This window comes from Phalangium opilio, unplaced genomic scaffold (assembly GCF_054372755.1).
Source record: "Phalangium opilio isolate 3A_F unplaced genomic scaffold, DU_Popi_V2 ptg000101l_1, whole genome shotgun sequence".
NCBI classification, from domain to species: Eukaryota; Metazoa; Arthropoda; class Arachnida; order Opiliones; family Phalangiidae; genus Phalangium; species Phalangium opilio.
Window position 1 is genome coordinate 7,945,687 of NW_028324204.1, and position 71,877 is coordinate 8,017,563.

Genomic DNA, 71,877 nt, shown 5'->3' on the forward strand with positions numbered 1-71,877 from the left:
AAATCGCATGTTTTTTCTTCAAGAAACGAAATCCGTGACAACGATTTCTTATTGAAAATTGAATTTGAACAGTTTTTTGAATGAATATCGTTACATTTGCTTGAATTACAGCAAAAAATACAAAAATAATGGTTTCAGTGGTTATATTTGAAAATAGTGAAAAAATTTTCAAAATGTGCTTTTCTGGTCGAGAAACGTCGATTTTCAAAATGGTATTGAAAATCGAGGTACATTTTTATTTATTGATCAATCGAGATGAAATCACATTTAATGAGTATTTTATAGGTAATTAAGCCGAATTCGGTCAAATATTTGCCCAGAAAAAAATGCATTCAAAATAGTACCGAAAAAATCGCATGTTTTTTTTCTTCAAGATACAAAATCCGTGACAACGATTTCTTATTGAAAATTGAATTTGAACAGTTTTTTGAATGAATATCGTTACATTTGCTTGAATTAAAGCAAAAAGTACAAAAATAATGGTTTCAGCGGTTATATTTGAAAATATTGAAAAAATACTCAAAATGTGCTTCTCTGGTCGAGAAACGTCGTTTTCGAAAATGTTATTAAAAATCGAGGTACATTTTTATTTATTGACCAATCGAGATGAAATCACTTTTAATGAGTATTTTATAGGTAATTAAGCTTAAGTCGGTCAAAAATTTTTCCAGAAAAAAATGCATTCAAAAGTGTACCGAAAAAAATCGCATGTTTTTTTCTTCAAGATACAAAATCCGTGACAACGATTTCTTATTGAAAATTGAATTTGAACAGTTTTTTGAATGAATATCGTTACATTTGCTTGAGTTACAGCAAAAAATACAAAAATAATGGTTTCAGTGGTTATATTTGAAAATAGTGAAAAAATTCTCAAAATGTGCTTTTCTGGTCGTGAAACGTCGATTTTGATAATGGTATTAAAAATCGAGGTACATTTTTATTTATTGATCAATCGAGATGAAATCACTTTTATTGAGTATTTTGTAGGTAATTAAGCTTAAGTCGGTCAAAAATTTGTCCAGAAAAAAATGCATTCAAAAGTGTACCGAAAAAATCGCATGTTTTTTCTTCAAGATTCGAAATCCGTGACAACGATTTCTTATTGAAAATTGAATTTGAACAGTTTTTTGAATGAATATCGTTACATTTGCTTGAATTTGAGCAAAAAATACAAAAATAATGGTTTCAGTGGTTATATTTGAAAATAGTGTAAAAATTCTCAAAATGTGCTTTTCTGGTCGAGAAACGTCGATTTTGAAAAAGGTATTAAAAATCGAGGTACATTTTTATTTATTGATCAATCGAGATGAAATCACTTTTAATGAGTATTTTATAGGTAATTAAGCTTAAGTCGGTCAAAAATTTTTCCAGAAAAAAATGCATTCAAAAGTGTACCGAAAAAAATCGCATGTTTTTTTCTTCAAGATTCAAAATCCGTGACAACGATTTCTTATTGAAAATTGAATTTGAACAGTTTTTTGAATGAATATCGTTACATTTGCTTGAGTTACAGCAAAAAATACAAAAATAATGGTTTCACTGGTTATATTTGAAAATAGTGAAAAAATTCTCAAAATGTGCTTTTCTGGTCGAGAAACGTCGATTTTGATAATGGTATTAAAAATCGAGGTACATTTTTATTTATTGATCAATCGAGATGAAATCACTTTTATTGAGTGTTTTGTAGGTAATTAAGCTTAAGTCGGTCAAAAATTTGTCCAGAAAAAAATGCATTCAAAAGTGTACCGAAAATATCGCATGTTTTTTCTTCAAGATACGAAATCCGTGACAACGATTTCTTATTGAAAATTGAATTTGAACAGTTTTTTGAATGAATATCGTTACATTTGCTTGAATTACAGCAAAAAATACAAAAATAATGGTTTCAGTGGTTATATTTGAAAATAGTGAAAAAATTTTCAAAATGTGCTTTTCTGGTCGAGAAACGTCGATTTTGAAAATGGTATTAAAAATCGAGGTACATTTTTATTTATTGATCAATCGAGATGAAATCACATTTAATGAGTATTTTATAGGTAATTAAGCCGAATTCGGTCAAATATTTGTCCAGAAAAAAATGCATTCAAAAGTGTACCGAAAAAATCGCATGTTTTTTTTCTTCAAGATACAAAATCCGTGACAACGATTTCTTATTGAAAATTGAATTTGAACAGTTTTTTGAATGAATATCGTTACATTTGCTTGAGTTACAGCAAAAAATACAAAAATAATGGTTTCAGTGGTTATATTTGAAAATAGTGAAAAAATTCTCAAAATGTGCTTTTCTGGTCGTGAAACGTCGATTTTGATAATGGTATTAAAAATCGAGGTACATTTTTATTTATTGATCAATCGAGATGAAATCACTTTTATTGAGTATTTTGTAGGTAATTAAGCTTAAGTCGGTCAAAAATTTGTCCAGAAAAAAATGCATTCAAAAGTGTACCGAAAAAATCGCATGTTTTTTCTTCAAGATTCGAAATCCGTGACAACGATTTCTTATTGAAAATTGAATTTGAACAGTTTTTTGAATGAATATCGTTACATTTGCTTGAATTTGAGCAAAAAATACAAAAATAATGGTTTCAGTGGTTATATTTGAAAATAGTGTAAAAATTCTCAAAATGTGCTTTTCTGGTCGAGAAACGTCGATTTTGAAAAAGGTATTAAAAATCGAGGTACATTTTTATTTATTGATCAATCGAGATGAAATCACTTTTAATGAGTATTTTATAGGTAATTAAGCTTAAGTCGGTCAAAAATTTTTCCAGAAAAAAATGCATTCAAAAGTGTACCGAAAAAAATCGCATGTTTTTTTCTTCAAGATTCAAAATCCGTGACAACGATTTCTTATTGAAAATTGAATTTGAACAGTTTTTTGAATGAATATCGTTACATTTGCTTGAGTTACAGCAAAAAATACAAAAATAATGGTTTCACTGGTTATATTTGAAAATAGTGAAAAAATTCTCAAAATGTGCTTTTCTGGTCGAGAAACGTCGATTTTGATAATGGTATTAAAAATCGAGGTACATTTTTATTTATTGATCAATCGAGATGAAATCACTTTTATTGAGTGTTTTGTAGGTAATTAAGCTTAAGTCGGTCAAAAATTTGTCCAGAAAAAAATGCATTCAAAAGTGTACCGAAAATATCGCATGTTTTTTCTTCAAGATACGAAATCCGTGACAACGATTTCTTATTGAAAATTGAATTTGAACAGTTTTTTGAATGAATATCGTTACATTTGCTTGAATTACAGCAAAAAATACAAAAATAATGGTTTCAGTGGTTATATTTGAAAATAGTGAAAAAATTTTCAAAATGTGCTTTTCTGGTCGAGAAACGTCGATTTTGAAAATGGTATTAAAAATCGAGGTACATTTTTATTTATTGATCAATCGAGATGAAATCACATTTAATGAGTATTTTATAGGTAATTAAGCCGAATTCGGTCAAATATTTGTCCAGAAAAAAATGCATTCAAAAGTGTACCGAAAAAATCGCATGTTTTTTTTCTTCAAGATACAAAATCCGTGACAACGATTTCTTATTGAAAATTGAATTTGAACAGTTTTTTGAATGAATATCGTTACATTTGCTTGAATTAAAGCAAAAAGTACAAAAATAATGGTTTCAGTGGTTATATTTGAAAATATTGAAAAAATAGTCAAAATGTGCTTCTCTGGTCGAGAAACTTCGTTTTCGAAAATGTTATTAAAAATCGAGGTACAATTTTATTTATTGATCAATCGAGATGAAATCACTTTTAATGAGTATTTTATGGGTAATTAAGCTTAAGTCGGTCAAAAATTTGTCCAGAAAAAAATGCATTCAAAAGTGTACCGAAAAAATCGCATGTTTTTTTCTTCAAGATACAAAATCCGTGACAACGATTTCTTATTGAAAACTGTTCAAATTCAATTTTCAATAAGAAATCGTTGTCACGGATTTCGTATCTTGAAGAAAAAACATGCGATTTTTTCGGTACACTTTTGAATGCATTTTTTTCTGGACAAATTTTTGACCGACTTAAGCTTAATTACCTACAAAATACTCAATAAAAGTGATTTCATCTCGATTGATCAATAAATAAAAATGTACCTCGATTTTTAATACCATTATCAAAATCGACGTTTCTCGACCAGAAAAGCACATTTTGAGAATTTTTTCACTATTTTCAAATATAACCACTGAAACCATTATTTTTGTATTTTTTGCTGTAACTCAAGCAAATGTAACGATATTCATTCAAAAAACTGTTCAAATTCAATTTTCAATAAGAAATCGTTGTCACGGATTTTGAATCTTGAAGAAAAAAACATGCGATTTTTTTCGGTACACTTTTGAATGCATTTTTTTCTGGAAAAATTTTTGACCGACTTAAGCTTAATTACCTATAAAATACTCATTAAAAGTGATTTCATCTCGATTGTTCAATAAATAAAAATGTACCTCGATTTTTAATACCTTTTTCAAAATCGACGTTTCTCGACCAGAAAAGCACATTTTGAGAATTTTTACACTATTTTCAAATATAACCACTGAAACCATTATTTTTGTATTTTTTGCTGTAACTCAAGCAAATGTAACGATATTCATTCAAAAAACTGTTCAAATTCAATTTTCAATAAGAAATCGTTGTCACGGATTTTGTATCTTGAAGAAAAAAACATGCGATTTTTTTCGGTACACTTTTGAATGCATTTTTTTCTGGAAAAATTTTTGACCGACTTAAGCTTAATTACCTATAAAATACTCATTAAAAGTGATTTCATCTCGATTGATCAATAAATAAAAATGTACCTCGATTTTTAATAACATTTTCGAAAACGACGTTTCTCGACCAGAGAAGCACATTTTGAGTATTTTTTCAATATTTTCAAATATAACCACTGAAACCATTATTTTTGTACTTTTTGCTTTAATTCAAGCAAATGTAACGATATTCATTCAAAAAACTGTTCAAATTCAATTTTCAATAAGAAATCGTTGTCACGGATTTTGTATCTTGAAGAAAAAAAACAAGCGATTTTTTCGGTACACTTTTGAATGCATTTTTTTCTGGACAAATATTTGACCGAATTCGGCTTAATTACCTATAAAATACTCATTAAATGTGATTTCATCTCGATTGATCAATAAATAAAAATGTACCTCGATTTTCAATACCATTTTCAAAATCGACGTTTCTCGACCAGAAAAGCACATTTTGAAAATTTTTTCACCATTTTCAAATATAACCACTGAAACCATTATTTTTGTATTTTTTGCTGTAATTCAAGCAAATGTAACGATATTCATTCAAAAAACTGTTCAAATTCAATTTTCAATAAGAAATCGTTGTCACGGATTTCGTATCTTGAAGAAAAAAACATGCGATTTTTTCGGTACACTTTTGAATGCATTTTTTTCTGGACAAATTTTTGACCGACTTAAGCTTAATTACCTATAAAATACTCATTAAAAGAGATTTCATCTCGATTGATCAATAAATAAAAATGAACCTCGATTTTTAATACCTTTTTCAAAATCGACGTTTCTCGACCAGAAAAGCACATTTTGAGAATTTTTACACTATTTTCAAATATAACCACTGAAACCATTATTTTTGTATTTTTTGCTCTAATTCAAGCAAATGTAACGATATTCATTCAAAAAACTGTTCAAATTCAATTTTCAATAAGAAATCGTTGTCACGGATTTCGTATCTTGAAGAAAAAACATGCGATTTTTTCGGTACACTTTTGAATGCATTTTTTTCTGGACAAATTTTTGACCGACTTAAGCTTAATTACCTACAAAATACTCAATAAAAGTGATTTCATCTCGATTGATCAATAAATAAAAATGTACCTCGATTTTTAATACCATTATCAAAATCGACGTTTCTCGACCAGAAAAGCACATTTTGAGAATTTTTTCACTATATTCAAATATACCCACTGAAACCATTATTTTTGTATTTTTTGCTGTAACTCAAGCAAATGTAACGATATTCATTCAAAAAACTGTTCAAATTCAATTTTCAATAAGAAATCGTTGTCACGGATTTTGTATCTTGAAGAAAAAAACATGCGATTTTTTTCGGTACACTTTTGAATGCATTTTTTTCTGGAAAAATTTTTGACCGACTTAAGCTTAATTACCTACAAAATACTCATTAAAAGTGATTTCATCTCCATTGATCAATAAATAAAAATGTACCTCGATTTTTAATAACATTTTCGAAAACGACGTTTCTCGACCAGAGATGCACATTTTGAGTACTTTTTCAATATTTTCAAATATAACCACTGAAACCATTATTTTTGTATTTTTTGCTCTAATTCAAGCAAATGTAACGATATTCATTCAAAAAACTGTTCAAATTCAATTTTCAATAAGAAATCGTTGTCACGGATTTCGTATCTTGAAGAAAAAACATGCGATTTTTTCGGTACACTTTTGAATGCATTTTTTTCTGGACAAATTTTTGACCGACTTAAGCTTAATTACCTACAAAATACTCAATAAAAGTGATTTCATCTCGATTGATCAATAAATAAAAATGTACCTCGATTTTTAATACCATTTTCAAAATCGACGTTTCTCGACCAGAAAAGCACATCTTGAGAATTTTTTCACTATTTTCAAATATAACCACTGAAACCATTATTTTTGTATTTTTTGCTGTAATTCAAGCAAATGTAACGATATTTATTCAAAAAACTGTTCAAATTCAATTTTTAGTAAGAAATAGTTGTCACGGATTTTGTATCTTGAAGAAAAAAAACATGCGATTTTTTCGGTACACTTTTGAATGCATTTTTTCTGGACAAATTTTTGACCGTATTCAGCTTAATTACCTACAAAATACTCAATAAAAGTGATTTCATCTCGATTGATCAATAAATAAAAATGTACCTCGATTTTTAATACCATTTTCAAAATCGACGTTTCTCGACCAGAAAAGCACATCTTGAGAATTTTTTCACTATTTTCAAATATAACCACTGAAACCATTATTTTTGTATTTTTTGCTGTAATTCAAGCAAATGTAACGATATTTATTCAAAAAACTGTTCAAATTCAATTTTTAGTAAGAAATAGTTGTCACGGATTTTGTATCTTGAAGAAAAAAAACATGCGATTTTTTCGGTACACTTTTGAATGCATTTTTTCTGGACAAATTTTTGACCGTATTCAGCTTAATTACCTACAAAATACTCAATAAAAGTGATTTCATCTCGATTGATCAATAAATAAAAATGTACCTCGATTTTTAATACCATTTTCAAAATCGACGTTTCTCGACCAGAAAAGCACATCTTGAGAATTTTTTCACTATTTTCAAATATAACCACTGAAACCATTATTTTTGTATTTTTTGCTGTAATTCAAGCAAATGTAACGATATTTATTCAAAAAACTGTTCAAATTCAATTTTTAGTAAGAAATAGTTGTCACGGATTTTGTATCTTGAAGAAAAAAACATGCGATTTTTTCGGTACACTTTTGAATGCATTTTTTCTGGACAAATTTTTGACCGTATTCAGCTTAATTACCTACAAAATACTCAATAAAAGTGATTTCATCTCGATTGATCAATAAATAAAAATGTACCTCGATTTTTAATACCATTTTCAAAATCGACGTTTCTCGACCAGAAAAGCACATCTTGAGAATTTTTTCACTATTTTCAAATATAACCACTGAAACCATTATTTTTGTATTTTTTGCTGTAATTCAAGCAAATGTAACGATATTTATTCAAAAAACTGTTCAAATTCAATTTTTAGTAAGAAATAGTTGTCACGAATTTTGTATCTTGAAGAAAAAAAACATGCGATTTTTTCGGTACACTTTTGAATGCATTTTTTCTGGACAAATTTTTGACCGTATTCAGCTTAATTACCTACAAAATACTCAATAAAAGTGATTTCATCTCGATTGATCAATAAATAAAAATGTACCTCGATTTTTAATACCTTTTTCATTATCGACGTTTCTCGACCAGAAAAGCACATTTTCAGAATTTTTACACTATTTTCAAATATAACCACTGAAACCATTATTTTTGTATTTTTTGCTCTAATTCAAGCAAATGTAACGATATTCATTCAAAAAACTGTTCAAATTCAATTTTCAATAAGAAATCGTTGTCACGGATTTCGTATCTTGAAGAAAAAACATGCGATTTTTTCGGTACACTTTTGAATGCATTTTTTTCTGGACAAATTTTTGACCGACTTAAGCTTAATTACCTACAAAATACTCAATAAAAGTGATTTCATCTCGATTGATCAATAAATAAAAATGTACCTCGATTTTTAATACCATTTTCAAAATCGACGTTTCTCGACCAGAAAAGCACATTTTGAGAATTTTTTCACTATTTTCAAATATAAGCACTGAAACCATTATTTTTGTATTTTTTGCTGTAATTCAAGCAAATGTAACGATATTTATTCAAAAAACTGTTCAAATTCAATTTTCAATAAGAAATAGTTGTCACGGATTTTGTATCATGAAGAAAAAAAACATGCGATTTTTTCGGTACACTTTTGAATGCATTTTTTCTGGACAAATTTTTGACCGTATTCAGCTTAATTACCTACAAAATACTCAATAAAAGTGATTTCATCTCGATTGATCAATAAATAAAAATGTACCTCGATTTTTAATACCATTTTCAAAATCGACGTTTCTCGACCAGAAAAGCACATCTTGAGAATTTTTTCACTATTTTCAAATATAACCACTGAAACCATTATTTTTGTATTTTTTGCTGTAATTCAAGCAAATGTAACGATATTTATTCAAAAAACTGTTCAAATTCAATTTTTAGTAAGAAATAGTTGTCACGGATTTTGTATCTTGAAGAAAAAAAACATGCGATTTTTTCGGTACACTTTTGAATGCATTTTTTCTGGACAAATTTTTGACCGTATTCAGCTTAATTACCTACAAAATACTCAATAAAAGTGATTTCATCTCGATTGATCAATAAATAAAAATGTACCTCGATTTTTAATACCATTTTCAAAATCGACGTTTCTCGACCAGAAAAGCACATCTTGAGAATTTTTTCACTATTTTCAAATATAACCACTGAAACCATTATTTTTGTATTTTTTGCTGTAATTCAAGCAAATGTAACGATATTTATTCAAAAAACTGTTCAAATTCAATTTTTAGTAAGAAATAGTTGTCACGGATTTTGTATCTTGAAGAAAAAAAACATGCGATTTTTTCGGTACACTTTTGAATGCATTTTTTCTGGACAAATTTTTGACCGTATTCAGCTTAATTACCTACAAAATACTCAATAAAAGTGATTTCATCTCGATTGATCAATAAATAAAAATGTACCTCGATTTTTAATACCATTTTCAAAATCGACGTTTCTCGACCAGAAAAGCACATCTTGAGAATTTTTTCACTATTTTCAAATATAACCACTGAAACCATTATTTTTGTATTTTTTGCTGTAATTCAAGCAAATGTAACGATATTTATTCAAAAAACTGTTCAAATTCAATTTTTAGTAAGAAATAGTTGTCACGGATTTTGTATCTTGAAGAAAAAAAACATGCGATTTTTTCGGTACACTTTTGAATGCATTTTTTCTGGACAAATTTTTGACCGTATTCAGCTTAATTACCTACAAAATACTCAATAAAAGTGATTTCATCTCGATTGATCAATAAATAAAAATGTACCTCGATTTTTAATACCTTTTTCATTATCGACGTTTCTCGACCAGAAAAGCACATTTTCAGAATTTTTACACTATTTTCAAATATAACCACTGAAACCATTATTTTTGTATTTTTTGCTCTAATTCAAGCAAATGTAACGATATTCATTCAAAAAACTGTTCAAATTCAATTTTCAATAAGAAATCGTTGTCACGGATTTCGTATCTTGAAGAAAAAACATGCGATTTTTTCGGTACACTTTTGAATGCATTTTTTTCTGGACAAATTTTTGACCGACTTAAGCTTAATTACCTACAAAATACTCAATAAAAGTGATTTCATCTCGATTGATCAATAAATAAAAATGTACCTCGATTTTTAATACCATTATCAAAATCGACGTTTCTCGACCAGAAAAGCACATTTTGAGAATTTTTTCACTATTTTCAAATATAAGCACTGAAACCATTATTTTTGTATTTTTTGCTGTAATTCAAGCAAATGTAACGATATTTATTCAAAAAACTGTTCAAATTCAATTTTCAATAAGAAATAGTTGTCACGGATTTTGTATCATGAAGAAAAAAAACATGCGATTTTTTCGGTACACTTTTGAATGCATTTTTTCTGGACAAATTTTTGACCGTATTCAGCTTAATTACCTACAAAATACTCAATAAAAGTGATTTCATCTCGATTGATCAATAAATAAAAATGTACCTCGATTTTTAATACCATTTTCAAAATCGACGTTTCTCGACCAGAAAAGCACATCTTGAGAATTTTTTCACTATTTTCAAATATAACCACTGAAACCATTATTTTTGTATTTTTTGCTGTAATTCAAGCAAATGTAACGATATTTATTCAAAAAACTGTTCAAATTCAATTTTTAGTAAGAAATAGTTGTCACGGATTTTGTATCTTGAAGAAAAAAAACATGCGATTTTTTCGGTACACTTTTGAATGCATTTTTTCTGGACAAATTTTTGACCGTATTCAGCTTAATTACCTACAAAATACTCAATAAAAGTGATTTCATCTCGATTGATCAATAAATAAAAATGTACCTCGATTTTTAATACCATTTTCAAAATCGACGTTTCTCGACCAGAAAAGCACATCTTGAGAATTTTTTCACTATTTTCAAATATAACCACTGAAACCATTATTTTTGTATTTTTTGCTGTAATTCAAGCAAATGTAACGATATTTATTCAAAAAACTGTTCAAATTCAATTTTTAGTAAGAAATAGTTGTCACGGATTTTGTATCTTGAAGAAAAAAAACATGCGATTTTTTCGGTACACTTTTGAATGCATTTTTTCTGGACAAATTTTTGACCGTATTCAGCTTAATTACCTACAAAATACTCAATAAAAGTGATTTCATCTCGATTGATCAATAAATAAAAATGTACCTCGATTTTTAATACCATTTTCAAAATCGACGTTTCTCGACCAGAAAAGCACATCTTGAGAATTTTTTCACTATTTTCAAATATAACCACTGAAACCATTATTTTTGTATTTTTTGCTGTAATTCAAGCAAATGTAACGATATTTATTCAAAAAACTGTTCAAATTCAATTTTTAGTAAGAAATAGTTGTCACGGATTTTGTATCTTGAAGAAAAAAAACATGCGATTTTTTCGGTACACTTTTGAATGCATTTTTTCTGGACAAATTTTTGACCGTATTCAGCTTAATTACCTACAAAATACTCAATAAAAGTGATTTCATCTCGATTGATCAATAAATAAAAATGTACCTCGATTTTTAATACCTTTTTCATTATCGACGTTTCTCGACCAGAAAAGCACATTTTCAGAATTTTTACACTATTTTCAAATATAACCACTGAAACCATTATTTTTGTATTTTTTGCTTTAATTCAAGCAAATGTAACGATATTCAATCAAAAATCTGTTAAAATTAAATTTTTCAATAAGAAATCGTTGTCACGGATTTTGTATCTTGAAGAAGAAAAACATGCGATTTTTTCGGTACTTTTTTGAATGCATTTTTTTCAGGAGAAATTTTTGACCGAATTCAGCTTAATTCCTTATAAAACACTCATTAAAAGTGATTTCATCTCGATTGAACAATAAATAAAAATGTACCTCGATTTTTAATAACATTTTCAAAATCGACGTTTCACGGCCAAAGAAGCATATTTTGAGTATTTCTTCACTATTTTCAAAAATAACCACTGAAACCATTATTTTTATACTTTTTGCTTTAATTCAAGCAAATGTAACGATATTCATTCAAAAAACTGTTAAAATTCAATTTTTCAATAAGAAATCGTTGTCACGGATTTTGTATCTTGAAGAAGAAAAACATGCGATTTTTTCGGTACTTTTTTGAATGCATTTTTTTCTGGAGAAATTTTTGACCGAATTCAGCTTAATTCCCTATAAAACACTCATTGAAAGTGATTTCATCTCGATTGAACAATAAATAAAAATGTACCTCGATTTTTAATAACATTTTCAAAATCGACGTAACTCGGCCTAAGAAAAACATTTTGAGTATTTGTTCACTGTTTTCAAATATAACCACTGAAACCATTATTTTTATACTTTTTGCTTTAATTCAAGCAAATGTAACGATATTCAATCAAAAAACTGTTAAAATTAAATTTTTCAATAAGAAATCGTTGTCACGGATTTTGTATCTTGAAGAAGAAAAACATGCGATTTTTTCGGTACTTTTTTGAATGCATTTTTTTCAGGAGAAATCTTTGACCGAATTCAGCTTAATTCCCTATAAAACACTCATTGAAAGTGATTTCATCTCGATTGAACAATGAATAAAAATGTACCTCGATTTTTAATAACATTTTCAAAATCGACGTAACTCGGCCTAAGAAAAACATTTTGAGTATTTGTTCACTGTTTTCAAATATAACCACTGAAACCATTATTTTTGTAATTTTTGCGTTAATTCAAGCAAATGTAACGATATTCATTCAACAAACTGTTAAAATTCAATTTTCAGTAAGAAATCGTATTCACGGATTTTGTGTCTTGAAGAAGAAAAACCTGCAATTTTTTCGGTACTTTTTTGAATGAATTTTTTTCTGGAGAAATTTTTGACCGAATTCAGCTTAATTCCCTATAAAACACTCATTGAAAGTGATTTCATCTCGATTGAACAATAAATAAAAATGTACCTCGATTTTTAATAACATTTTCAAAATCGACGTAACTCGGCCTAAGGAAAACATTTTGAGTATTTGTTCACTGTTTTCAAATATAACCACTGAAACCATTATTTTTGTAATTTTTGCGTTAATTCAAGCAAATGTAACGATATTCATTCAACAAACTGTTAAAATTCAATTTTAAATAAGAAATCGTTGTCACGGATTTTGCATCTTGAAGAAAAAAAACATGCGATTTTTTCGGTACACTTTTGAATGCATTTTTTTCTGGAGAAATGTTTGACCGAATTCAGCTTAATTCCCTATAAAACACTCATTGAAAGTGATTTCATCTCGATTGAACAATAATTAAAAATTTACCTCGATTTTTAATAACATTTTCAAAATCGACGTTTCACGGCCAAAGAAGCTTACTTTGAGTATTTCTTCACTATTTTCAAATATGTTCACTGAAACCATTATTTTTATACTTTTTGCTTTAATTCAAGCAAATGTAACGATATTCAATCAAAAAACTGTTAAAATTAAATTTTTCAATAAGAAATCGTTGTCACGGATTTTGTATCTTGAAGAAGAAAAACATGCGATTTTTTCGGTACTTTTTTGAATGCATTTTTTTCTGGAGAAATTTTTGACCGAATTCAGCTTAATTCCCAATAAAACACTCATTAAAAGTGATTTCATCTCGATTGAACAATAAATAAAAATGTACCTCGATTTTTAATAACATTTTCAAAATCGACGTTTCACGGCCAAAGAAGCATATTTTGAGTATTTCTTCACTATTTTCAAATATAACCACTGAAACCATTATTTTTATACATTTTGCTTTAATTCAAGCAAATGTAACGATATTCATTTAAAAAACTGTTAAAATAAAATTTTTCAATAAGAAATCGTTGTCACGGATTTTGTATCTTGAAGAAGAAAAACATGCGATTTTTTCGGTACACTTTTGAATGCATTTTTTTCTGGAGAAATGTTTGACCGAATTCAGCTTCATTCCCTATAAAACACTCATTGAAAGTGATTTCATCTCGATTGAACAATAATTAAAAATGTACCTCGATTTTTAATAACATTTTCAAAATCGTTGAGCCCTCCCGGGAGCGGTGTTGTGACGTCTCAGATGGAACGTAAAATATCAGAGTTTTTCCACAATACCTGACGAACATTTAATTTTTGGGCTTCCGTGGCGCAATGTTTAGCGCGTTCAGCTGTTAATCGAAAGATTGGTGGTTCGAGCACACCCGGGAGAGGTGTTGTGTGGTCTCAGATGTAGCGTAAAAAGTCAAAACTTTTCCACAATACGTGACAACCATTTAATTTCAGAGCTTCCGTGCCTCAATGGTTAGCGCGTTCGGCTGTTAACAAATAGGTTGGTGGTTCGAGCCCATCCGGGAGCGGTGTTGTGACGTGTCAGATGTGACGTAAAAAGTCAAGGTTTTTCCAAAATACCTGACGACCATTTAATTTTTGGGCTTCCGTGGCGCAATGGTTAGCGCGTTCAGCTGCTATTCAAAAGACTGGTGGTTTGAGCCCTCCCAGGAGCGTTGTTGTGACGTCTCAGATGTAACGTAAAATGTCAGAAATTTTCCACAATCCCTGACGAACATTTAATTTTTTGGCTTCCGTGGCGCAATGGTTAGCGCGTTCAGCTGTTAATCGAAAGGTTGGTGGTTCGAGCCCACCCGGGAGAGGTGTTGTACGGTCTCAGATGTAGCGGAAAAAGTCAAAACATTTCCACAATACGTGACAACCATTTAATTTCAGAGCTTCCGTGGCTCAATGGTTAGCGCGTTCGGCTGTTAACAAATAGGTTGGTGGTTCGAGCCCATCCGGGAGCGGTGTTGTGACGTCTCAAGATGACGTTAAAAGTCAAGGTTTTTCCACAATACCTGACGACCAATTAATTTTTGGGCTTCCGTGGCGCAATGGTTAGCGCGTTCAGCTGCTATTCAAAAGACTGGTGGTTTGAGCCCACCCGGGAGCGGTGTTGTGACGTCTCAGATGTAACGTAAAATGTTAGAGTTTTTCCAAAATACCTGACGAACATTTAATTTTTGGGCGTCCGTGGCGCAATTGGTTAGCGCGTTCAGCTGTTAATCGAAAGGTTGGTGGTTCGAGCCCATCCGGGAGAGGTGTTGTGTGGTCTCAGATGTAGCGTAAAAAGTCAAAACTTTTCCACAATACTTGACAACCATTTAATTTCAGAGCTTCCGTGGCTCAATGGTTAGCGCGTTCGGCTGTTAACAAATAGGTTGGTGGTTCGAGCCCATCCGGGAGCGGTGTTGTGACGTCTCAAGACGACGTCAAAAGTCAAGGTTTTTCCACAATACCTGACGACCATTTAATTTTTGGGCTTCCGTGGCGCAATGGTTAGCAAGTTCAGCTGCTATTCAAAAGACTGGTGGTTTGAGCCCACCCGGGAGCGGTGTTGTGACGTCTCAGATGTAACGTAAAATGTTAGAGTTTTTCCAAAATACCTGACGAACATTTAATTTTTGGGCGTCCGTGGCGCAATTGGTTAGCGCGTTCAGCTGTTAATCGAAAGGTTGGTGGTTCGAGCCCATCCGGGAGAGGTGTTGTGTGGTCTCAGATGTAGCGTAAAAAGTCAAAACTTTTCCACAATTCTTGACAACCATTTAATTTCAGAGCTTCCGTGGCTCAATGGTTAGCGCGTTCGGCTGTTAACAAATAGGTTGGTGGTTCGAGCCCATCCGGGAGCGGTGTTGTGACGTCTCAAGACGACGTCAAAAGTCAAGGTTTTTCCACAATACCTGACGACCATTTAATTTTTGGGCTTCCGTGGCGCAATGGTTAGCAAGTTCAGCTGCTATTCAAAAGACTGGTGGTTTGAGCCCACCCGGGAGCGGTGTTGTGACGTCTCAGATGTAACGTAAAATGTTAGAGTTTTTCCAAAATACCTGACGAACATTTAATTTTTGGGCGTCCGTGGCTCAATGGTTAGCGCGTTCGGCTGTTAACCGAAAGATTGGTGGTTCGAGCCCATCCGGGAGAGGTGTTGTGACGTCTCAAGATGACGTCAAAAGTCAAGGTTTTTCCACAATACCTGACGAACAATTAATTTTTGGGCTTCCGTGGCGCAATGGTTAGCGCGTTCAGCTGCTATTCAAAAGACTGGTGGTTTGAGCCCACCCGGGAGCGGTGTTGTGTTGTCTCAGATGTAACGTAAAATGTTAGTTTTTCCAAAATACCTGACGAACATTTAATTTTTGGGCGTCCGTGGCGCAATTGGTTAGCGCTTTCAGCTGTTAATCGAAAATTTGGTGGTTCGAGCCCACCCGGGAGAGGTGTTGTGGGGTCTCAGATGTAGCGTAAAAAGTCAAAACATTTCCACAATACGTGACAACCATTTAATTTCTGAGCTTCTGTGGATCAATGGTTAGCGCGTTCGGCCCACCCAGGAGCGGTGTTGTGGGGTCTCAAATGTAACGTAGAAAGCCAAAGTTTTTCCACAATACCTGACGACCATTTCATTTTTGGGCTTCCGTGGCGCAATGGTTAGCGCGTTCAGCTGTTAATCGAAAGATTGTTGGTTCGAGCCCAACCGGGAGAGGTGTTGTGTGGTCTCAGATGTAGCGCAAAAAGTCAAAACTTTTACACATTACGTGACAACCATTTAATTTCTGAGCTTCCTTGGCTCAATGGTTAGCGCGTTCGGCTGTTAACCGAAAGGTTGGTGGTTCGAGCCCACCCGGGAGAGGTGTTGTAGGGTCTCAGATGTAACGTAAAAAGTCATAACTTTTCCAAGATACCTGACAAACATTTAATTTCTGAGCTTCCGTGGCTCAATGGTTAGCGCGTTTGGCTGTTAACAAATAGGTTGGTGGTTCGAGCCAATCCAGGAGCGGTGTTGTGACGTCTCAGATGTGACGTAAAAAATCAAGGTTTTTCCACAATACCTGACAACGATTTAATTTCTGAGCTTCCGTGGCTCAATGGTTAGCGCGTTCGGCTGTTAACCAATAGGTTGGTGGTTCGAGCCCATCCGGGAGCGGTGTTGTGACGTCTCAGATGTGAAGTAAAATCAAGGTTTTTCCACAATACGTGACGAACATTTTATTTTTGGGCTTCCGTGGCGCAATGGTTAGCGCGCTCAACTGTTATACAAAAGGTTGAAGGTTCGAGCCCACCCGGGAACGGTGTTGTGAGGTCTCAGATGTGACGTAAGAAGTCAAGGTTTTTCCACAATACCTGACGACCATTTAATATTTGGGCTTCCGTGGCGCAATGGTTAGCGCGTTCGGCTGTTAACCGACTGAAAGGTTGGTGGTTCGAGCCCATCTGGGAGCGGTGTTGTGAGGTCTCAGATGTAACGTAAAAAGTCAAGGTTTTTCCACAATACCTGACGACCATTTAATTTATGGGCTTCCGTGGCGCAATGGTTAGCGCGTTCAGCTGCAATTCAGAAGACTGGTTGTTTGAGCCCTCCCTGGAGCGGTGTTGTGACGTCTCAGATGTAACGTAAAATGTCAGAGTTTTTCCACAATACCTGACGAACATTTAATTTTTGGGCTTCCGTGGCGCAATGGTTAGCGCGCTCAGCTGTTATTCAAAAGGTTGGTGGTTCGAGCCCACCCGAGAGAGGTGTTGTGGGGTCTCAGACGTAGCGTGAAAAGTCAAAACTTTTCCACAATACCTGACAACCTTTTAATTTCTTGGCTTCCGTGGCGCAATGGTTAGCGCGTTCGGCTGTTAACCAATAGGTTGGTGGTTCGAGCCCACCCGGGAGCGGTGTTGTGTGATCTCAAATGTAACGTAGAAAGCCAAAGTTTTTCCACAATACCTGACGACCATTTAATTTTTGGGCTTCCGTGGCGCAATGGTTAGCGCGTTCGGCTGTGAACCAATAGGTTGGTGGTTCGACCCCATCCGGGAGCGGTGTTGTGAGGTCTCAGATTTGACGTAAAAAGTCAAGGTTTTTACACAATACCTGACGAGCATTTAACTTTTGGGCTTCCGTGGCGCAATGGTTAGCGCGTTCGGCTGTTAACCAATAGGTTGGTGGTTCGAGCCCATCCGGGAGCGGTGTTGTGAGGTCTCAGATGTGACGTAAAAAGTCAAGGTTTTTACACAATACCTGACGAGCATTTAATTTTTGGGCTTCCGTGGCATAATGGTTAGCGCGTTCAGCTGTTAATCGAAAGGTTGGTGGTTCGAGCCCACCCGGGAAAGGTGTTGTGGGGTCTCAAATGTAACGTAGAAAGCCAAAGTTTTTCCACAATACCTGACAACCATTTAATTTCTGAGCTTCCGTGGATCAATGGTTAGCGCGTTCGGCTGTTAACCAATAGGTTGGTGGTTCGACCCCATCCGGGAGCGGTGTTGTGAGGTCTCAGATGTGACGTAAAAAGTCAAGGTTTTTACATAATACCTGACGAGCATTCAACTTTTGGGCTTCCGTGGCGCAATGGTTAGCGCGTTCGGCTGTTAACCAATAGGTTGGTGGTTCGAGCCCATCCGGGAGCGGTGTTGTGAGGTCTCAGATGTGACGTAAAAAGTCAAGGTTTTTACACAATACCTGACGAGCATTTAACTTTTGTGCTTCCGTGGCGCAATGGTTAGCGCGTTCGGCTGTTAACCAATAGGTTGGTGGTTCGAGCCCATCCGGGAGCGGTGTTGTGAGGTCTCAGATGTGACGTAAGAAGTCAAGGTTTTTACACAATACCTGACGAGTATTTAACTTTTGGGCTTCCGTGGCGCAATGGTTAGCGCGTTCGGCTGTTAACCGAAAGGTTGGTGGTTCGAGCCCATCCGGGAGCGGTGTTGTGAGGTCTCAGATGTGACGTAAAAAGTCAAGGTTTTTACACAATACCTAACGAGCATTTAACTTTTGGGCTTCCGTGGCGCAATGGTTAGCGCGTTCGGCTGTTAACCAATAGGTTGGTGGTTCGAGCCCATCCGGGAGCGGTGTTGTGAGGTCTCAGATGTGACGTAAAAAGTCAAGGTTTTTACACAATACCTGACGAGCATTTAACTTTTGTGCTTCCGTGGCGCAATGGTTAGCGCGTTCGGCTGTGAACCAATAGGTTGGTGGTTCGACCCCATCCGGGAGCGGTGTTGTGAGGTCTCAGATTTGACGTAAAAAGTCAAGGTTTTTACACAATACCTGACGAGCATTTAACTTTTGGGCTTCCGTGGCGCAATGGTTAGCGCGTTCGGCTGTTAACCAATAGGTTGGTGGTTCGAGCCCATCCAGGAGCGGTGTTGTGAGGTCTCAGATGTGACGTAAAAAGTCAAGGTTTTTACATAATACCTGACGAGCATTTAACTTTTGGGCTTCCGTGGCGCAATGGTTAGCGCGTTCGGCTGTTAACCAATAGGTTGGTGGTTCGAGCCCATCCGGGAGCGGTGTTGTGAGGTCTCAGATGTGACGTAAAAAGTCAAGGTTTTTACACAATACTTAACGAGCATTTAACTTTTGGGCTTCCGTGGCGCAATGGTTAGCGCGTTCGGCTGTTAACCAATAGGTTGGTGGTTCGACCCCATCCGGGAGCGGTGTTGTGAGGTCTCAGATGTGACGTAAAAAGTCAAGGTTTTTACACAATACCTGACGAGCATTTAACTTTTGTGCTTCCGTGGCGCAATGGTTAGCGCGTTCGGCTGTTAACCAATAGGTTGGTGGTTCGAGCCCATCCGGGAGCGGTGTTGTGACGTCTCAAGACGACGTCAAAAGTCAAGGTTTTTCCACAATACCTGACGACCATTTAATTTTTGGGCTTCCGTGGCGCAATGGTTAGCAAGTTCAGCTGCTATTCAAAAGACTGGTGGTTTGAGCCCACCCGGGAGCGGTGTTGTGACGTCTCAGATGTAACGTAAAATGTTAGAGTTTTTCCAAAATACCTGACGAACATTTAATTTTTGGGCGTCCGTGGCTCAATGGTTAGCGCGTTCGGCTGTTAACCGAAAGATTGGTGGTTCGAGCCCATCCGGGAGAGGTGTTGTGACGTCTCAAGATGACGTCAAAAGTCAAGGTTTTTCCACAATACCTGACGAACAATTAATTTTTGGGCTTCCGTGGCGCAATGGTTAGCGCGTTCAGCTGCTATTCAAAAGACTGGTGGTTTGAGCCCACCCGGGAGCGGTGTTGTGTTGTCTCAGATGTAACGTAAAATGTTAGTTTTTCCAAAATACCTGACGAACATTTAATTTTTGGGCGTCCGTGGCGCAATTGGTTAGCGCTTTCAGCTGTTAATCGAAAATTTGGTGGTTCGAGCCCACCCGGGAGAGGTGTTGTGGGGTCTCAGATGTAGCGTAAAAAGTCAAAACATTTCCACAATACGTGACAACCATTTAATTTCTGAGCTTCTGTGGCTCAATGGTTAGCGCGTTCGGCCCACCCAGGAGCGGTGTTGTGGGGTCTCAAATGTAACGTAGAAAGCCAAAGTTTTTCCACAATACCTGACGACCATTTCATTTTTGGGCTTCCGTGGCGCAATGGTTAGCGCGTTCAGCTGTTAATCGAAAGATTGTTGGTTCGAGCCCAACCGGGAGAGGTGTTGTGTGGTCTCAGATGTAGCGCAAAAAGTCAAAACTTTTACACATTACGTGACAACCATTTAATTTCTGAGCTTCCGTGGCTCAATGGTTAGCGCGTTCGGCTGTTAACCGAAAGGTTGGTGGTTCGAGCCCACCCGGGAGAGGTGTTGTAGGGTCTCAGATGTAACGTAAAAAGTCATAACTTTTCCAAGATACCTGACAAACATTTAATTTCTGAGCTTCCGTGGCTCAATGGTTAGCGCGTTTGGCTGTTAACAAATAGGTTGGTGGTTCGAGCCAATCCAGGAGCGGTGTTGTGACGTCTCAGATGTGACGTAAAAAATCAAGGTTTTTCCACAATACCTGACAACGATTTAATTTCTGAGCTTCCGTGGCTCAATGGTTAGCGCGTTCGGCTGTTAACCAATAGGTTGGTGGTTCGAGCCCATCCGGGAGCGGTGTTGTGACGTCTCAGATGTGAAGTAAAATCAAGGTTTTTCCACAATACGTGACGAACATTTTATTTTTGGGCTTCCGTGGCGCAATGGTTAGCGCGCTCAACTGTTATACAAAAGGTTGAAGGTTCGAGCCCACCCGGGAACGGTGTTGTGAGGTCTCAGATGTGACGTAAGAAGTCAAGGTTTTTCCACAATACCTGACGACCATTTAATATTTGGGCTTCCGTGGCGCAATGGTTAGCGCGTTCGGCTGTTAACCGACTGAAAGGTTGGTGGTTCGAGCCCATCTGGGAGCGGTGTTGTGAGGTCTCAGATGTAACGTAAAAAGTCAAGGTTTTTCCACAATACCTGACGACCATTTAATTTATGGGCTTCCGTGGCGCAATGGTTAGCGCGTTCAGCTGCAATTCAGAAGACTGGTTGTTTGAGCCCTCCCTGGAGCGGTGTTGTGACGTCTCAGATGTAACGTAAAATGTCAGAGTTTTTCCACAATACCTGACGAACATTTAATTTTTGGGCTTCCGTGGCGCAATGGTTAGCGCGCTCAGCTGTTATTCAAAAGGTTGGTGGTTCGAGCCCACCCGAGAGAGGTGTTGTGGGGTCTCAGACGTAGCGTGAAAAGTCAAAACTTTTCCACAATACCTGACAACCTTTTAATTTCTTGGCTTCCGTGGCGCAATGGTTAGCGCGTTCGGCTGTTAACCAATAGGTTGGTGGTTCGAGCCCACCCGGGAGCGGTGTTGTGTGATCTCAAATGTAACGTAGAAAGCCAAAGTTTTTCCACAATACCTGACGACCATTTAATTTTTGGGCTTCCGTGGCGCAATGGTTAGCGCGTTCGGCTGTGAACCAATAGGTTGGTGGTTCGACCCCATCCGGGAGCGGTGTTGTGAGGTCTCAGATTTGACGTAAAAAGTCAAGGTTTTTACACAATACCTGACGAGCATTTAACTTTTGGGCTTCCGTGGCGCAATGGTTAGCGCGTTCGGCTGTTAACCAATAGGTTGGTGGTTCGAGCCCATCCGGGAGCGGTGTTGTGAGGTCTCAGATGTGACGTAAAAAGTCAAGGTTTTTACACAATACCTGACGAGCATTTAATTTTTGGGCTTCCGTGGCATAATGGTTAGCGCGTTCAGCTGTTAATCGAAAGGTTGGTGGTTCGAGCCCACCCGGGAAAGGTGTTGTGGGGTCTCAAATGTAACGTAGAAAGCCAAAGTTTTTCCACAATACCTGACAACCATTTAATTTCTGAGCTTCCGTGGATCAATGGTTAGCGCGTTCGGCTGTTAACCAATAGGTTGGTGGTTCGACCCCATCCGGGAGCGGTGTTGTGAGGTCTCAGATGTGACGTAAAAAGTCAAGGTTTTTACATAATACCTGACGAGCATTCAACTTTTGGGCTTCCGTGGCGCAATGGTTAGCGCGTTCGGCTGTTAACCAATAGGTTGGTGGTTCGAGCCCATCCGGGAGCGGTGTTGTGAGGTCTCAGATGTGACGTAAAAAGTCAAGGTTTTTACACAATACCTGACGAGCATTTAACTTTTGGGCTTCCGTGGCGCAATGGTTAGCGCGTTCGGCTGTTAACCGAAAGGTTGGTGGTTCGAGCCCATCCGGGAGCGGTGTTGTGAGGTCTCAGATGTGACGTAAAAAGTCAAGGTTTTTACACAATACCTAACGAGCATTTAACTTTTGGGCTTCCGTGGCGCAATGGTTAGCGCGTTCGGCTGTTAACCAATAGGTTGGTGGTTCGAGCCCATCCGGGAGCGGTGTTGTGAGGTCTCAGATGTGACGTAAAAAGTCAAGGTTTTTACACAATACCTGACGAGCATTTAACTTTTGTGCTTCCGTGGCGCAATGGTTAGCGCGTTCGGCTGTGAACCAATAGGTTGGTGGTTCGACCCCATCCGGGAGCGGTGTTGTGAGGTCTCAGATTTGACGTAAAAAGTCAAGGTTTTTACACAATACCTGACGAGCATTTAACTTTTGGGCTTCCGTGGCGCAATGGTTAGCGCGTTCGGCTGTTAACCAATAGGTTGGTGGTTCGAGCCCATCCAGGAGCGGTGTTGTGAGGTCTCAGATGTGACGTAAAAAGTCAAGGTTTTTACATAATACCTGACGAGCATTTAACTTTTGGGCTTCCGTGGCGCAATGGTTAGCGCGTTCGGCTGTTAACCAATAGGTTGGTGGTTCGAGCCCATCCGGGAGCGGTGTTGTGAGGTCTCAGATGTGACGTAAAAAGTCAAGGTTTTTACACAATACTTAACGAGCATTTAACTTTTGGGCTTCCGTGGCGCAATGGTTAGCGCGTTCGGCTGTTAACCAATAGGTTGGTGGTTCGAGCCCATCCGGGAGCGGTGTTGTGAGGTCTCAGATGTGACGTAAAAAGTCAAGGTTTTTACACAATACCTGACGAGCATTTAACTTTTGTGCTTCCGTGGCGCAATGGTTAGCGCGTTCGGCTGTTAACCAATAGGTTGGTGGTTCGAGCCCATCCGGGAGCGGTGTTGTGAGGTCTCAGATGTGACGTAAAAAGTCAAGGTTTTTACATAATACCTGACGAGCATTTAACTTTTGGGCTTCCGTGGCGCAATGGTTAGCGCGTTCGGCTGTTAACCAAAAGGTTGGTGGTTCGAGCCCATCCGGGAGCGGTGTTGTGAGGTCTCAGATGTGACGTAAAAAGTCAAGGTTTTTACACAATACCTAACGAGCATTTAACTTTTGGGCTTCAGTGGCGCAATGGTTAGCGCGTTCGGCTGTTAACCAATAGGTTGGTGGTTCGAGCCAATCCGGGAGCAGTGTTGTGAGGTCTCAGATGTGACGTAAAAAGTCAAGGTTTTTACACAATACCTGACGAGCATTTAACTTTTGTGCTTCCGTGGCGCAATGGTTAGCGCGTTCGGCTGTTAACCAATAGGTTGGTGGTTCGAGCCCATCCGGGAGCGGTGTTGTGAGGTCTCAGATGTGACGTAAGAAGACAAGGTTTTTACACAATACCTGACGAGTATTTAACTTTTGGGCTTCCGTGGCGCAATGGTTAGCGCGTTCGGCTGTTAACCAATAGGTTGGTGGTTCGAGCCCATCCGGGAGCGGTGTTGTGAGGTCTCAGATGTGACGTAAAAAGTCAAGGTTTTTACACAATACCTGACGAGCATTTAATTTTTGGGATTCCGTGGCAAAATGGTTAGCGCGTTCAGCTGTTAATCGAAAGGTTGGTGGTTCGAGCCCACCCGGGAAAGGTGTTGTGGGGTCTCAAATGTAACGTAGAAAGCCAAAGTTTTTCCACAACACCTGACAACCATTTAATTTCTGAGCTTCCGTGGCTCAATGGTTAGCGCGTTCGGCTGTTAACCAATAGGTTGGTGGTTCGAGCCCATCCGGGAGCGGTGTTGTGAGGTCTCAGATGTGACGTAAAAAGTCAAGGTTTTTACACAATACCTGACGAGCATTTAACTTTTGGGCTTCCGTGGCGCAATGGTTAGCGCGTTCGGCTGTTAACCAATAGGTTGGTGGTTCGAGCCCATCCGGGAGCGGTGTTGTGAGGTCTCAGATGTGACGTAAGAAGTCAAGGTTTTTACACAATACCTGACGAGTATTTAACTTTTGGGCTTCCGTGGCGCAATGGTTAGCGCGTTCGGCTGTTAACCAATAGGTTGGTGGTTCGAGCCCATCCGGGAGCGGTGTTGTGAGGTCTCAGATGTGACGTAAAAAGTCAAGTTTTTTGCACAATACCTGACGAGCATTTAGGTTTTGGGCTTCCGTGGCGCAATGGTTAGCGCGTTCGGCTGTTAAGCAATAGGTTGGTGGTTCGAGCCCATCCGGGAGCGGTGTTGTGAGGTCTCAGATGTGACGTAGAAAGTCAAGGTTTTTACACAATACCTGACGAGCATTTAAATTTTGGGCTTCCTTGGCGCAATGGTTAGCGCGTTCGGCTGTTAACCAATAGGTTGGTGGTTCGAGCCCATCCAGGAGCGGTGTTGTGAGGTCTCAGATGTGACGTAAAAAGTCAAGGTTTTTACATAATACCTGACGAGCATTTAACTTTTGGGCTTCCGTGGCGCAATGGTTAGCGCGTTCGGCTGTTAACCAATAGGTTGGTGGTTCGAGCCCATCCGGGAGCGGTGTTGTGAGGTCTCAGATGTGACGTAAAAAGTCAAGGTTTTTACACAATACTTAACGAGCATTTAACTTTTGGGCTTCCGTGGCGCAATGGTTAGCGCGTTCGGCTGTTAACCAATAGGTTGGTGGTTCGAGCCCATCCGGGAGCGGTGTTGTGAGGTCTCAGATGTGACGTAAAAAGTCAAGGTTTTTACACAATACCTGACGAGCATTTAACTTTTGTGCTTCCGTGGCGCAATGGTTAGCGCGTTCGGCTGTTAACCAATAGGTTGGTGGTTCGAGCCCATCCGGGAGCGGTGTTGTGAGGTCTCAGATGTGACGTAAAAAGTCAAGGTTTTTACATAATACCTGACGAGCATTTAACTTTTGGGCTTCCGTGGCGCAATGGTTAGCGCGTTCGGCTGTTAACCAAAAGGTTGGTGGTTCGAGCCCATCCGGGAGCGGTGTTGTGAGGTCTCAGATGTGACGTAAAAAGTCAAGGTTTTTACACAATACCTAACGAGCATTTAACTTTTGGGCTTCAGTGGCGCAATGGTTAGCGCGTTCGGCTGTTAACCAATAGGTTGGTGGTTCGAGCCAATCCGGGAGCAGTGTTGTGAGGTCTCAGATGTGACGTAAAAAGTCAAGGTTTTTACACAATACCTGACGAGCATTTAACTTTTGTGCTTCCGTGGCGCAATGGTTAGCGCGTTCGGCTGTTAACCAATAGGTTGGTGGTTCGAGCCCATCCGGGAGCGGTGTTGTGAGGTCTCAGATGTGACGTAAGAAGACAAGGTTTTTACACAATACCTGACGAGTATTTAACTTTTGGGCTTCCGTGGCGCAATGGTTAGCGCGTTCGGCTGTGAACCAATAGGTTGGTGGTTCGACCCCATCCGGGAGCGGTGTTGTGAGGTCTCAGATGTGACGTAAAAAGTCAAGGTTTTTACACAATACCTGACGAGCATTTAATTTTTGGGCTTCCGTGGCGCAATGGTTAGCGCGTTCAGCTGTTAATCGAAAGGTTGGTGGTTCGAGCCCACCCGGGAAAGGTGTTGTGGGGTCTCAAATGTAACGTAGAAAGCCAAAGTTTTTCCACAATACCTGACAACCATTTAATTTCTGAGCTTCCGTGGATCAATGGTTAGCGCGTTCGGCTGTTAACCAATAGGTTGGTGGTTCGAGCCCATCCGGGAGCGGTGTTGTGTGATCTCAAATGTAACGTAGAAAGCCAAAGTTTTTCCACAATACCTGACGACCATTTAATTTTTGGGCTTCCGTGGCGCAATAGTTAGCGCGTTCGGCTGTTAACCAATAGGTTGGTGGTTCGACCCCATCCGGGAGCGGTGTTGTGAGGTCTCAGATGTGACGTAAAAAGTCAAGGTTTTTACATAATACCTGACGAGCATTTAACTTTTGGGCTTCCGTGGCGCAATGGTTAGCGCGTTCGGCTGTTAACCAATAGGTTGGTGGTTCGAGCCCATCCGGGAGCGGTGTTGTGAGGTCTCAGATGTGACGTAAAAAGTCAAGGTTTTTACACAATACCTGACGAGCATTTAACTTTTGTGCTTCCGTGGCGCAATGGTTAGCGCGTTCGGCTGTTAACCAATAGGTTGGTGGTTCGAGCCCATCCGGGAGCGGTGTTGTGAGGTCTCAGATGTGACGTAAGAAGTCAAGGTTTTTACACAATACCTGACGAGTATTTAACTTTTGGGCTTCCGTGGCGCAATGGTTAGCGCGTTCGGCTGTTAACCAATAGGTTGGTGGTTCGAGCCCATCCGGGAGCGGTGTTGTGAGGTCTCAGATGTGACGTAAAAAGTCAAGGTTTTTACACAATACCTGACGAGCATTTAATTTTTGGGATTCCGTGGCAAAATGGTTAGCGCGTTCAGCTGTTAATCGAAAGGTTGGTGGTTCGAGCCCACCCGGGAAAGGTGTTGTGGGGTCTCAAATGTAACGTAGAAAGCCAAAGTTTTTCCACAACACCTGACAACCATTTAATTTCTGAGCTTCCGTGGCTCAATGGTTAGCGCGTTCGGCTGTTAACCAATAGGTTGGTGGTTCGAGCCCATCCGGGAGCGGTGTTGTGAGGTCTCAGATGTGACGTAAAAAGTCAAGGTTTTTACACAATACCTGACGAGCATTTAACTTTTGGGCTTCCGTGGCGCAATGGTTAGCGCGTTCGGCTGTTAACCAATAGGTTGGTGGTTCGAGCCCATCCGGGAGCGGTGTTGTGAGGTCTCAGATGTGACGTAAGAAGTCAAGGTTTTTACACAATACCTGACGAGTATTTAACTTTTGGGCTTCCGTGGCGCAATGGTTAGCGCGTTCGGCTGTTAACCAATAGGTTGGTGGTTCGAGCCCATCCGGGAGCGGTGTTGTGAGGTCTCAGATGTGACGTAAAAAGTCAAGTTTTTTGCACAATACCTGACGAGCATTTAGGTTTTGGGCTTCCGTGGCGCAATGGTTAGCGCGTTCGGCTGTTAAGCAATAGGTTGGTGGTTCGAGCCCATCCGGGAGCGGTGTTGTGAGGTCTCAGATGTGACGTAGAAAGTCAAGGTTTTTACACAATACCTGACGAGCATTTAAATTTTGGGCTTCCTTGGCGCAATGGTTAGCGCGTTCGGCTGTTAACCAATAGGTTGGTGGTTCGAGCCCATCCGGGAGCGGTGTTGTTAGGTCTCAGATGTGACGTAAAAAGTCAAGGTTTTTACACAATACCTGACGAACATTTAATTTTTGGGATTCCGTGGCGCAATGGTTAGCGCGTTCAGCTGTTAATCGAAAGGTTGGTGGTTCGAGCCCATCCGGGAGAGGTGTTGTGGGGTCTCAAATGTAACGTAGAAAGCCAAAGTTTTTCCACAACACCTGACAACCATTTAATTTCTGAGCTTCCGTGGCTCAATGGTTAGCGCGTTCGGATGTTAACCAATAGGTTGGTGGTTCGAGCCCATCCGGGAGCGGTGTTGTGAGGTCTCAGATGTGACGTAAAAAGTCAAGGTTTTTACACAATACCTAACGAGCATTTAACTTTTGGGCTTCAGTGGCGCAATGGTTAGCGCGTTCGGCTGTTAACCAATAGGTTGGTGGTTCGAGCCAATCCGGGAGCAGTGTTGTGAGGTCTCAGATGTGACGTAAAAAGTCAAGGTTTTTACACAATACCTGACGAGCATTTAACTTTTGTGCTTCCGTGGCGCAATGGTTAGCGCGTTCGGCTGTTAACCAATAGGTTGGTGGTTCGAGCCCATCCGGGAGCGGTGTTGTGAGGTCTCAGATGTGACGTAAGAAGTCAAGGTTTTTACACAATACCTGACGAGTATTTAACTTTTGGGCTTCCGTGGCGCAATGGTTAGCGCGTTCGGCTGTGAACCAATAGGTTGGTGGTTCGACCCCATCCGGGAGCGGTGTTGTGAGGTCTCAGATGTGACGTAAAAAGTCAAGGTTTTTACACAATACCTGACGAGCATTTAATTTTTGGGCTTCCGTGGCGCAATGGTTAGCGCGTTCAGCTGTTAATCGAAAGGTTGGTGGTTCGAGCCCACCCGGGAAAGGTGTTGTGGGGTCTCAAATGTAACGTAGAAAGCCAAAGTTTTTCCACAATACCTGACAACCATTTAATTTCTGAGCTTCCGTGGATCAATGGTTAGCGCGTTCGGCTGTTAACCAATAGGTTGGTGGTTCGAGCCCATCCGGGAGCGGTGTTGTGTGATCTCAAATGTAACGTAGAAAGCCAAAGTTTTTCCACAATACCTGACGACCATTTAATTTTTGGGCTTCCGTGGCGCAATAGTTAGCGCGTTCGGCTGTTAACCAATAGGTTGGTGGTTCGACCCCATCCGGGAGCGGTGTTGTGAGGTCTCAGATGTGACGTAAAAAGTCAAGGTTTTTACATAATACCTGACGAGCATTTAACTTTTGGGCTTCCGTGGCGCAATGGTTAGCGCGTTCGGCTGTTAACCAATAGGTTGGTGGTTCGAGCCCATCCGGGAGCGGTGTTGTGAGGTCTCAGATGTGACGTAAAAAGTCAAGGTTTTTACACAATACCTGACGAGCATTTAACTTTTGTGCTTCCGTGGCGCAATGGTTAGCGCGTTCGGCTGTTAACCAATAGGTTGGTGGTTCGAGCCCATCCGGGAGCGGTGTTGTGAGGTCTCAGATGTGACGTAAGAAGTCAAGGTTTTTACACAATACCTGACGAGTATTTAACTTTTGGGCTTCCGTGGCGCAATGGTTAGCGCGTTCGGCTGTTAACCAATAGGTTGGTGGTTCGAGCCCATCCGGGAGCGGTGTTGTGAGGTCTCAGATGTGACGTAAAAAGTCAAGGTTTTTACACAATACCTGACGAGCATTTAATTTTTGGGATTCCGTGGCAAAATGGTTAGCGCGTTCAGCTGTTAATCGAAAGGTTGGTGGTTCGAGCCCACCCGGGAAAGGTGTTGTGGGGTCTCAAATGTAACGTAGAAAGCCAAAGTTTTTCCACAACACCTGACAACCATTTAATTTCTGAGCTTCCGTGGCTCAATGGTTAGCGCGTTCGGCTGTTAACCAATAGGTTGGTGGTTCGAGCCCATCCGGGAGCGGTGTTGTGAGGTCTCAGATGTGACGTAAAAAGTCAAGGTTTTTACACAATACCTGACGAGCATTTAACTTTTGGGCTTCCGTGGCGCAATGGTTAGCGCGTTCGGCTGTTAACCAATAGGTTGGTGGTTCGAGCCCATCCGGGAGCGGTGTTGTGAGGTCTCAGATGTGACGTAAGAAGTCAAGGTTTTTACACAATACCTGACGAGTATTTAACTTTTGGGCTTCCGTGGCGCAATGGTTAGCGCGTTCGGCTGTTAACCAATAGGTTGGTGGTTCGAGCCCATCCGGGAGCGGTGTTGTGAGGTCTCAGATGTGACGTAAAAAGTCAAGTTTTTTGCACAATACCTGACGAGCATTTAGGTTTTGGGCTTCCGTGGCGCAATGGTTAGCGCGTTCGGCTGTTAAGCAATAGGTTGGTGGTTCGAGCCCATCCGGGAGCGGTGTTGTGAGGTCTCAGATGTGACGTAGAAAGTCAAGGTTTTTACACAATACCTGACGAGCATTTAAATTTTGGGCTTCCTTGGCGCAATGGTTAGCGCGTTCGGCTGTTAACCAATAGGTTGGTGGTTCGAGCCCATCCGGGAGCGGTGTTGTTAGGTCTCAGATGTGACGTAAAAAGTCAAGGTTTTTACACAATACCTGACGAACATTTAATTTTTGGGATTCCGTGGCGCAATGGTTAGCGCGTTCAGCTGTTAATCGAAAGGTTGGTGGTTCGAGCCCATCCGGGAGAGGTGTTGTGGGGTCTCAAATGTAACGTAGAAAGCCAAAGTTTTTCCACAACACCTGACAACCATTTAATTTCTGAGCTTCCGTGGCTCAATGGTTAGCGCGTTCGGATGTTAACCAATAGGTTGGTGGTTCGAGCCCATCCGGGAGCGGTGTTGTGAGGTCTCAGATGTGACGTAAAAAGTCAAGGTTTTGACACAATACCTGACGAGCATTTAACATTTGGGCTTCCGTGGCGCAATGGTTAGCGCGTTCGGCTGTTAACCAATAGGTTGGTTGTTCGAGCCCATCCGGGAGCGGTGTTGTGAGGTCTCAGATGTGACGTAAGAAGTCAAGGTTTTTACACAATACCTGACGAGTTAAAACTTTTGGGCTTCCGTGGCGCAATGGTTAGCGCGTTCGGCTGTTAACCAATAGGTTGGTGGTTCGAGCCCATCCGGGAGCGGTGTTGTGAGGTCTCAGATGTGACGTAAAAAGTCAAGTTTTTTGCACAATACCTGACGAGCATTTAGGTTTTGGGCTTCCGTGGCGCAATGGTTAGCGCGTTCGGCTGTTAAGCAATAGGTTGGTGGTTCGAGCCCATCCGGGAAAGGTGTTGTGGGGTCTCAAATGTAACGTACAAAGCCAAAGTTTTTCCACAATACCTGACAACCATTTAATTTCTGAGCTTCCGTGGATCAATGGTTAGCGCGTTCGGCTGTTAACCAATAGGTTGGTGGTTCGAGCCCATTCGTGAGCGGTGTTGTGTGATCTCAAATGTAACGTAGAAAGCCAAAGTTTTTCCACAATACCTGACGACCATTTAATTTTTGGGCTTCCGTGGCGCAATGGTTAGCACGTTTGGCTTTTAACCAATAGATTGGTGGTTCGAGCCCATCCGGGAGCGGTGTTGTGAGGTCTCAGATGTGACGTAAAAAGTCAAGGTTTTCCACATTACCTGACAACCATTTAATTTCTGAGCTTCCGTGGCTCAATGGTTAGCGCGTTCGGCTGTTAACCAATAGGTTGGTGGTTCGACCCCATCCGGGAGCGGTGTTGTGAGGTCTCAGATGTGACGTAAAAAGTCAAGGTTTTTACATAATACCTGACGAGCATTTAACTTTTGGGCTTCCGTGGCGCAATGGTTAGCGCGTTCGGCTGTTAACCAATAGGTTGGTGGTTCGAGCCCATCCGGGAGCGGTGTTGTGAGGTCTCAGATGTGACGTAAAAAGTCAAGGTTTTTACACAATACCTAACGAGCATTTAACTTTTGGGCTTCCGTGGCGCAATGGTTAGCGCGTTCGGCTGTTAACCAATAGGTTGGTGGTTCGAGCCCATCCGGGAGAGGTGTTGTGACGTCTCAAGATGACGTCAAAAGTCAAGGTTTTTCCACAATACCTGACGAACAATTAATTTTTGGGCTTCCGTGGCGCAATGGTTAGCGCGTTCAGCTGCTATTCAAAAGACTGGTGGTTTGAGCCCACCCGGGAGCGGTGTTGTGACGTCTCAGATGTAACGTAAAATGTTAGTTTTTCCAAAATACCTGACGAACATTTAATTTTTGGGCGTCCGTGGCGCAATTGGTTAGCGCTTTCAGCTGTTAATCGAAAATTTGGTGGTTCGAGCCCACCCGGGAGAGGTGTTGTGGGGTCTCAGATGTAGCGTAAAAAGTCAAAACATTTCCACAATACGTGACAACCATTTAATTTCTGAGCTTCTGTGGCTCAATGGTTAGCGCGTTCGGCCCACCCAGGAGCGGTGTTGTGGGGTCTCAAATGTAACGTAGAAAGCCAAAGTTTTTCCACAATACCTGACGACCATTTCATTTTTGGGCTTCCGTGGCGCAATGGTTAGCGCGTTCAGCTGTTAATCGAAAGATTGTTGGTTCGAGCCCAACCGGGAGAGGTGTTGTGTGGTCTCAGATGTAGCGCAAAAAGTCAAAACTTTTACACATTACGTGACAACCATTTAATTTCTGAGCTTCCGTGGCTCAATGGTTAGCGCGTTCGGCTGTTAACCGAAAGGTTGGTGGTTCGAGCCCACCCGGGAGAGGTGTTGTAGGGTCTCAGATGTAACGTAAAAAGTCATAACTTTTCCACAATACCTGACAAACATTTAATTTCTGAGCTTCCGTGGCTCAATGGTTAGCGCGTTTGGCTGTTAACAAATAGGTTGGTGGTTCGAGCCAATCCAGGAGCGGTGTTGTGACGTCTCAGATGTGACGTAAAAAATCAAGGTTTTTCCACAATACCTGACAACGATTTAATTTCTGAGCTTCCGTGGCTCAATGGTTAGCGCGTTCGGCTGTTAACCAATAGGTTGGTGGTTCGAGCCCATCCGGGAGCGGTGTTGTGACGTCTCAGATGTGAAGTAAAATCAAGGTTTTTACACAATACCTGACGAACATTTTATTTTTGGGCTTCCGTGGCGCAATGGTTAGCGCGCTCAACTGTTATACAAAAGGTTGAAGGTTCGAGCCCACCCGGGAACGGTGTTGTGAGGTCTCAGATGTGACGTAAGAAGTCAAGGTTTTTCCACAATACCTGACGACCATTTAATATTTGGGCTTCCGTGGCGCAATGGTTAGCGCGTTCGGCTGTTAACCGACTGAAAGGTTGGTGGTTCGAGCCCATCTGGGAGCGGTGTTGTGAGGTCTCAGATGTAACGTAAAAAGTCAAGGTTTTTCCACAATACCTGACGACCATTTAATTTATGGGCTTCCGTGGCGCAATGGTTAGCGCGTTCAGCTGCAATTCAGAAGACTGGTTGTTTGAGCCCTCCCTGGAGCGGTGTTGTGACGTCTCAGATGTAACGTAAAATGTCAGAGTTTTTCCACAATACCTGACGAACATTTAATTTTTGGGCTTCCGTGGCGCAATGGTTAGCGCGCTCAGCTGTTATTCAAAAGGTTGGTGGTTCGAGCCAACCCGAGAGAGGTGTTGTGGGGTCTCAGACGTAGCGTGAAAAGTCAAAACTTTTCCACAATACCTGACAACCTTTTAATTTCTTGGCTTCCGTGGCGCAATGGTTAGCGCGTTCGGCTGTTAACCAATAGGTTGGTGGTTCGAGCCCACCCGGGAGCGGTGTTGTGTGATCTCAAATGTAACGTAGAAAGCCAAAGTTTTTCCACAATACCTGACGACCATTTAATTTTTGGGCTTCCGTGGCGCAATGGTTAGCACGTTCGGCTGTTAACCAATAGGTTGGTGGTTCGAGCCCATCCGGGAGCGGTGTTGTGGGATCTCAAATGTAACGTAGAAAGCCAAAGTTTTTGCACAATAAATGACGACCATTTAATTTTTGGGCTTCCGTGGTGCAATGGTTAGCGCGTTCGGCTGTGAACCAATAGGTTGGTGGTTCGACCCCATCCGGGAGCGGTGTTGTGAGGTCTCAGATTTGACGTAAAAAGTCAAGGTTTTTACACAATACCTGACGAGCATTTAACTTTTGGGCTTCCGTGGCGCAATGGTTAGCGCGTTCGGCTGTTAACCAATAGGTTGGTGGTTCGAGCCCATCCGGGAGCGGTGTTGTGAGGTCTCAGATGTGACGTAAAAAGTCAAGGTTTTTACACAATACCTGACGAGCATTTAATTTTTGGGCTTCCGTGGCATAATGGTTAGCGCGTTCAGCTGTTAATCGAAAGGTTGGTGGTTCGAGCCCACCCGGGAAAGGTGTTGTGGGGTCTCAAATGTAACGTAGAAAGCCAAAGTTTTTCCACAATACCTGACAACCATTTAATTTCTGAGCTTCCGTGGATCAATGGTTAGCGCGTTCGGCTGTTAACCAATAGGTTGGTGGTTCGACCCCATCCGGGAGCGGTGTTGTGAGGTCTCAGATGTGACGTAAAAAGTCAAGGTTTTTACATAATACCTGACGAGCATTCAACTTTTGGGCTTCCGTGGCGCAATGGTTAGCGCGTTCGGCTGTTAACCAATAGGTTGGTGGTTCGAGCCCATCCGGGAGCGGTGTTGTGAGGTCTCAGATGTGACGTAAAAAGTCAAGGTTTTTACACAATACCTAACGAGCATTTAACTTTTGGGCTTCCGTGGCGCAATGGTTAGCGCGTTCGGCTGTTAACCAATAGGTTGGTGGTTCGAGCCCATCCGGGAGCGGTGTTGTGAGGTCTCAGATGTGACGTAAAAAGTCAAGGTTTTTACACAATACCTGACGAGCATTTAACTTTTGTGCTTCCGTGGCGCAATGGTTAGCGCGTTCGGCTGTTAACCAATAGGTTGGTGGTTCGAGCCCATCCGGGAGCGGTGTTGTGAGGTCTCAGATGTGACGGAAGAAGTCAAGGTTTTTACACAATACCTGACGAGTATTTAACTTTTGGGCTTCCGTGGCGCAATGGTTAGCGCGTTCGGCTGTTAACCGAAAGGTTGGTGGTTCGAGCCCATCCGGGAGCGGTGTTGTGAGGTCTCAGATGTGACGTAAAAAGTCAAGGTTTTTACACAATACCTAACGAGCATTTAACTTTTGGGCTTCCGTGGCGCAATGGTTAGCGCGTTCGGCTGTTAACCAATAGGTTGGTGGTTCGAGCCCATCCGGGAGCGGTGTTGTGAGGTCTCAGATGTGACGTAAAAAGTCAAGGTTTTTACACAATACCTGACGAGCACATAACTTTTGTGCTTCCGTGGCGCAATGGTTAGCGCGTTCGGCTGTGAACCAATAGGTTGGTGGTTCGACCCCATCCGGGAGCGGTGTTGTGAGGTCTCAGATTTGACGTAAAAAGTCAAGGTTTTTACACAATACCTGACGAGCATTTAACTTTTGGGCTTCCGTGGCGCAATGGTTAGCGCGTTCGGCTGTTAACCAATAGGTTGGTGGTTCGAGCCCATCCAGGAGCGGTGTTGTGAGGTCTCAGATGTGACGTAAAAAGTCAAGGTTTTTACATAATACCTGACGAGCATTTAACTTTTGGGCTTCCGTGGCGCAATGGTTAGCGCGTTCGGCTGTTAACCAATAGGTTGGTGGTTTGAGCCCATCCGGGAGCGGTGTTGTGAGGTCTCAGATGTGACGTAAAAAGTCAAGGTTTTTACACAATACCTAACGAGCATTTAACTTTTGGGCTTCCGTGGCGCAATGGTTAGCGCGTTCGGCTGTTAACCAATAGGTTGGTGGTTCGAGCCCATCCGGGAGCGGTGTTGTGAGGTCTCAGATGTGACGTAAAAAGTCAAGGTTTTTACACAATACCTGACGAGCATTTAACTTTTGTGCTTCCGTGGCGCAATGGTTAGCGCGTTCGGCTGTTAACCAATAGGTTGGTGGTTCGAGCCCATCCGGGAGCGGTGTTGTGAGGTCTCAGATGTGACGTAAAAAGTCAAGGTTTTTACATAATACCTGACGAGCATTTAACTTTTGGGCTTCCGTGGCGCAATGGTTAGCGCGTTCGGCTGTTAACCAAAAGGTTGGTGGTTCGAGCCCATCCGGGAGCGGTGTTGTGAGGTCTCAGATGTGACGTAAAAAGTCAAGGTTTTTACACAATACCTAACGAGCATTTAGCTTTTGGGCTTCAGTGACGCAATGGTTAGCGCGTTCGGCTGTTAACCAATAGGTTGGTGGTTCGAGCCAATCCGGGAGCGGTGTTGTGAGGTCTCAGATGTGACGTAAAAAGTGAAGGTTTTTACACAATACCTGACGAGCATTTAACTTTTGTGCTTCCGTGGCGCAATGGTTAGCGCGTTCGGCTGTTAACCAATAGGTTGGTGGTTCGAGCCCATCCGGGAGCGGTGTTGTGAGGTCTCAGATGTGACGTAAGAAGTCAAGGTTTTTACACAATACCTGACGAGTATTTAACTTTTGGGCTTCCGTGGCGCAATGGTTAGCGCGTTCGGCTGTGAACCAATAGGTTGGTGGTTCGACCCCATCCGGGAGCGGTGTTGTGAGGTCTCAGATGTGACGTAAAAAGTCAAGGTTTTTACACAATACCTGACGAGCATTTAATTTTTGGGCTTCCGTGGCGCAATGGTTAGCGCGTTCAGCTGTTAATCGAAAGGTTGGTGGTTCGAGCCCACCCGGGAAAGGTGTTGTGGGGTCTCAAATGTAACGTAGAAAGCCAAAGTTTTTCCACAATACCTGACAACCATTTAATTTCTGAGCTTCCGTGGATCAATGGTTAGCGCGTTCGGCTGTTAACCAATAGGTTGGTGGTTCGAGCCCATCCGGGAGCGGTGTTGTGTGATCTCAAATGTAACGTAGAAAGCCAAAGTTTTTCCACAATACCTGACGACCATTTAATTTTTGGGCTTCCGTGGCGCAATAGTTAGCGCGTTCGGCTGTTAACCAATAGGTTGGTGGTTCGACCCCATCCGGGAGCGGTGTTGTGAGGTCTCAGATGTGACGTAAAAAGTCAAGGTTTTTACATAATACCTGACGAGCATTTAACTTTTGGGCTTCCGTGGCGCAATGGTTAGCGCGTTCGGCTGTTAACCAATAGGTTGGTGGTTCGAGCCCATCCGGGAGCGGTGTTGTGAGGTCTCAGATGTGACGTAAAAAGTCAAGGTTTTTACACAATACCTAACGAGCATTTAACTTTTGGGCTTCCGTGGCGCAATGGTTAGCGCGTTCGGCTGTTAACCAATAGGTTGGTGGTTCGAGCCCATCCGGGAGCGGTGTTGTGAGGTCTCAGATGTGACGTAAAAAGTCAAGGTTTTTACATAATACCTGACGAGCATTTAACTTTTGGGCTTCCGTGGCGCAATGGTTAGCGCGTTCGGCTGTTAACCAATAGGTTGGTGGTTCGAGCCCATCCGGGAGCGGTGTTGTGAGGTCTCAGATGTGACGTAAAAAGTCAAGGTTTTTACACAATACCTAACGAGCATTTAACTTTTGGGCTTCCGTGGCGCAATGGTTAGCGCGTTCGGCTGTTAACCAATAGGTTGGTGGTTCGAGCCCATCCGGGAGCGGTGTTGTGAGGTCTCAGATGTGACGTAAAAAGTCAAGTTTTTTACACAATACCTGACGAGCACTTAACTTTTGGGCTTCCGTGGCGCAATGGTTAGCGCGTTCGGCTATTAACCAATAGGTTGGTGGTTCGAGCCCATCCGGGAGCGGTGTTGTGTGATCTCAAATGTAACGTAGAAAGCCAAAGTTTTTCCACAATACCTGACGACCATTTAATTTTTGGGCTTCCGTGGCGCAATGGTTAGCGCGTTCGGCTGTTAAGCAATAGGTTGGTGGTTCGAGCCCATCCGGGAGCGGTGTTGTGAGGTCTCAGATGTGACGTAAAAAGTCAAGGTTTTTACACAATACCTGACGAGCATTTAAATTTTGGGCTTCCTTGGCGCAATGGTTAGCGCGTTCGGCTGTTAACCAATAGGTTGGTGGTTCGAGCCCATCCGGGAGCGGTGTTGTGAGGTCTCAGATGTGACGTAAAAAGTCAAGTTTTTTACACAATACCTGACGAGCACTTAACTTTTGGGCTTCCGTGGCGCAATGGTTAGCGCGTTCGGCTGTTAACCAATAGGTTGGTGGTTCGAGCCCATCCGGGAGCGGTGTTGTGTGATCTCAAATGTAACGTAGAAAGCCAAAGTTTTTCCACAATACCTGACGACCATTTAATTTTTGGGCTTCCGTGGCGCAATGGTTAGCACGTTCGGCTTTTAACCAATAGATTGGTGGTTCGAGCCCATCCGGGAGTGGTGTTGTGAGGTCTCAGATGTGACGTAAAAAGTCAAGGTTTTCCACAATACCTGACAACCATTTAATTTCTGAGCTTCCGCGGCTCAATGGTTAGCGCGTTCGGCTGTTAACCAATAGGTTGGTGGTTCGACCCCATCCGGGAGCGGTGTTGTGAGGTCTCAGATGTGACGTAAAAAGTCAAGGTTTTTACATAATACCTGACGAGCATTTAACTTTTGGGCTTCCGTGGCGCAATGGTTAGCGCGTTCGGCTGTTAACCAATAGGTTGGTGGTTCGAGCCCATCCGGGAGCGGTGTTGTGAGGTCTCAGATGTGACGTAAAAAGTCAAGGTTTTTACACAATACCTAACGAGCATTTAACTTTTGGGCTTCCGTGGCGCAATGGTTAGCGCGTTCGGCTGTTAATCGAAAGGTTGGTGGTTCGAGCCCACCCGGGAGAGGTGTTGTGGGGTCTCAAATGTAACGTAGAAAGCCAAAGTTTTTCCACAACACCTGACAACCATTAAATTTCTGAGCTTCCGTGGCTCAATGGTTAGCGCGTTCGGCTGTTAACCAATAGGTTGGTGGTTCGAGCCCATCCGGCAGCGGTGTTGTGAGGTCTCAGATGTGACGTAAAAAGTCAAGGTTTTTACACAATACCTGACGAGCACTTAACTTTTGGGCTTCCGTGGCGCAATGGTTAGCGCGTTCGGCTGTTAACCAATAGGTTGGTGGTTCGAGCCCATCCGGGAGCGGTGTTGTGAGGTCTCAGATGTGACGTAAGAAGTCAAGGTTTTTACACAATACCTGACGAGTATTTAACTTTTGGGCTTCCGTGGCGCAATGGTTAGCGCGTTCGGCTGTTAACCAATAGGTTGGTGGTTCGACCCCATCCGGGAGCGGTGTTGTGAGGTCTCAGATGTGACGTAAAAAGTCAAGTTTTTTGCACAATACCTGACGAGCATTTAGGTTTTGGGCTTCCGTGGCGCAATGGTTAGCGCGTTCGGCTGTTAAGCAATAGGTTGGTGGTTCGAGCCCATCCGGGAGCGGTGTTGTGAGGTCTCAGATGTGACGTAAAAAGTCAAGGTTTTTACACAATACCTGACGAGCATTTAAATTTTGGGCTTCCTTGGCGCAATGGTTAGCGCGTTCGGCTGTTAACCAATAGGTTGGTGGTTCGACCCCATCCGGGAGCGGTGTTGTGAGGTCTCAGATGTGACGTAAAAAGTCAAGTTTTTTGCACAATACCTGACGAGCATTTAGGTTTTGGGCTTCCGTGGCGCAATGGTTAGCGCGTTCGGCTGTTAAGCAATAGGTTGGTGGTTCGAGCCCATCCGGGAGCGGTGTTGTGAGGTCTCAGATGTGACGTAAAAAGTCAAGGTTTTTACACAATACCTGACGAGCATTTAAATTTTGGGCTTCCTTGGCGCAATGGTTAGCGCGTTCGGCTGTTAACCAATAGGTTGGTGGTTCGAGCCCATCCGGGAGCGGTGTTGTGAGGTCTCAGATGTGACGTAAAAAGTCAAGTTTTTTACACAATACCTGACGAGCACTTAACTTTTGGGCTTCCGTGGCGCAATGGTTAGCGCGTTCGGCTATTAACCAATAGGTTGGTGGTTCGAGCCCATCCGGGAGCGGTGTTGTGTGATCTCAAATGTAACGTAGAAAGCCAAAGTTTTTCCACAATACCTGACGACCATTTAATTTTTGGGCTTCCGTGGCGCAATGGTTAGCACGTTCGGCTTTTAACCAATAGATTGGTGGTTCGAGCCCATCCGGGAGCGGTGTTGTGAGGTCTCAGATGTGACGTAAGAAGTCAAGGTTTTCCACAATACCTGACAACCATTTAATTTCTGAGCTTGCGTGGCTCAATGGTTAGCGCGTTCGGCTGTTAACCAATAGGTTGGTGGTTCGACCCCATCCGGGAGCGGTGTTGTGAGGTCTCAGATGTGACGTAAAAAGTCAAGGTTTTTACACAATACCTAACGAGCATTTAACTTTTGGGCTTCCGTGGCGCAATGGTTAGCGCGTTCGGCTGTTAATCGAAAGGTTGGTGGTTCGAGCCCACCCGGGAGAGGTGTTGTGGGGTCTCAAATGTAACGTAGAAAGCCAAAGTTTTTCCACAACACCTGACAACCATTAAATTTCTGAGCTTCCGTGGCTCAATGGTTAGCGCGTTCGGCTGTTAACCAATAGGTTGGTGGTTCGAGCCCATCCGGGAGCGGTGTTGTGAGGTCTCAGATGTGACGTAAAAAGTCAAGGTTTTTACACAATACCTGACGAGCACTTAACTTTTGGGCTTCCGTGGCGCAATGGTTAGCGCGATCGGCTGTTAACCAATAGGTTGGTGGTTCGAGCCCATCCGGGAGCGGTGTTGTGAGGTCTCAGATGTGACGTAAGAAGTCAAGGTTTTTACACAATACCTGACGAGTATTTAACTTTTGGGCTTCCGTGCGCAATGGTTAGCGCGTTCGGCTGTTAACCAATAGGTTGGTGGTTCGACCCCATCCGGGAGCGGTGATGTGAGGTCTCAGATGTGACGTAAAAAGTCAATGTTTTTGCACAATACCTGACGAGCATTTAGGTTTTGGGCTTCCGTGGCGCAATGGTTAGCGCGTTCGGCTGTTAAGCAATAGGTTGGTGGTTCGAGCCCATTCGGGAGCGGTGTTGTGAGGTCTCAGATGTGACGTAAAAAGTCAAGGTTTTTACACAATACCTGACGAGCATTTAAATTTTGGGCTTCCTTGGCGCAATGGTTAGCGCGTTCGGCTGTTAACCAATAGGTTGGTGGTTCGAGCCCACCCGGGAGCGGTGTTGTGTGATCTCAAATGTAACGTAGAAAGCCAATGTTTTTCCACAATACCTGACGACCATTTAATTTTTGGGCTTCCGTGGCGCAATGGTTAGCACGTTCGGCTGTTAACCAATAGGTTGGTGGTTCGAGCTCATCCGGGAGCGGTGTTGTGAGGTCTCAGATGTGACGTAAAAAGTCAAGGTTTTCCACAATACCTGACAACCATTTAATTTCTGAGCTTCCGTGGCTCAATGGTTAGCGCGTTCGGCTGTTAACCAAAAGGGTGGTGGTTCGAGCCCACCCGGGAGCGGTGTTGTGGGATCTGAAATGTAACGTAGAAAGCCAAAGTTTTTGCACAATAAATGACGACCATTTAATTTTTGGGCTTCCGTGGCGCAATGGTTAGCGCGTTCGGCTGTTAACCCATAGGGTGGTGGTTCGACCCCATCCGGGAGCGGTGTTGTGAGGTCTCAGATGTGACGTAAAAAACAAGGTTTTTACATAATACCTGACGAGCGTTTAACTTTTGGGCTTCCGTGGCGCAATGGTTAGCGCGTTCGGCTGTTAACCAATAGGTTGGTGGTTCGAGCCCATCCGGGAGCGGTGTTGTGAGGTCTCAGATGTGACGTAAAAAGTCAAGGTTTTTACACAATACCTGACGAGCATTTAACTTTTGGGCTTCCGTGGCGCAATGGTTAGCGCGTTCGGCTGTTAACCAATAGGTTGGTGGTTCGAGCCCATCCGGGAGCGGTGTTGTGAGGTCTCAGATGTGACGTAAAAAGTCAAGTTTTTTGCACAATACCTGACGAGCATTTAGCTTTTGGGCTTCCGTGGCGCAATGGTTAGCGCGTTCGGCTGTTAACCAATAGGTTGGTGGTTCGAGCCCATCCGGGAGCGGTGTTGTGAGGTCTCAGATGTGACGTAAAAAGTCAAGGTTTTTACACAATACCTGACGAGCATTTAACTTTTGGGCTTCCGTGGCGCAATGGTTAGCGCGTTCGGCTGTTAACCAATAGGTTGGTGGTTCGAGCCCATCCGGGAGCGGTGTTGTGGGATCTCAAATGTAACGTAGAAAGCCAAAGTTTTTGCACAATAAATGACGACCATTTAATTTTTGGGCTTCCGTGGCGCAATGGTTAGCGCGTTCGGCTGTTAACCAGTAGGTTGGTGGTTCGACCCCATCCGGGAGCGGTGTTGTGAGGTCTCAGATGTGACGTAAAAAGTCAAGGTTTTTACACAATACCTGACGAGCATTTAACTTTTGGGCTTCCGTGGCGCAATGGTTAGCGCGTTCGGCTGTTAACCAATAGGTTGGTGGTTCGAGCCCATCCGGGAGCGGTGTTGTGAGGTCTCAGATGTGACGTAACAAGTTGGGAAAACCAAAATATTACCTCTCCGAGTCAAGAGAAGGACTACCTACAAACTTATTTACCCAGTTATGGAAATGTTTCTTTTTTTTTATGAACAAATACTGAAGTTAAAATTTATGAAATATTAAAGCAGTATACAAAGCATAGAAAATATACTGTAAATCAGACGACATTTTACATCCAATAAGGATATACTTGTACACATTAAAATCATCCGATGGGGGAAAAACGGGAAATGAAGAGATAAAACTTTGGAGGGATATTACCTTTACGTGTTTGTAAAGGCCCAATTTGCTACTCCTCAACTGTATACCCTCTATGTTCAAAGCCATATTCACAACAGGGTTGCCATGTAAACACTATCCTCTCCTTTCACCTCAACAATTTTCTTAGTTTGTCAACATGACGATTAAAGTTACATAACACCAAAGCTAATTTGTGGCTACACACACTGAAAGTAAACGTGCACCATTAAAATCATGATAACATGAAACTATAATCCGATTACGATCAGACCTTTCACTGATCTGGGCTGCGTTCAGCAGAGCTCACCAAAAAAGACAGCGGATTTTGGAAAACGTTTACCGGTGAGATCTGTCGTCATAGCTTTTCTCCGGTCATCGGTGTTTTAAAAATGAAGCTAGCGCAATAAAGCGTGCAAGGTACAAAGGCTTAACAAAAATTGTATGATAACATATTTATGGAGATAGATAAGAACAACTTTTATAATTAAACATAGAAACTAACATATCTCTTAAAATTCTCGCGTGATCAACTGGTTTCACGTCAAATAAATAGCTATAGTCCCATCAGAACATAGAGACTAGAAACCCCAAGGAGTGGCAGGTCCCCCGCTCTACAAGCGCAAATAATATGTTGCTCATAAATTGGTACATGAGAGCTTCCGGCCCGTTTAATTTGCTTAGCGGAAGTCGCCGTGTACCCGTTGCGTGTACCATGAAAAAGGGCAACAAGTTGAGGCATTCCTGCCACTCCTTGGGGTTTCTAGTCTCTATGATCAGAATCAGCAAGAGCTATTTGTATTAATTCCTCCATGTTTTTTTCGCCAAGCTGAGAACTACGCGTTTTACGTCACGTTATCCAAAAACCTGACTATTTTCTTTGGTGACCGCGCTGGCTCAACGCTGAGCACCGTGCCGTCAAAATTCATAACCAAAATCCCGTTCTGTAGGACACTGCTAACAGCGCTGAGCTCTGCTCAACGCGGCCCAGACTTCCACCATGATTATAAAATCTTAGCCTGATTATTTAAAAGTGTAATTAACTTCGGCTCACTCTGAACCGTTAATGTCTCTGCATTACAGAAACGAAAACCTAGCGTTTACTTTATGGTTCACTAGGCCTATTGACAGATGAAAGTTCATTTGACCAATATAGTGGCGTTCTTCTTGAAATCACTTTAGAAAGGATTATGCTATAAACAGATGTAGTATAGCTTAAGTAATATATAAACATCGATTTCAAATAATAATATTAAAAAAAGTTCTTGGGATATCAAAATGAAACAGAGCTTTATAGCTACAAAACCACTAAAGGCATCGAAATTACGAAAAATATTTCCATATATTAATTATACATTATGAGAAAACCAAATATTAAGGTTTTGTAGGATTTCTTTCCACAAAACAAAGCGAACTGCTAACGCGATGCACTAACGGACGGACATACACAGACTAAAACATAGACTGCTTTTTAACTCTTTCCGTTTTAATTTTGAGTTGAGAAACAAGATTATCTTAAATATTAAAATAAATATAATTAATATTAAATATTTTCTTCGTTAGTTGTTCGCCTTATTGAGCGTTACATCGCGTTGATAAAGAACAATTAGACATTCTTGAGAGACTTGACTAATATTGGCGTTTGAAATGAAGCATACGCCGGTTGCATTACCTTACTCAAATAGGTAGTATATAAGGGTGTCGAACTACAGCTAAAAGCAAGAACAACCGCAATTGCGAAAACCTTTGGTGGACAACCCACCCTAGGGAGGCTAGACGTTTCTCGTAACCCTAGCTGATCGCCGCGAATGTCTTAAACCCAACGATGACGATGGAGTAGAAGCCAGGTGTACAGACTGGTGTCCAAGTGGAATGGACGAAGACCAGAAGATGGTGGTGATTAGAAGCCAGTATGTACAGACTGGTGTCCATGTGGGATGGACGAAGACCAGAAGATGGTGGTGATTAGAAGCCAGTATGTACAGACTGGTGTCCATGTGGGATGGACGAAGACCAAAAGATGGTGGTGATTAGAAGCCAGTATGTACAGACTGGTGTCCATGTGGGATGGACGAAGACCAAAAGATGGTGGTGATTAGAAGCTGTATGTACAGACTGGTGTCCAAGTGCAATGGACGAAGACGAGAAGATGGTGGTGTGAGAACTCAAGTAAAGGAGCCATTTCCGTACCTGTGAAAGCAGTTCGGAAATGGCGAACACGTTTGCTCCGATTTGGAAACTGCGAACGCGGTCACGTGGGTGTAACAACAGACACACACACACACAGACACACACACAGACACACACACACACGTCGAAATTAGAACCTCTCCGTGACATACGTCACTCGGAGAGGTAAAAAGTCAAGGTTTTTACACAATACCTGACGAGCATTTAACTTTTGGGCTTCCGTGGCGCAATGGTTAGCGCGTTCGGCTGTTAACCAATAGGTTAGTGGTTCGAGCCCATCCGGGAGCGGTGTTGTGAGGTCTCAGATGTGACGTAAAAAGTCATGGTTTTTGCACAATACCTGACGGGCATTTAGCTTTTGGGCTTCCGTGGCGCAATGGTTAGCGCGTTCGGCTGTTAACCAATAGGTTGGTGGTTCGAGCCCATCCGGGAGCGGTGTTGTGAGGTCTCAGATGTGACGTAAAAAGTCAAGGTTTTTACACAATACCTGACGAGCATTTAAATTTTGGGCTTCCTTGGCGCAATGGTTAGCGCGTTCGGCTGTTAACCAATAGGTTGGTGGTTCGAGCCCACCCGGGAGCGGTGTTGTGTGATCTCAAATGTAACGTAGAAAGCCAATGTTTTTCCACAATACCTGACGACCATTTAATTTTTGGGCTTCCGTGGCGCAATGGTTAGCACGTTCGGCTGTTAACCAATAGGTTGGTGGTTCGAGCTCATCCGGGAGCGGTGTTGTGAGGTCTCAGATGTGACGTAAAAAGTCAAGGTTTTCCACAATACCTGACAACCATTTAATTTCTGAGCTTCCGTGGCTCAATGGTTAGCGCGTTCGGCTGTTAACCAAAAGGGTGGTGGTTCGAGCCCACCCGGGAGCGGTGTTGTGGGATCTGAAATGTAACGTAGAAAGCCAAAGTTTTTGCACAATAAATGACGACCATTTAATTTTTGGGCTTCCGTGGCGCAATGGTTAGCGCGTTCGGCTGTTAACCCATAGGGTGGTGGTTCGACCCCATCCGGGAGCGGTGTTGTGAGGTCTCAGATGTGACGTAAAAAACAAGGTTTTTACATAATACCTGACGAGCGTTTAACTTTTGGGCTTCCGTGGCGCAATGGTTAGCGCGTTCGGCTGTTAACCAATAGGTTGGTGGTTCGAGCCCATCCGGGAGCGGTGTTGTGAGGTCTCAGATGTGACGTAAAAAGTCAAGGTTTTTACACAATACCTGACGAGCATTTAACTTTTGGGCTTCCGTGGCGCAATGGTTAGCGCGTTCGGCTGTTAACCAATAGGTTGGTGGTTCGAGCCCATCCGGGAGCGGTGTTGTGAGGTCTCAGATGTGACGTAAAAAGTCAAGTTTTTTGCACAATACCTGACGAGCATTTAGCTTTTGGGCTTCCGTGGCGCAATGGTTAGCGCGTTCGGCTGTTAACCAATAGGTTGGTGGTTCGAGCCCATCCGGGAGCGGTGTTGTGAGGTCTCAGATGTGACGTAAAAAGTCAAGGTTTTTACACAATACCTGACGAGCATTTAAATTTTGGGCTTCCTTGGCGCAATGGTTAGCGCGTTCGGCTGTTAACCAATAGGTTGGTGGTTCGAGCCCACCCGGGAGCGGTGTTGTGTGATCTCAAATGTAACGTAGAAAGCCAATGTTTTTCCACAATACCTGACGACCATTTAATTTTTGGGCTTCCGTGGCGCAATGGTTAGCACGTTCGGCTGTTAACCAATAGGTTGGTGGTTCGAGCTCATCCGGGAGCGGTGTTGTGAGGTCTCAGATGTGACGTAAAAAGTCAAGGTTTTCCACAATACCTGACAACCATTTAATTTCTGAGCTTCCGTGGCTCAATGGTTAGCGCGTTCGGCTGTTAACCAAAAGGGTGGTGGTTCGAGCCCACCCGGGAGCGGTGTTGTGGGATCTGAAATGTAACGTAGAAAGCCAAAGTTTTTGCACAATAAATGACGACCATTTAATTTTTGGGCTTCCGTGGCGCAATGGTTAGCGCGTTCGGCTGTTAACCCATAGGGTGGTGGTTCGACCCCATCCGGGAGCGGTGTTGTGAGGTCTCAGATGTGACGTAAAAAACAAGGTTTTTACATAATACCTGACGAGCGTTTAACTTTTGGGCTTCCGTGGCGCAATGGTTAGCGCGTTCGGCTGTTAACCAATAGGTTGGTGGTTCGAGCCCATCCGGGAGCGGTGTTGTGAGGTCTCAGATGTGACGTAAAAAGTCAAGGTTTTTACACAATACCTGACGAGCATTTAACTTTTGGGCTTCCGTGGCGCAATGGTTAGCACGTTCGGCTGTTAACCAATAGGTTGGTGGTTCGAGCTCATCCGGGAGCGGTGTTGTGAGGTCTCAGATGTGACGTAAAAAGTCAAGGTTTTCCACAATACCTGACAACCATTTAATTTCTGAGCTTCCGTGGCTCAATGGTTAGCGCGTTCGGCTGTTAACCAAAAGGGTGGTGGTTCGAGCCCACCCGGGAGCGGTGTTGTGGGATCTGAAATGTAACGTAGAAAGCCAAAGTTTTTGCACAATAAATGACGACCATTTAATTTTTGGGCTTCCGTGGCGCAATGGTTAGCGCGTTCGGCTGTTAACCCATAGGGTGGTGGTTCGACCCCATCCGGGAGCGGTGTTGTGAGGTCTCAGATGTGACGTAAAAAACAAGGTTTTTACATAATACCTGACGAGCGTTTAACTTTTGGGCTTCCGTGGCGCAATGGTTAGCGCGTTCGGCTGTTAACCAATAGGTTGGTGGTTCGAGCCCACCCGGGAGCGGTGTTGTGTGATCTCAAATGTAACGTAGAAAGCCAATGTTTTTCCACAATACCTGACGACCATTTAATTTTTGGGCTTCCGTGGCGCAATGGTTAGCACGTTCGGCTGTTAACCAATAGGTTGGTGGTTCGAGCTCATCCGGGAGCGGTGTTGTGAGGTCTCAGATGTGACGTAAAAAGTCAAGGTTTTCCACAATACCTGACAACCATTTAATTTCTGAGCTTCCGTGGCTCAATGGTTAGCGCGTTCGGCTGTTAACCAAAAGGGTGGTGGTTCGAGCCCACCCGGGAGCGGTGTTGTGGGATCTGAAATGTAACGTAGAAAGCCAAAGTTTTTGCACAATAAATGACGACCATTTAATTTTTGGGCTTCCGTGGCGCAATGGTTAGCGCGTTCGGCTGTTAACCCATAGGGTGGTGGTTCGACCCCATCCGGGAGCGGTGTTGTGAGGTCTCAGATGTGACGTAAAAAACAAGGTTTTTACATAATACCTGACGAGCGTTTAACTTTTGGGCTTCCGTGGCGCAATGGTTAGCGCGTTCGGCTGTTAACCAATAGGTTGGTGGTTCGAGCCCATCCGGGAGCGGTGTTGTGAGGTCTCAGATGTGACGTAAAAAGTCAAGGTTTTTACACAATACCTGACGAGCATTTAACTTTTGGGCTTCCGTGGCGCAATGGTTAGCGCGTTCGGCTGTTAACCAATAGGTTGGTGGTTCGAGCCCATCCGGGAGCGGTGTTGTGAGGTCTCAGATGTGACGTAAAAAGTCAAGTTTTTTGCACAATACCTGACGAGCATTTAGCTTTTGGGCTTCCGTGGCGCAATGGTTAGCGCGTTCGGCTGTTAACCAATAGGTTGGTGGTTCGAGCCCATCCGGGAGCGGTGTTGTGAGGTCTCAGATGTGACGTAAAAAGTCAAGGTTTTTACACAATACCTGACGAGCATTTAAATTTTGGGCTTCCTTGGCGCAATGGTTAGCGCGTTCGGCTGTTAACCAATAGGTTGGTGGTTCGAGCCCACCCGGGAGCGGTGTTGTGTGATCTCAAATGTAACGTAGAAAGCCAATGTTTTTCCACAATACCTGACGACCATTTAATTTTTGGGCTTCCGTGGCGCAATGGTTAGCACGTTCGGCTGTTAACCAATAGGTTGGTGGTTCGAGCTCATCCGGGAGCGGTGTTGTGAGGTCTCAGATGTGACGTAAAAAGTCAAGGTTTTCCACAATACCTGACAACCATTTAATTTCTGAGCTTCCGTGGCTCAATGGTTAGCGCGTTCGGCTGTTAACCAAAAGGGTGGTGGTTCGAGCCCACCCGGGAGCGGTGTTGTGGGATCTGAAATGTAACGTAGAAAGCCAAAGTTTTTGCACAATAAATGACGACCATTTAATTTTTGGGCTTCCGTGGCGCAATGGTTAGCGCGTTCGGCTGTTAACCCATAGGGTGGTGGTTCGACCCCATCCGGGAGCGGTGTTGTGAGGTCTCAGATGTGACGTAAAAAACAAGGTTTTTACATAATACCTGACGAGCGTTTAACTTTTGGGCTTCCGTGGCGCAATGGTTAGCGCGTTCGGCTGTTAACCAATAGGTTGGTGGTTCGAGCCCATCCGGGAGCGGTGTTGTGAGGTCTCAGATGTGACGTAAAAAGTCAAGGTTTTTACACAATACCTGACGAGCATTTAACTTTTGGGCTTCCGTGGCGCAATGGTTAGCGCGTTCGGCTGTTAACCAATAGGTTGGTGGTTCGAGCCCATCCGGGAGCGGTGTTGTGAGGTCTCAGATGTGACGTAAAAAGTCAAGTTTTTTGCACAATACCTGACGAGCATTTAGCTTTTGGGCTTCCGTGGCGCAATGGTTAGCGCGTTCGGCTGTTAACCAATAGGTTGGTGGTTCGAGCCCATCCGGGAGCGGTGTTGTGAGGTCTCAGATGTGACGTAAAAAGTCAAGGTTTTTACACAATACCTGACGAGCATTTAACTTTTGGGCTTCCGTGGCGCAATGGTTAGCGCGTTCGGCTGTTAACCAATAGGTTGGTGGTTCGAGCCCATCCGGGAGCGGTGTTGTGGGATCTCAAATGTAACGTAGAAAGCCAAAGTTTTTGCACAATAAATGACGACCATTTAATTTTTGGGCTTCCGTGGCGCAATGGTTAGCGCGTTCGGCTGTTAACCAGTAGGTTGGTGGTTCGACCCCATCCGGGAGCGGTGTTGTGAGGTCTCAGATGTGACGTAAAAAGTCAAGGTTTTTACACAATACCTGACGAGCATTTAACTTTTGGGCTTCCGTGGCGCAATGGTTAGCGCGTTCGGCTGTTAACCAATAGGTTGGTGGTTCGAGCCCATCCGGGAGCGGTGTTGTGAGGTCTCAGATGTGACGTAACAAGCTGGGAAAACCAAAATATTACCTCTCCGAGTCAAGAGAAGGACTACCTACAAACTTATTTACCCAGTTATGGAAATGTTTCTTTTTTTTTATGAACAAATACTGAAGTTAAAATTTATGAAATATTAAAGCAGTATACAAAGCATAGAAAATATACTGTAAATCAGACGACATTTTACATCCAATAAGGATATACTTGTACACATTAAAATCATCCGATGGGGGAAAAACGGGAAATGAAGAGATAAAACTTTGGAGGGATATTACCTTTACGTGTTTGTAAAGGCCCAATTTGCTACTCCTCAACTGTATACCCTCTATGTTCAAAGCCATATTCACAACAGGGTTGCCATGTAAACACTATCCTCTCCTTTCACCTCAACAATTTTCTTAGTTTGTCAACATGACGATTAAAGTTACATAACACCAAAGCTAATTTGTGGCTACACACACTGAAAGTAAACGTGCACCATTAAAATCATGATAACATGAAACTATAATCCGATTACGATCAGACCTTTCACTGATCTGGGCTGCGTTCAGCAGAGCTCACCAAAAAAGACAGCGGATTTTGGAAAACGTTTACCGGTGAGATCTGTCGTCATAGCTTTTCTCCGGTCATCGGTGTTTTAAAAATGAAGCTAGCGCAATAAAGCGTGCAAGGTACAAAGGCTTAACAAAAATTGTATGATAACATATTTATGGAGATAGATAAGAACAACTTTTATAATTAAACATAGAAACTAACATATCTCTTAAAATTCTCGCGTGATCAACTGGTTTCACGTCAAATAAATAGCTATAGTCCCATCAGAACATAGAGACTAGAAACCCCAAGGAGTGGCAGGTCCCCCGCTCTACAAGCGCAAATAATATGTTGCTCATAAATTGGTACATGAGAGCTTCCGGCCCGTTTAATTTGCTTAGCGGAAGTCGCCGTGTACCCGTTGCGTGTACCATGAAAAAGGGCAACAAGTTGAGGCATTCCTGCCACTCCTTGGGGTTTCTAGTCTCTATGAACAGAATCAGCAAGAGCTATTTGTATTAATTCCTCCATGTTTTTTTCGCCAAGCTGAGAACTACGCGTTTTACGTCACGTTATCCAAAAACCTGACTATTTTCTTTGGTGACCGCGCTGGCTCAACGCTGAGCACCGTGCCGTCAAAATTCATAACCAAAATCCCGTTCTGTAGGACACTGCTAACAGCGCTGAGCTCTGCTCAACGCGGCCCAGACTTCCACCATGATTATAAAATCTTAGCCTGATTATTTAAAAGTGTAATTAACTTCGGCTCACTCTGAACCGTTAATGTCTCTGCATTACAGAAACGAAAACCTAGCGTTTACTTTATGGTTCACTAGGCCTATTGACAGATGAAAGTTCATTTGACCAATATAGTGGCGTTCTTCTTGAAATCACTTTAGAAAGGATTATGCTATAAACAGATGTAGTATAGCTTAAGTAATATATAAACATCGATTTCAAATAATAATATTAAAAAAAGTTCTTGGGATATCAAAATGAAACAGAGCTTTATAGCTACAAAACCACTAAAGGCATCGAAATTACGAAAAATATTTCCATATATTAATTATACATTATGAGAAAACCAAATATTAAGGTTTTGTAGGATTTCTTTCCACAAAACAAAGCGAACTGCTAACGCGATGCACTAACGGACGGACATACACAGACTAAAACATAGACTGCTTTTTAACTCTTTCCGTTTTAATTTTGAGTTGAGAAACAAGATTATCTTAAATATTAAAATAAATATAATTAAAATTAAATATTTTCTTCGTTAGTTGTTCGCCTTATTGAGCGTTACATCGCGTTGATAAAGAACAATTAGACATTCTTGAGAGACTTGACTAATATTGGCGTTTGAAATGAAGCATACGCCGGTTGCATTACCTTACTCAAATAGGTAGTATATAAGGGTGTCGAACTACAGCTAAAAGCAAGAACAACCGCAATTGCGAAAACCTTTGGTGGACAACCCACCCTAGGGAGGCTAGACGTTTCTCGTAACCCTAGCTGATCGCCGCGAATGTCTTAAACCCAACGATGACGATGGAGTAGAAGCCAGGTGTACAGACTGGTGTCCAAGTGGAATGGACGAAGACCAGAAGATGGTGGTGATTAGAAGCCAGTATGTACAGACTGGTGTCCATGTGGGATGGACGAAGACCAGAAGATGGTGGTGATTAGAAGCCAGTATGTACAGACTGGTGTCCATGTGGGATGGACGAAGACCAAAAGATGGTGGTGATTAGAAGCCAGTATGTACAGACTGGTGTCCATGTGGGATGGACGAAGACCAAAAGATGGTGGTGATTAGAAGCTGTATGTACAGACTGGTGTCCAAGTGCAATGGACGAAGACGAGAAGATGGTGGTGTGAGAACTCAAGTAAAGGAGCCATTTCCGTGACTGTGAAAGCAGTTCGGAAATGGCGAACACGTTTGCTCCGATTTGGAAACTGCGAACGCGGTCACGTGGGTGTAACAACAGACACACACACACACAGACACACACACAGACACACACACACACGTCGAAATTAGAACCTCTCCGTGACATACGTCACTCGGAGAGGTAAAAAGTCAAGGTTTTTACACAATACCTGACGAGCATTTAACTTTTGGGCTTCCGTGGCGCAATGGTTAGCGCGTTCGGCTGTTAACCAATAGGTTAGTGGTTCGAGCCCATCCGGGAGCGGTGTTGTGAGGTCTCAGATGTGACGTAAAAAGTCATGGTTTTTGCACAATACCTGACGGGCATTTAGCTTTTGGGCTTCCGTGGCGCAATGGTTAGCGCGTTCGGCTGTTAACCAATAGGTTGGTGGTTCGAGCCCATCCGGGAGCGGTGTTGTGAGGTCTCAGATGTGACGTAAAAAGTCAAGGTTTTTACACAATACCTGACGAGCATTTAAATTTTGGGCTTCCTTGGCGCAATGGTTAGCGCGTTCGGCTGTTAACCAATAGGTTGGTGGTTCGAGCCCACCCGGGAGCGGTGTTGTGTGATCTCAAATGTAACGTAGAAAGCCAATGTTTTTCCACAATACCTGACGACCATTTAATTTTTGGGCTTCCGTGGCGCAATGGTTAGCACGTTCGGCTGTTAACCAATAGGTTGGTGGTTCGAGCTCATCCGGGAGCGGTGTTGTGAGGTCTCAGATGTGACGTAAAAAGTCAAGGTTTTCCACAATACCTGACAACCATTTAATTTCTGAGCTTCCGTGGCTCAATGGTTAGCGCGTTCGGCTGTTAACCAATAGGTTGGTAGTTCGAGCCCACCCGGGAGCGGTGTTGTGGGATCTGAAATGTAACGTAGAAAGCCAAAGTTTTTGCACAATAAATGACGACCATTTAATATTTGGGCTTCCGTGGCGCAATGGTTAGCGCGTTCGGCTGTTAACCCATAGGGTGGTGGTTCGACCACATCCGGGAGCGGTGTTGTGAGGTCTCAGATGTGACGTAAAAAATCAAGGTTTTTACATAATACCTGACGAGCGTTTAACTTTTGGGCTTCCGTGGCGCAATGGTTAGCGCGTTCGGCTGTTAACCAATAGGTTGGTGGTTCGAGCCCATCCGGGAGCGGTGTTGTGAGGTCTCAGATGTGACGTAAAAAGTCATGGTTTTTGCACAATACATGACGGGCATTTAGCTTTTGTGCTTCCGTGGCGCAATGGTTAGCGCGTTCGGCTGTTAACCAATAGGTTGGTGGTTCGAGCCCATCCGGGAGCGGTGTTGTGGGATCTCAAATGTAACGTAGAAAGGCAAAGTTTTTCCACAATACGTTACGACCATTTAATTTCTGAGCTTCCGTGGCTCAATGGTTAGCGCGTTCGGCTGTTAATCAATAGGTTGGTGGTTCGAGCCCATCCGGGAGCGGTGTTGTCAGGTCTCAGAAGTGACGTAAAAAGTCAAGGTTTTTCCACAATACCTGACGAACATTTAATTTTTGGGCTTCCTTGGCGCAATGGTTAGCGCGTTCGGCTGTTAACCGAAAGGTTGGTGGTTCGAGCCCAACCGGGAGAGGTGTTGTAGGGTCTCAGATGTAACGTAATAAGTCATAACTTATCCACAATACCTGACAACCATTTAATTTCTGAGCTTCCGTGGCTCAATGGTTAGCGCGTTCGGCTGTTAACCAATAGGTTGGTGGTTTGAGCCCATCCGGGAGCGGTGTTGTGACGTCTCAGATGTAACGTAAAATGTCAGAGTTTTTCCACAATACCTGACGAACATTTAATTTTTGGGCTTCCGTGGCGCAATGATTAGCGCGTTCAGCTGTTAATCGAAAGGTTGAAGGTTCGAGCCCACCCGGTAGAGGTGTTGTAGGGTCTCAGATGTAACGTAAAAAGTCATAACTTATCAACAATACCTGACAACCATTTAATTTCTGAGCTTCCGTGGCTCAAAGGTTAGCGCGTTCGGCTGTTTTCCAATAGGTGTGTGGTTCGAGCCCATCCGGGAGCGGTGTTGAGACGTCTCAGATGTGACGTAAAAAGTCAAGGTTTTTTCCACAACACCTGACGACCATTTAAATTCTGAGCTTCCGTGGCTCAATGGTTAGCGAATTCGGCTGTTAACAAATAGGTTGGTGGTTCGAGCCCACCCGGGAGCGGTGTTTTGGGATCTGAAATGTAACGTTGAAAGCCAAAATTTTTCCACAATACCTGACGACCATTTAATTTTTGGGCTTCCGTGGCGCAATGGTCAGCGCGTTCAGCTGTTAACCGAAAGGTTGGTGGTTCGAGCCCATCCGGGAGCGGTGTTGTGACGTCTCAGATGTAACGTAAAATGTCAGAGTTTTTCCACAATACCTGACGAACATTTAATTTTTGGGCTTCCGTGGCGCAATTATTAGCGCGTTCAACTGTTAATCGAAAGGCTGGTGGTTCAAGCGCACCCGGAAGAGGTGTTGTGGGGTCTCAGATGTAGCGTAAAAAGTCAAAACTTATCGACAATACGTGACAACCATTTAATTTCTGAGCTTCCGTGGCTCAATGGTTAGCGCGTTCGGCTGTTAACCAATAGGTTGGTGGTTCGAGCCCACCCGGGAGCGGTTGGTGTGGTATCTCAAATGTAACGTAGAAAGCCAAAATTTTGCCACAATACCTGACGACCATTAAATTTTTGGGCTTCCTTGGCGCAATGGTTAGCGCGTTCGGCTGTTAACCGAAAGGTTGGTGGTTCGAGCCCAACCGGAAGAGGTGTTGTAGGGTCTCAGATGTAACGTAAAAAAACATAACTTATCCACAATACCTGACAACCATTTAATTTCTGAGCTTCCGTGGCTCAAAGGTTAGCGCGTTCGGCTGTTAACCAACAGGTGTGTGGCTCGAGCCCATCCGGGAGCGGTGTTGTGACGTCTCAGATGTGACGTAAAAAGTCAAGGTTTTTTCCACAACACCTGACGACCATTTAATTTTTGGGCTTCCGTGGCGCAATGGTTAGCGCGTTCGGCTGTTAACCAATAGGTTGGTGGTTCGAGCCCATCCGGGAGCGGTGTTGTGAGGTCTCAGATGTAACGTAAAATGTCAGAGTTTTTCCACAATACCTGACGAACATTTAATTTTTGGGCTTCCGTGGCGCAATGATTAGCGCGTTCAGCTGTTAATCGAAAGGTTGAAGGTTCGAGCCCACCCGGGAGAGGTGTTGTGGGGTCTCAGATGTAGCGTAAAAAGTCAAAACTTTTCCACAATACGTGACAACCATTTAATTTCTGAGCTTCCGTGGCTCAATGGTTAGCACGTTCGGCTGTTAACCAATAGGTTGGTGGTTCGAGCCCATCCGGGAGCGGTGTTGTGAGGTCTCAGATGTGACGTAAAAAGTCAAGGTTTTTACACAATACCTGACGAGCATTTAACTTTCGGCTTCCGTGGCTCAATGGTTAGCGCGTTCGGCTGTTAACCAATAGGTTGGTGGTTCGAGCCCATCCGGGAGCAGTGTTGTGACGTCTCAGATGTAGCGTAAAAAGTCAAAACTTTTCCACAATACGTGACAACCATTTAATTTCTGAGCTTCCGTGGCTCATTGGTTAGCGCGTTCGGCTGTTAACCAATAGGTTGGTGGTTCGAGCCCATCCGGGAGCGGTATTGTGACGTCTCAGATGTGACGTTAAAAGTCAAGGTTTTTCCAAAATACCTGACGACCATTTAATTTTTGGGCTTCCGTGGCGCAATGGTTATCGCGTTCAGCTGCTATTCAAAAGACTGGTGGTTTAAGCCCTCCCGGGAGCGGTGTTGTGACGTCTCAAATGTAACATAAAATGTCAGAGTTTTTCCACAATACCTGTCGAACATTGAATTTTTGGGCTTCCGTGGCAAAATGGTTAGCGCGTTCAGCTGTTAATCGAAAGGTTGGTGGTACGAGCCCACCCGGGAGAGGTGCTGTGGGGTCTCAGATGTAGCGTAAAAAGTCAAAACTTTTCCACAATACGTGACAACCATTTAATTTCTGAGCTTCCGTGGCTCAATGATTAGCGCGTTCGGCTGTTAACCAATAGGTTGGTGGTTCGAGCCCACCCGGGAGCGGTGTTGTGGGATCTCAAATGTAACGTAAAAATTCAAGGTTTTCCACAATACCTGACGAACATTTAATTCTTGGGCTTCCGTGACGCAATGATTAGCGCGTTCAGCTGTTAATCGAAAGGTTGAAGGTTCGAGCCCACCCGGGAGAGGTGTTGTGGGGTCTCAGATGTAGCGTAAAAAGTCAAAACTTTTCCACAATACGTGACAACCATTTAATTTCTGAGCTTCCGTGGCTCAATGGTTAGCGCGTTCGGCTGTTAACCAATAGGTTGGTGGTTCGAGCCCATCCGGGAGCGGTGTTGTGAGGTCTCAGATGTGACGTAAAAAGTCAAGGTTTTTACACAATACCTGACGAGCATTTAACTTTGGGCTTCCGTGGCTCAATGGTTAGCGCGTTCGGCTGTTAACCAATAGGTTGGTGGTTCGAGCCCATCCGGGAGCGGTGTTGTAAGGTCTCAGATGTAACGTAAAATGTCAGAGTTTTTCCACAATACCTGACGAACATTTAATTTTTGGGTTTCCGTGACGCAATGATTAGCGCGTTCAGCTGTTAATCGAAAGGTTGAAGGTTCGAGCCCACCCGGGAGAGGTGTTGTGGGGTCTCAGATGTAGCGTAAAAAGTCAAAACGTTTCCACAATACGTGACAACCATTTAATTTCTGAGCTTCCGTGGCTCAATGGTTAGCGCGTTTGGCTGTTAACCAATAGGTTGGTGGTTCGAGCCCATCCGGGAGCGGTATTGTGACGTCTCAGATGTGACGTTAAAAGTCAAGGTTTTTCCAAAATACCTGACGACCATTTAATTTTTGGGCTTCCGTGGCGCAATGGTTAGCGCGTTCAGCTGCTATTCAAAAGACTGGTGGTTTGAGCCCTCCCGGGAGCGGTGTTGTGACGTCTCAAATGTAACATAAAATGTCAGAGTTTTTCCACAATACCTGTCGAACATTGAATTTTTGGGCTTCCGTGGCGCAATGGTTAGCGCGATCAGCTGTTAATCGAAAGGTTGGTGGTACGAGCCCACCCGGGAGAGGTGTTGTAGGGTCTCAGATGTAGCGTAAAAGGTCATAACTTTTCCACAATACGTGACAACCATTTAATTTCTGAACTTCCGTGGCTCAATGGTTAGCGCGTTCGGCTGTTAACCAATAGGTTAGTGGTTCGAGCCCATCCGGGAACGGTGTTGTGAGGTCTCAGATGTGACGTAAAAAGTCAAGGTTTTTACACAATACCTGACGAGCATTTAATTTTTGGGCTTCCGTGGCGCAATGGTTAGCGCGTTCGGCTGTTAACCAATAGGTTGGTGGTTCGGCCCATGTTTGTCGTAGAGCCGAGATATTAAGCAAAATGTTCGTCAACTTTGGTATCGTCTCACTTATTTTTATTATGTTACTTATGATTTTTGCACTAAACTTTGGAGGCTCATAACTCTTGTTCTACAAGAGATACTGGGATCTCCTTTGGATATGTTATAGTACTCTTTGCTCCCCATACAAGGATACTTTAAACTTGAGGCTACCGCAATATCGACGTCAACTAATTTTTTGTCTCACTTATTGTTAGAAGGTTACTTTTGATTTTTGAAAATAAATTTTGCAGGCTCGTAACTCTGTTTCTACTGGAGATACGGGGATGTCCTTTGAGTATGTTATAGACCAATTTGTCCTTCATCTAGCCATACCAAGAATTAGGGCTACGACAAACAGTAGTCGAGTAATTAAGCTAATCGTAAACAAACAAACCCCCTCCATAGGAAATACATTAGACTAAATTCTGGAGGCTCGTAACTCTGGTTCTACCAGAGATACGGGGATGTAAATAATGTGACCTTGACACAAATGTTCGGATAATTATAAAAAAAAACTTCGCGGTTTCGAACCTGTGGCCTTCCGGGAGTGAGGCGGATGCGATAACCGCTACACTAAAGATATGTTATTATTTTTAATCGAAAGAACAGGGTCAAGTAATTAAGCAATACGTGAAAAAAAAACCCCTCCATAGAAAATGCATTAGACTATACTTTGCAGGCTCCTAACTCTGTTTCTACTGGAGATACGGGGATGTCCTTTGAGTATTTTATAGTCCAATTTGTCCCCCATCTAATCATACTAAAAATATTGAGCTACGACCAACAGGGGCCGAGTAATTAAGCTAAACGTAAACAAACAACCCGTCCATAGGAAATGCAGTAGACTATATTTTGCAGGCCCATAACTCTGTGTCTACTAGAGATACGGGGATGTCCTTAGGATATGTTATAGTCCAAATTGTCCCCCATCTAACCATACTAAAAACATTGAGCTACGACAAACATTGGCCGAGATATTAAGCAAAATGTTCGTCAACTTTGGTATCGTCTCACTTATTTTTATTATGTTACTTATGATTTTTGCACTAAATTTTGGAGGCTCATAACTCTTGTTCTACAAGAGATACTGGGATCTCCTTTGGATATGTTATAGTACTCTTTGCTCCCCATACAAGGATACTTTAAACTTGAGGCTACCTCAATATCGTCGTCAACTTATTTTTTGTCTCACTTATTGTTAGAAGGTTACTTTTGATTTTTGAAAATAAACTTTGCAGGCTCGTAACTCTGGTTCTACCAGAGATACGGGGATGTAAATAATGTGACCTTGACACAAATGTTCGGATAATTATAAAGGTCTTTGCATGTTCCAAGCAAAAAAAAACTTCGCGGTTTCGAACCTGTGGCCTTCCGAGAGTGAGGCGGATGCGATAACCGCTACACTAAAGATATGTTATTATTTTTAATCGAAAGAACAGGGTCAAGTAATTAAGCAATACGTGAACAAACAAACCCCTCCATAGAAAATGCATTAGACTATACTTTGCAGGCTCGTAACTCTGTTTCTACTGGAGATACGGGGATGTCCTTTGAATATGTTATAGTCCAATTTGTCCCCCATCTAACCATATTAAAAACATTGAGCTACGACAAACAGCAGTCGAGTAATTAAGCTAATCGTAAACAAACAAACCCCTCCATAGGAAATGCATTAGACTATACTTTGCAGGCCCATAACTCTGTGTCTACTAGAGATACGGGGATGTCCTTAGGATATGTTATAGTCCAAATTGTCCCCCATCTAACCATACTAAAAACTTTGGGCTACGACAAACAGGGGCCGAGTACTTAAGCAAAACGTAACGAAACAAACCCCCTCCATAGGAAATGCATTAGACTATAGTTTGCAGGCTCGTAACTCTGTTTCTACTGGAGATACGGAGATGTCCTTTGAGTATGTTATAGTCCAATTTGTCCCCCATCTAACCATACTACAAATAATGAGCTACGACAATTAAGGGCCGAGTAATTAAGCTAAACGTAAACAAACAACCCGTCCATAGGAAATGCAGTAGACTATATTTTGCAGGCCCATAACTCTGTGTCTACTAGAGATACGGGGATGTCCTTAGGATATGTTATAGTCCAAATTGTCCCCCATCTAACCATACTAAAAACTTTGGGCTACGACAAACAGGGGCCGAGTACTTAAGCAAAACGTAACGAAACAAACCCCCTCCATAGGAAATGCATTAGACTATAGTTTGCAGGCTCGTAACTCTGTTTCTATTGGAGATACGGGGATGTCCTTTGAGTATGTTATAGTCCAATTTGTCCCCCATCTAACCATACTAAAAACATTGAGCTACGACAAACAGGGGCCGAGTTATTAAGCTAAACGTAAACAAACAACCCGTCCATAGCAAATGCATTAGACTATACTTTGCAGGTCCATAACTCTGTGTCTACTAGAGATACGGGGATGTCCTTAGGATATGTTATAGTCCAAATTGTCCCCCATCTAACCATACTAAAAACATTGAGCTAGGACAAACAGGGTCCGAGATATTAAGCAAAATGTTCGTCAACTTTTGTATCGTCTCACTTATTTTTATTATGTTACTTATGATTTTTGCACTAAACTTTGGAGGCTCATAACTCTTGTTCTACAAGAGATACTGGGATCTCCTTTGGATATGTTATAGTACTCTTTGCTCCCCATACAAGGATACTTTAAACTTGAGGCTACCTCAATATCGTCGTCAACTTATTTTTTGTCTCACTTATTGTTAGAAGGTTACTTTTGATTTTTGAAAATAAACTTTGCAGGCTCGTAACTCTGGTTCTACCAGAGATACGGGGATGTAAATAATGTGACCTTGACACAAATGTTCGGATAATTATAAAGGTCTTTGCATGTTCCAAGCAAAAAAAAAACTTCGCGGTTTCGAACCTGTGGCCTTCCGAGAGTGAGGCGGATGCAATAACCGCTACACTAAAGATATGTTATTATTTTTAATCGAAAGAACAGGGTCAAGTAATTAAGCAATACGTGAACAAACAAACCCCTCCATAGAAAATGCATTAGACTATACTTTGCAGGCTCGTAACTCTGTTTCTACTGGAGATACGGGGATGTCCTTTGAGTATGTTATAGTACAATTTGTCCCCCATCTAACCATACTGAAAACAATGAGCTACGACAAACAGTAGTCGAGTAATTAAGCTAATCGTAAACAAACAAACCCCTCCATAGGAAATGCATTAGACTATACTTTGCAGGCCCATAACTCTGTGTCTACTAGAGATACGGGGATGTCCTTAGGATATGTTATAGTCCAAATTGTCCCCCATCTAACCATACTAAAAACTTTGGGCTACGACAAACAGGGGCCGAGTACTTAAGCAAAACGTAACGAAACAAACCCCCTCCATAGGAAATGCATTAGACTATACTTTGCAGGCTCGTAAATCTGTTTCTACTGGAGATACGGGGATGTCCTTTGAGTATGTTATAGTCCAATTTGTCCCCCATCTAACCATACTACAAATAATGAGCTACGACAAACAAGGGCCGAGTAATTAAGCTAAACGTAAACAAACAACCCGTCCATAGGAAATGCATTAGACTATATTTTGCAGGCCCATAACTCTGTGTCTACTAGAGATACGGGGATGTCCTTAGGATATGTTATAGTCCAAATTGTCCCCCATCTAACCATACTAAAAACATTGAGCTAGGACAAACAGGGTCCGAGATATTAAGCAAAATGTTCGTCAATTTTGTATCGTCTCACTTATTTTTATTATGTTACTTATGATTTTTGCACTAAACTTTGGAGGCTCATAACTCTTGTTCTACAAGAGATACTGGGATCTCCTTTGGATATGTTATAGTACTCTTTGCTCCCCATACAAGGATACTTTAAACTTGAGGCTACCTCAATATCGTCGTCAACTTATTTTTTGTCTCACTTATTGTTAGAAGGTTACTTTTGATTTTTGAAAATAAACTTTGCAGGCTCGTAACTCTGGTTCTACCAGAGATACGGGGATGTAAATAATGTGACCTTGACACAAATGTTCGGATAATTATAAAGGTCTTTGCATGTTCCAAGCAAAAAAAAAACTTCGCGGTTTCGAACCTGTGGCCTTCCGAGAGTGAGGCGGATGCAATAACCGCTACACTAAAGATATGTTATTATTTTTAATCGAAAGAACAGGGTCAAGTAATTAAGCAATACGTGAACAAACAAACCCCTCCATAGAAAATGCATTAGACTATACTTTGCAGGCTCGTAACTCTGTTTCTACTGGAGATACGGGGATGTCCTTTGAGTATGTTATAGTACAATTTGTCCCCCATCTAACCATACTAAAAACAATGAGCTACGACAAACAGTAGTCGAGTAATTAAGCTAATCGTAAACAAACAAACCCCTCCATAGGAAATGCATTAGACTATACTTTGCAGGCCCATAACTCTGTGTCTACTAGAGATACGGGGATGTCCTTAGGATATGTTATAGTCCAAATTGTCCCCCATCTAACCATACTAAAAACTTTGGGCTACGACAAACAGGGGCCGAGTACTTAAGCAAAACGTAACGAAACAAACCCCCTCCATAGAAAATGCATTAGACTATACTTTGCAGGCTCGTAACTCTGTTTCTACTGGAGATACGGGGATGTCCTTTGAGTATGTTATAGTCCAATTTGTCCCCCATCTAACCATACTAAAAACATTGAGCTACGACAAACAGCAGTCGAGTAATTAAGCTAATCGTAAACAAACAAACCCCTCCATAGGAAATGCATTAGACTATACTTTGCAGGCCCATAACTCTGTGTCTACTAGAGATACGGGGATGTCCTTAGGATATGTTATAGTCCAAATTGTCCCCCATCTAACCATACTAAAAACTTTGGGCTACGACAAACAGGGGCCGAGTACTTAAGCAAAACGTAACGAAACAAACCCCCTCCATAGGAAATGCATTAGACTATACTTTGCAGGCTCGTAAATCTGTTTCTACTGGAGATACGGGGATGTCCTTTGAGTATGTTATAGTCCAATTTGTCCCCCATCTAACCATACTACAAATAATGAGCTACGACAAACAAGGGCCGAGTAATTAAGCTAAACGTAAACAAACAACCCGTCCATAGGAAATGCAGTAGACTATATTTTGCAGGTCCATAACTCTGTGTCTACTAGAGATACGGGGATGTCCTTAGGATATGTTATAGTCCAAATTGTCCCCCATCTAACCATACTAAAAACATTGAGCTAGGACAAACAGGGTCCGAGATATTAAGCAAAATGTTCGTCAACTTTTGTATCGTCTCACTTATTTTTATTATGTTACTTATGATTTTTGCACTAAACTTTGGAGGCTCATAACTCTTGTTCTACAAGAGATACTGGGATCTCCTTTGGATATGTTATAGTACTCTTTGCTCCCCATACAAGGATACTTTAAACTTGAGGCTACCTCAATATCGTCGTCAACTTATTTTTTGTCTCACTTATTGTTAGAAGGTTACTTTTGATTTTTGAAAATAAACTTTGCAGGCTCGTAACTCTGGTTCTACCAGAGATACGGGGATGTAAATAATGTGACCTTGACACAAATGTTCGGATAATTATAAAGGTCTTTGCATGTTTCAAGCAAAAAAAAAAACTTCGCGGTTTCGAACCTGTGGCCTTCCGAGAGTGAGGCGGATGCGATAACCGCTACACTAAAGATATGTTATTATTTTTAATCGAAAGAACAGGGTCAAGTAATTAAGCAATACGTGAACAAACAAACCCCTCCATAGAAAATGCATTAGACTATACTTTGCAGGCTCGTAACTCTGTTTCTACTGGAGATACGGGGATGTCCTTTGAGTATGTTATAGTACAATTTGTCCCCCATCTAACATTACTAAAAACAATGAGCTACGACAAACAGTAGTCGAGTAATTAAGCTAATCGTAAACAAACAAACCCCTCCATAGGAAATGCATTAGACTATACTTTGCAGGCCCATAACTCTGTGTCTACTAGAGATACGGGGATGTCCTTAGGATATGTTATAGTCCAAATTGTCCCCCATCTAACCATACTAAAAACTTTGGGCTACGACAAACAGGGGCCGAGTACTTAAGCAAAACGTAACGAAACAAACCCCCTCCATAGGAAATGCATTAGACTATACTTTGCAGGCTCGTAAATCTGTTTCTACTGGAGATACGGCGATGTCCTTTGAGTATGTTATAGTCCAATTTGTCCCCCATCTAACCATACTACAAATAATGAGCTACGACAAACAAGGGCCGAGTAATTAAGCTAAACGTAAACAAACAACCCGTCCATAGGAAATGCATTAGACTATAATTTGCAGGCCCATAACTCTGTGTCTACTAGAGATACGGGGATGTCCTTAGGATATGTTATAGTCCAAATTGTCCCCCATCTAACCATACTAAAAACTTTGGGCTACGAAAAACAGGGGCCGAGTACTTAAGCAAAACGTAACGAAACAAACCCCCTCCATAGGAAATGCATTAGACTATACTTTGCAGGCTCGTAACTCTGTTTCTACTGGAGATACGGGGATGTCCTTTGAGTATGTTATAGTACAATTTGTCCTCCATCTAACCATACTAAAAACAATGAGCTACGACAAACAGTAGTCGAGTAATTAAGCTAATCGTAAACAAACAAACCCCTCCATAGGAAATGCATTAGACTATACTTTGCAGGCCCATAACTCTGTGTCTACTAGAGATACGGGGATGTCCTTAGGATATGTTATAGTCCAAATTGTCCCCCATCTAACCATACTAAAAACTTTGGGCTACGACAATTAGGGGCCGAGTACTTAAGCAAAACGTAACGAAACAAACCCCCTCCATAGGAAATGCATTAGACTATACTTTGCAGGCTCGTAACTCTGTTTCTATTGGAGATACGGGGATGTCCTTTGAGTATGTTTTAGTCCAATTTGTCCCCCATCTAACCATACTAAAAACATTGAGCTACGACAAACAGGGGCCGAGTAATTAAGCTAAACGAAAACAAACAACCCGTCCATAGCAAATGCATTAGACTATACTTTGCAGGCCCATAACTCTGTGTCTACTAGAGATACGGGGATGTCCTTAGGATATGCTAGAGTCCAAAATGTCCCCCATCTAACCATACTAAAAACATTGAGCTAGGACAAACAGGGTCCGAGATATTAAGCAAAATGTTCGTCAACTTTTGTATCGTCTCACTTATTTTTATTATGTTACTTATGATTTTTGCACTAAACTTTGGAGGCTCATAACTCTTGTTCTACAAGAGATACTGGGATCTCCTTTGGATATGTTATAGTACTCTTTGCTCCCCATACAAGGATACTTTAAACTTGAGGCTACCGCAATATCGTCGTCAACTTATTTTTTGTCTCACTTATTGTTAGAAGGTTACTTTTGATTTTTGAAAATAAATTTTGCAGGCTCGTAACTCTGTTTCTACTGGAGATACGGGGATGTCCTTTGAGTATGTTATAGACCAATTTGTCCTTCATCTAGCCATACCAAGAATTAGGGCTACGACAAACAGTAGTCGAGTAATTAAGCTAATCGTAAACAAACAAACCCCCTCCATAGGAAATACATTACACTAAATTCTGGAGGCTCGTAACTCTGGTTCTACCAGAGATACGGGGATGTAAATAATGTGACCTTGACACAAATGTTCGGATAATTATAAAAAAAAACTTCGCGGTTTCGAACCTGTGGCCTTCCGGGAGTGAGGCGGATGCGATAACCGCTACACTAAAGATATGTTATTATTTTTAATCGAAAGAACAGGGTCAAGTAATTAAGCAATACGTGAAAAAACAAACCCCTCCATAGAAAATGCATTAGACTATACTTTGCAGGCTCCTAACTCTGTTTCTACTGGAGATACGGGGATGTCCTTTGAGTATGTTATAGTCCAATTTGTCCCCCATCTAACCATACTACAAATAATGAGCTACGACAAACAAGGGCCGAGTAATTAAGCTAAACGTAAACAAACAACCCGTCCATAGGAAATGCAGTAGACTATATTTTGCAGGCCCATAACTCTGTGTCTACTAGAGATACGGGGATGTCCTTAGGATATGTTATAGTCCAAATTGTCCCCCATCTAACCATACTAAAAACTTTGGGCTACGACAAACAGGGGCCGAGTACTTAAGCAAAACGTAACGAAACAAACCCCCTCCATAGGAAATGCATTAGACTATACTTTGCAGGCTCGTAAATCTGTTTCTACTGGAGATACGGGGATGTCCTTTGAGTATGTTATAGTCCAATTTGTCCCCCATCTAACCATACTACAAATAATGAGCTACGACAAACAAGGGCCGAGTAATTAAGCTAAACGTAAACAAACAACCCGTCCATAGGAAATGCATTAGACTATATTTTGCAGGCCCATAACTCTGTGTCTACTAGAGATACGGGGATGTCCTTAGGATATGTTATAGTCCAAATTGTCCCCCATCTAACCATACTAAAAACTTTGGGCTACGACAAACAGGGGCCGAGTACTTAAGCAAAACGTAACGAAACAAACCCCCTCCATAGGAAATGCATTAGACTATACTTTGCAGGCTCGTAAATCTGTTTCTACTGGAGATACGGCGATGTCCTTTGAGTATGTTATAGTCCAATTTGTCCCCCATCTAACCATACTACAAATAATGAGCTACGACAAACAAGGGCCGAGTAATTAAGCTAAACGTAAACAAACAACCCGTCCATAGGAAATGCAGTAGACTATATTTTGCAGGCCCATAACTCTGTGTCTACTAGAGATACGGGGATGTCCTTAGGATATGTTATAGTCCAAATTGTCCCCCATCTAACCATACTAAAAACTTTGGGCTACGACAAACAGGGGCCGAGTACTTAAGCAAAACGTAACGAAACAAACCCCCTCCATAGGAAATGCATTAGACTATACTTTGCAGGCTCGTAAATCTGTTTCTACTGGAGATACGGGGATGTCCTTTGAGTATGTTATAGTCCAATTTGTCCCCCATCTAACCATTTTACAAATAATGAGCTACGACAAACAAGGGCCGAGTAATTAAGCTAAACGTAAACAAACAACCCGTCCATAGGAAATGCATTAGACTATATTTTGCAGGCCCATAACTCTGTGTCTACTAGAGATACGGGGATGTCCTTAGGATATGTTATAGTCCAAATTGTCCCCCATCTAACCATACTAAAAACTTTAGGCTACGACAAACAGGGGCCGAGTACTTAAGCAAAACGTAACGAAACAAACCCCCTCCATAGGAAATGCATTAGACTATACTTTGCAGGCTCGTAACTCTGTTTCTATTGGAGATACGGGGATGTCCTTTGAGTATGTTATAGTCCAATTTGTCCCCCATCTAACCATACTAAAAACATTGAGCTACGACAAACAGGGGCCGAGTAATTAAGCTAAACGTAAACAAACAACCCGTCCATAGGAAATGCAGTAGACTATATTTTGGAGGCCCATAACTCTGTGTCTACTAGAGATACGGGGATGTCCTTAGGATATGTTATAGTCCAAATTGTCCCCCATCTAACCATACTAAAAACTTTGGGCTACGACAAACAGGGGCCGAGTACTTAAGCAAAACGTAACGAAACAAACCCCCTCCATAGGAAATGCATTAGACTATACTTTGCAGGCTCGTAAATCTGTTTCTACTGGAGATACGGGGATGTCCTTTGAGTATGTTATAGTCCAATTTGTCCCCCATCTAACCATACTACAAATAATGAGCTACGACAAACAAGGGCCGAGTAATTAAGCTAAACGTAAACAAACAACCCGTCCATAGGAAATGCATTAGACTATATTTTGCAGGCCCATAACTCTGTGTCTACTAGAGATACGGGGATGTCCTTAGGATATGTTATAGTCCAAATTGTCCCCCATCTAACCATACTAAAAACTTTAGGCTACGACAAACAGGGGCCGAGTACTTAAGCAAAACGTAACGAAACAAACCCCCTCCATAGGAAATGCATTAGACTATACTTTGCAGGCTCGTAAATCTGTTTCTACTGGCGATACGGGGATGTCCTTTGAGTATGTTATAGTCCAATTTGTCCCCCATCTAACCATACTACAAATAATGAGCTACGACAAACAAGGGCCGAGTAATTAAGCTAAACGTAAACAAACAACCCGTCCATAGGAAATGCAGTAGACTATATTTTGCAGGCCCATAACTCTGTGTCTACTAGAGATACGGGGATGTCCTTAGGATATGTTATAGTCCAAATTGTCCCCCATCTAACCATACTAAAAACTTTGGGCTACGACAAACAGGGGCCGAGTACTTAAGCAAAACGTAACGAAACAAACCCCCTCCATAGGAAATGCATTAGACTATACTTTGCAGGCTCGTAAATCTGTTTCTACTGGAGATACGGCGATGTCCTTTGAGTATGTTATAGTCCAATTTGTCCCCCATCTAACCATACTACAAATAATGAGCTACGACAAACAAGGGCCGAGTAATTAAGCTAAACGTAAACAAACAACCCGTCCATAGGAAATGCAGTAGACTATATTTTGCAGGCCCATAACTCTGTGTCTACTAGAGATACGGGGATGTCCTTAGGATATGTTATAGTCCAAATTGTCCCCCATCTAACCATACTAAAAACTTTGGGCTACGACAAACAGGGGCCGAGTACTTAAGCAAAACGTAACGAAACAAACCCCCTCCATAGGAAATGCATTAGACTATACTTTGCAGGCTCGTAAATCTGTTTCTACTGGAGATACGGCGATGTCCTTTGAGTATGTTATAGTCCAATTTGTCCCCCATCTAACCATACTACAAATAATGAGCTACGACAAACAAGGGCCGAGTAATTAAGCTAAACGTAAACAAACAACCCGTCCATAGGAAATGCAATAGACTATATTTTGCAGGCCCATAACTCTGTGTCTACTAGAGATACGGCGATGTCCTTAGGATATGTTATAGTCCAAATTGTCCCCCATCTAACCATACTAAAAACTTTGGGCTACGACAAACAGGGGCCGAGTACTTAAGCAAAACGTAACGAAACAAACCCCCTCCATAGGAAATGCATTAGACTATACTTTGCAGGCTCGTAAATCTGTTTCTACTGGAGATACGGCGATGTCCTTTGAGTAGGTTATAGTCCAATTTGTCCCCCATCTAACCATACTACAAATAATGAGCTACGACAAACAAGGGCCGAGTAATTAAGCTAAACGTAAACAAACAACCCGTCCATAGGAAATGCAGTAGACTATATTTTGGAGGCCCATAACTCTGTGTCTACTAGAGATACGGGGATGTCCTTAGGATATGTTATAGTCCAAATTGTCCCCCATCTAACCATACTAAAAACTTTGGGCTACGACAAACAGGGGCCGAGTACTTAAGCAAAACGTAACGAAACAAACCCCCTCCATAGGAAATGCATTAGACTATACTTTGCAGGCTCGTAAATCTGTTTCTACTGGAGATACGGGGATGTCCTTTGAGTATGTTATAGTCCAATTTGTCCCCCATCTAACCATACTACAAATAATGAGCTACGACAAACAAGGGCCGAGTAATTAAGCTAAACGTAAACAAACAACCCGTCCATAGGAAATGCATTAGACTATATTTTGCAGGCCCATAACTCTGTGTCTACTAGAGATACGGGGATGTCCTTAGGATATGTTATAGTCCAAATTGTCCCCCATCTAACCATACTAAAAACTTTAGGCTACGACAAACAGGGGCCGAGTACTTAAGCAAAACGTAACGAAACAAACCCCCTCCATAGGAAATGCATTAGACTATACTTTGCAGGCTCGTAAATCTGTTTCTACTGGCGATACGGGGATGTCCTTTGAGTATGTTATAGTCCAATTTGTCCCCCATCTAACCATACTACAAATAATGAGCTACGACAAACAAGGGCCGAGTAATTAAGCTAAACGTAAACAAACAACCCGTCCATAGGAAATGCAGTAGACTATATTTTGCAGGCCCATAACTCTGTGTCTACTAGAGATACGGGGATGTCCTTAGGATATGTTATAGTCCAAATTGTCCCCCATCTAACCATACTAAAAACTTTGGGCTACGACAAACAGGGGCCGAGTACTTAAGCAAAACGTAACGAAACAAACCCCCTCCATAGGAAATGCATTAGACTATACTTTGCAGGCTCGTAAATCTGTTTCTACTGGAGATACGGCGATGTCCTTTGAGTATGTTATAGTCCAATTTGTCCCCCATCTAACCATACTACAAATAATGAGCTACGACAAACAAGGGCCGAGTAATTAAGCTAAACGTAAACAAACAACCCGTCCATAGGAAATGCAGTAGACTATATTTTGCAGGCCCATAACTCTGTGTCTACTAGAGATACGGGGATGTCCTTAGGATATGTTATAGTCCAAATTGTCCCCCATCTAACCATACTAAAAACTTTGGGCTACGACAAACAGGGGCCGAGTACTTAAGCAAAACGTAACGAAACAAACCCCCTCCATAGGAAATGCATTAGACTATACTTTGCAGGCTCGTAAATCTGTTTCTACTGGAGATACGGCGATGTCCTTTGAGTATGTTATAGTCCAATTTGTCCCCCATCTAACCATACTACAAATAATGAGCTACGACAAACAAGGGCCGAGTAATTAAGCTAAACGTAAACAAACAACCCGTCCATAGGAAATGCAATAGACTATATTTTGCAGGCCCATAACTCTGTGTCTACTAGAGATACGGCGATGTCCTTAGGATATGTTATAGTCCAAATTGTCCCCCATCTAACCATACTAAAAACTTTGGGCTACGACAAACAGGGGCCGAGTACTTAAGCAAAACGTAACGAAACAAACCCCCTCCATAGGAAATGCATTAGACTATACTTTGCAGGCTCGTAAATCTGTTTCTACTGGAGATACGGCGATGTCCTTTGAGTAGGTTATAGTCCAATTTGTCCCCCATCTAACCATACTACAAATAATGAGCTACGACAAACAAGGGCCGAGTAATTAAGCTAAACGTAAACAAACAACCCGTCCATAGGAAATGCAGTAGACTATATTTTGGAGGCCCATAACTCTGTGTCTACTAGAGATACGGGGATGTCCTTAGGATATGTTATAGTCCAAATTGTCCCCCATCTAACCATACTAAAAACTTTGGGCTACGACAAACAGGGGCCGAGTACTTAAGCAAAACGTAACGAAACAAACCCCCTCCATAGGAAATGCATTAGACTATACTTTGCAGGCTCGTAAATCTGTTTCTACTGGAGATACGGGGATGTCCTTTGAGTATGTTATAGTCCAATTTGTCCCCCATCTAACCATACTACAAATAATGAGCTACGACAAACAAGGGCCGAGTAATTAAGCTAAACGTAAACAAACAACCCGTCCATAGGAAATGCATTAGACTATATTTTGCAGGCCCATAACTCTGTGTCTACTAGAGATACGGGGATGTCCTTAGGATATGTTATAGTCCAAATTGTCCCCCATCTAACCATACTAAAAACTTTAGGCTACGACAAACAGGGGCCGAGTACTTAAGCAAAACGTAACGAAACAAACCCCCTCCATAGGAAATGCATTAGACTATACTTTGCAGGCTCGTAAATCTGTTTCTACTGGCGATACGGGGATGTCCTTTGAGTATGTTATAGTCCAATTTGTCCCCCATCTAACCATACTACAAATAATGAGCTACGACAAACAAGGGCCGAGTAATTAAGCTAAACGTAAACAAACAACCCGTCCATAGGAAATGCAGTAGACTATATTTTGCAGGCCCATAACTCTGTGTCTACTAGAGATACGGGGATGTCCTTAGGATATGTTATAGTCCAAATTGTCCCCCATCTAACCATACTAAAAACTTTGGGCTACGACAAACAGGGGCCGAGTACTTAAGCAAAACGTAACGAAACAAACCCCCTCCATAGGAAATGCATTAGACTATACTTTGCAGGCTCGTAAATCTGTTTCTACTGGAGATACGGCGATGTCCTTTGAGTATGTTATAGTCCAATTTGTCCCCCATCTAACCATACTACAAATAATGAGCTACGACAAACAAGGGCCGAGTAATTAAGCTAAACGTAAACAAACAACCCGTCCATAGGAAATGCAATAGACTATATTTTGCAGGCCCATAACTCTGTGTCTACTAGAGATACGGCGATGTCCTTAGGATATGTTATAGTCCAAATTGTCCCCCATCTAACCATACTAAAAACTTTGGGCTACGACAAACAGGGGCCGAGTACTTAAGCAAAACGTAACGAAACAAACCCCCTCCATAGGAAATGCATTAGACTATACTTTGCAGGCTCGTAAATCTGTTTCTACTGGAGATACGGCGATGTCCTTTGAGTAGGTTATAGTCCAA

The 71,877-nt window shown here is 42.1% G+C and overlaps 11 non-coding genes across 11 annotated transcripts; all 11 read left to right on the plus strand.

Moving 5' to 3' along the window:
* The first annotated feature begins 17,683 nt into the window (after window positions 1-17,683).
* Window positions 17,684-17,756, plus strand: TRNAH-GUG (transfer RNA histidin (anticodon GUG)). The gene has a single exon. It is a non-coding gene; the product is annotated as a tRNA-His (tRNA).
* Window positions 17,757-18,859: 1,103 nt separating this feature from the next.
* Window positions 18,860-18,932, plus strand: TRNAH-GUG (transfer RNA histidin (anticodon GUG)). The gene has a single exon. It is a non-coding gene; the product is annotated as a tRNA-His (tRNA).
* A 2,691-nt stretch (window positions 18,933-21,623) lies between these two features.
* TRNAH-GUG (transfer RNA histidin (anticodon GUG)) lies at window positions 21,624-21,696 on the plus strand. Its single transcript has one exon. It is a non-coding gene; the product is annotated as a tRNA-His (tRNA).
* A 956-nt stretch (window positions 21,697-22,652) lies between these two features.
* TRNAH-GUG (transfer RNA histidin (anticodon GUG)) lies at window positions 22,653-22,725 on the plus strand. The gene has a single exon. It is a non-coding gene; the product is annotated as a tRNA-His (tRNA).
* Window positions 22,726-25,739: 3,014 nt separating this feature from the next.
* TRNAH-GUG (transfer RNA histidin (anticodon GUG)) lies at window positions 25,740-25,812 on the plus strand. The gene has a single exon. It is a non-coding gene; the product is annotated as a tRNA-His (tRNA).
* A 2,426-nt stretch (window positions 25,813-28,238) lies between these two features.
* Window positions 28,239-28,311, plus strand: TRNAH-GUG (transfer RNA histidin (anticodon GUG)). Its single transcript has one exon. It is a non-coding gene; the product is annotated as a tRNA-His (tRNA).
* A 5,189-nt stretch (window positions 28,312-33,500) lies between these two features.
* Window positions 33,501-33,573, plus strand: TRNAH-GUG (transfer RNA histidin (anticodon GUG)). The gene has a single exon. It is a non-coding gene; the product is annotated as a tRNA-His (tRNA).
* Window positions 33,574-34,823: 1,250 nt separating this feature from the next.
* Window positions 34,824-34,896, plus strand: TRNAH-GUG (transfer RNA histidin (anticodon GUG)). The gene has a single exon. It is a non-coding gene; the product is annotated as a tRNA-His (tRNA).
* Window positions 34,897-35,999: 1,103 nt separating this feature from the next.
* TRNAH-GUG (transfer RNA histidin (anticodon GUG)) lies at window positions 36,000-36,072 on the plus strand. The gene has a single exon. It is a non-coding gene; the product is annotated as a tRNA-His (tRNA).
* A 1,103-nt stretch (window positions 36,073-37,175) lies between these two features.
* Window positions 37,176-37,248, plus strand: TRNAN-AUU (transfer RNA asparagine (anticodon AUU)). Its single transcript has one exon. It is a non-coding gene; the product is annotated as a tRNA-Asn (tRNA).
* Window positions 37,249-39,379: 2,131 nt separating this feature from the next.
* On the plus strand, window positions 39,380-39,452 carry TRNAN-AUU (transfer RNA asparagine (anticodon AUU)). The gene has a single exon. It is a non-coding gene; the product is annotated as a tRNA-Asn (tRNA).
* The last annotated feature ends 32,425 nt before the right edge of the window (window positions 39,453-71,877 follow it).